The sequence below is a fragment of the Citrus clementina genome, unplaced genomic scaffold (assembly GCF_000493195.1).
Source record: "Citrus clementina cultivar Clemenules unplaced genomic scaffold, Citrus_clementina_v1.0 scaffold_8, whole genome shotgun sequence".
Lineage (NCBI taxonomy): Eukaryota > Viridiplantae > Streptophyta > Magnoliopsida > Sapindales > Rutaceae > Citrus > Citrus x clementina.
The window spans coordinates 23,229,383-23,300,326 of record NW_006262022.1 but is presented as its reverse complement, the minus strand read 5'-3'; the positions used below and the strand labels follow the sequence as shown (position 1 = coordinate 23,300,326).

The 70,944-nt window shown below is 34.8% G+C and overlaps 8 protein-coding genes, 1 non-coding gene and 1 pseudogene across 12 annotated transcripts in view; 6 read left to right on the top strand and 4 right to left on the bottom strand.

Moving 5' to 3' along the window:
• Positions 1-1,434, bottom strand: part of LOC18034692 — a 1,674-nt gene extending 240 nt beyond the window's left edge. Inside the window, exon 1 of the mRNA XM_006424739.2 lies at positions 1-1,434. This exon is cut by the window's left edge and continues 240 nt beyond it. Coding sequence (XP_006424802.1) covers positions 1-804 — 804 coding nt within the window. The 5' untranslated portion in view covers positions 805-1,434.
• Positions 1,435-3,758: 2,324 nt separating this feature from the next.
• Positions 3,759-3,849, top strand: TRNAY-GUA. Its single transcript is given in 2 exon segments — positions 3,759-3,795; positions 3,814-3,849. It is a non-coding gene; the product is annotated as a tRNA-Tyr (tRNA).
• A 1,548-nt stretch (positions 3,850-5,397) lies between these two features.
• Positions 5,398-6,577, top strand: LOC18034685 (WUSCHEL-related homeobox 2). The gene is made up of 2 exons (XM_006424738.2): positions 5,398-5,722; positions 6,186-6,577. The coding sequence occupies exons 1-2, from the start codon at positions 5,398-5,400 to the stop codon at positions 6,575-6,577; spliced, it is 717 nt and encodes a 238-aa protein (XP_006424801.2).
• A 6,478-nt stretch (positions 6,578-13,055) lies between these two features.
• Positions 13,056-15,719, top strand: LOC18035564. 2 transcript variants are annotated; one of them, XM_024179539.1, is made up of 2 exons: positions 13,056-15,050; positions 15,443-15,719. In XM_024179539.1, the coding sequence occupies exons 1-2, from the start codon at positions 13,596-13,598 to the stop codon at positions 15,470-15,472; spliced, it is 1,485 nt and encodes a 494-aa protein (XP_024035307.1). In that variant the 5' UTR covers positions 13,056-13,595; the 3' UTR covers positions 15,473-15,719. The 2 variants fall into 2 exon arrangements, with proteins under 2 accessions (XP_024035307.1, XP_006424800.1); XM_006424737.2 differs by lacking the exon at positions 15,443-15,719 and having other exon boundaries at positions 13,057-15,404.
• An 89-nt stretch (positions 15,720-15,808) lies between these two features.
• Positions 15,809-18,739, bottom strand: LOC18033661 (heat shock cognate 70 kDa protein 2). The gene is made up of 2 exons (XM_006424736.2): positions 18,276-18,739; positions 15,809-17,699 (listed from the first exon to the last, which is right to left on the bottom strand). Exons 1-2 carry the CDS (start codon positions 18,487-18,489, stop codon positions 15,964-15,966), a joined length of 1,950 nt encoding a protein of 649 aa, XP_006424799.1. The 5' UTR covers positions 18,490-18,739; the 3' UTR covers positions 15,809-15,963.
• A 5,323-nt stretch (positions 18,740-24,062) lies between these two features.
• On the bottom strand, positions 24,063-28,814 carry LOC18035376 (annotated as a pseudogene).
• A 10,382-nt stretch (positions 28,815-39,196) lies between these two features.
• On the top strand, positions 39,197-44,257 carry LOC18035394 (inner membrane protein PPF-1, chloroplastic). Its single transcript, XM_006424734.2, has 11 exons — positions 39,197-39,775; positions 40,194-40,304; positions 40,611-40,685; positions 40,795-40,855; positions 41,298-41,371; positions 41,476-41,580; positions 42,196-42,303; positions 42,395-42,498; positions 42,902-43,051; positions 43,132-43,249; positions 43,887-44,257. The coding sequence occupies exons 1-11, from the start codon at positions 39,428-39,430 to the stop codon at positions 43,992-43,994; spliced, it is 1,362 nt and encodes a 453-aa protein (XP_006424797.1). The 5' UTR covers positions 39,197-39,427; the 3' UTR covers positions 43,995-44,257.
• Positions 44,258-45,468: 1,211 nt separating this feature from the next.
• Positions 45,469-50,001, top strand: LOC18035591 (probable serine/threonine-protein kinase PBL18). Of its 3 annotated transcripts, none has more exons than XR_002904274.1 (7): positions 45,469-45,668; positions 46,072-46,400; positions 46,508-46,643; positions 47,434-47,570; positions 47,669-47,792; positions 48,566-49,320; positions 49,928-50,001. XR_002904274.1 is itself a non-coding variant. In XM_006424733.2 (6 exons), the coding sequence occupies exons 1-6, from the start codon at positions 45,533-45,535 to the stop codon at positions 48,994-48,996; spliced, it is 1,293 nt and encodes a 430-aa protein (XP_006424796.1). In that variant the 5' UTR covers positions 45,469-45,532; the 3' UTR covers positions 48,997-49,454. The 3 variants fall into 3 exon arrangements, 1 of the variants encoding a protein (XP_006424796.1); XR_002904273.1 differs by lacking the exon at positions 49,928-50,001 and adding an exon at positions 49,547-49,632; XM_006424733.2 differs by lacking the exon at positions 49,928-50,001 and having other exon boundaries at positions 48,566-49,454.
• LOC112096164 (CLAVATA3/ESR (CLE)-related protein 46) lies at positions 49,568-50,404 on the bottom strand. Its single transcript, XM_024179125.1, has 3 exons — positions 49,916-50,404; positions 49,775-49,836; positions 49,568-49,647 (listed from the first exon to the last, which is right to left on the bottom strand). Exons 1-3 carry the CDS (start codon positions 50,085-50,087, stop codon positions 49,570-49,572), a joined length of 312 nt encoding a protein of 103 aa, XP_024034893.1. The 5' UTR covers positions 50,088-50,404; the 3' UTR covers positions 49,568-49,569.
• A 9,575-nt stretch (positions 50,405-59,979) lies between these two features.
• On the top strand, positions 59,980-61,086 carry LOC18035225 (osmotin-like protein). The gene has a single exon (XM_006424732.2). It carries the CDS (start codon positions 60,052-60,054, stop codon positions 60,796-60,798), a length of 747 nt encoding a protein of 248 aa, XP_006424795.1. The 5' UTR covers positions 59,980-60,051; the 3' UTR covers positions 60,799-61,086.
• Positions 61,087-70,944: the final 9,858 nt, after the last annotated feature.

Below are 70,944 nucleotides of genomic sequence, written 5' to 3'. Positions count from 1 at the left end.
ACCTTCTAGCACTTCAGTGGCCAGATTTGATGATGTGTTAAGAGTTTTAACACCTGAATCTAGAGCGGAACCCTCTGTTTTAGTTACCCTTTGCTCAGCTTCTTCAATCAATAATCTCTTAAACAACTTCTCCTCAGCATCTCTCAAGAACTTGAGCTTTGGAGGAGGTGAAGATCTCAACCAATTCAAGTCAGCGTCTGACGATGATTCGAAGAGAGGATTGAATCCGAGGTGGTGATATGAATCCAAAGCATTCAAAGTCGTTGACTTTACTCTTGGAGAAGCCAAAGGGGTTAAAAAAGGCGAGTCGATAGCTACCATAAGGTCGCTTAAACTTCTGGTTCTTGACCTTCTTCCACTTCTATCACCTCCTCTAGATTTGCCATCATCAGACTCCAAATCTTCCTTTGTTTCCTCTTTGATTGTGAAGAGGAATCTTGGTGGGCCCGCTAGATTGTGCAGTCTCATGAGCTCTGACACCTCGCTTTCATCTCCAAAAGCTTTAAGCAGCAAATCTTTGCTTGTGCCCAACTCTGGGTCTGCTAGTTCGTGGCCGCCATTGGCATTAATTTGGCCTCTCTCACAATCTTGAGTGTGGTCGCTATGCAAAGATGAGGGCTTTTTCCAACAGAAGAGTTGAATGAAGTACTCCTTTGCATAGTTGCCGTACTCATCTTCAATTTCTTGTCTGTGATTGATTCTCTTTTTCCACCATAACACATAGTACAATTCTGCAACAAGAGCTAAGAACAGGCAACCAAATACTAGACTCAGACCAATACCCAATCCACTGAATGACGCCATCTTTTGTCTTAAAAATTCACATCAAAACAACACATACTAACTCTTGGGTTAAAACCTTCAATATATGAAATCCAAGTACCGAATTCAAAAAATTACCAAACTTCTCTCTCTATAAGGGAAAACGATAGAACACAAAAAACAAGATCAAATGAACTTTGCTGCTTTTTTTTTTTTTTTGGGGAGCAAATTCACATTCTAAGATTCCTCAAGTTAAAGGAAAAGCACCATAAATATAAATATTGCCTAAAACACACGCTCAAAGGGAATCCGACCGCTCGTGGAAACTTCGATACAATATAACAACTTACCTTACAAGTACAAAAAAGAAAAAAATAACAGCAACCCAGAACCACATATTGTACAGCTCATTAAAAGATAAAGCCTTTGATAGAAAAAAGATTTTCAAAAAAGGCAGAAATAAATTTTCAAATTTGGGCATAAAAAGTAAAAACCAAAGAGAGCTGAAAGAGAGACGCTTATATGATTGGGGATATGGGCAAAATATTGGAGTGGTGTGTGTGTGTGTGTGTTATGGTTGGAAGCAGAGCAAGCTCACATGGGCTTTGTTTGTTAGGGCGTGTGTGTCATTTAATCATAAGATATATTCATAACTTAATTTGCCACAAATTAAAAAACAAAAAAAGAAAAATTAAAGACTGGCATGATAAAATTAAAATAGTGGCAGGTCATTGCATCATCCAAGCGGTGCTGCCACGTCATCTGATTGGGTTAGAGTACCCTGCCAAAAAATACGCCCGTCGCCCATAAAGATCTAGCTGGGGGTATTTTTTTTTTTTTCATTTGCTCGGTGGAATGCGACGACTACCTGGAGTGGCGAAGCTTTTGTAAAGCTTGCAAGTGCTTTTAATGTTGATGCTCAGCCAAACAAGCTACAAAAACAAATGCTTGCGAATGAGAATGTATGTTGAGAACTTGAGATTTAAAGTATTTTTCAATTAAAGTACCCAAACGTATATCAAATGACTATATTAATATAAATAAATTTATTAAAAAGTGCCACTCAATTAGAAGGGTTGTATTTTTTTAAAAAAAAAATTAAATTGACATAATTTCTTTTAAAGTTTAAATGGATTTGAATATAAATATCTTAACAGCATACTTATTTTTCTTTTTCTTTTTTAATATCATAATATAAGTGACATATTATTTCTTTGTTATAATAACAAATAAATAAATTTCTTTAAAAAAGTCTAAAATTAATAGTATTTCACACTTAAACATTTAATAAACAACTTTTAATCTTACTTACGTACATTTTTGAGTTATACTCAATTTATTCTAAACTATGCTTTTAATTTTATAGATTGTTTTTAATATCCTTAAATTATGTTATAATTGTATAGATTTAGGTATTTCAAATTTGAGTAGACTGTTATTTTTAATATAATATAGTTTAAAATTATATTTGGAAGGAAAAAAAAATTATCGTAAGTCACTTGCTCTCATTACTAAAAAGACTGCCAAGTACCAAACAAGTCTCGTGATAAATATAAATATGAGGTATTAGATATTGTGAAAATCGCCAAGCACATGTGTGTTTGCTAGGGTCCAAGGTTGACGGTGGACTTAGCATTTGCAGAGGTGTTTAGATGCTTTTACTCATATTCGTTCTTCTTTTATTAAGTCAGTGCTTGTACTTTTCTTACAAGAATAAAGTTCTACTTGTAAGATGCATTGTTCTTTGTTTCTTAAAAGGATCATGATGCATATGGGATCTCTACTTTCCATAAACATAAAAACGAATAACCTTTTATATTTATTATATTTATATTAATTATAATTAATGTAAAAGCTCAACCTAATATACAAGATTTAAGAAAGTCATTCTTTATTAATGGAGTTAAGCCTTAACTTCTGCATTAATAATAATATTAAAGAAAAAATAGGATTATAAAAAGACTAATTACTAATATGATTATGAAAAATTATATACATCTCACTAATCAATCTCATTAGAACAATTTTTTTTTAATAACTTTATCGTTAATTTAAAATTTTAAAGGTGTTTACCAAAATATTTTAACATTTCTTGACGCTGATGTGAAACTGGAAACTCAGAATTGGCTCTCAATAGTTACTTTTTTACAAAACTAACTTTCATTTTCTAATAAGAAAATACAAATATATTTTCATTAATCGGGCTTAGAGAGCCATATTTCTTCTTAAGTAAAATAATAAATATGAATCTTATGGCTCATACGTAACATCTAGTGGGCCCATAAAAGTGATGAATCAACGATTACTGAAATATTTAATCATGACTCTTCATGACTCAGAACTGATCATTGGCTGGCGTTAGATTGGATTTGGAACGCCAGTCCAACCCATTAATCTAATTTTTCAAAAGATCCATCCCGCGTCAAGTCTTTGTACAAGCTTTCGTTCCATTAAAATAAAAAAGAAGGTAATTTTGAATGGTCATAATTCATAATTTCATATCATAACTTTTTTCAATGATTCTGACTCTCTCTCTTTCTCATTCTTTTTAATATTGCATTAAATTTACTTATAGTTGGAACATACATTTATCGGAACTTACCTTAATCTATAGAGTTAAAATTCAAAGCCAAGCACATGATATGACGAGTAAGTATCTATCATTGGGCTAATTAGTGGTTGGCTTGAATGATGTTCTCTACCATTTGAGAAAGACAATCTAATTTATTGAAAGTAATTTGAATAAGCTTGTTATTCATAATTGTTGCACAAATTTTATATTTTGCATATTTGCTCCCAACGTCTCTTAAAATTACTAGCAACGGGCGCTGGATTTTCCTGATAGCAGTAACAACTAACAAAGATATCAAAGGGTACACTTGTAAACTTACATTCTGGAGGCTTAATGCTCGGATAATTATCGATTGGAAGTGCCTTCGAATTGCACATTCTTGGGAGTTGTGACAAAATATATTTCTGGGTTTCCAATAGCCAAACCGACCTTAGCTCAGTTGGCAGAGCGGAGGACTGTAGTGGGTGATCCTGATGGCTATCCTTAGGTCGCTGGTTCGAATCCGGCAGGTCGGAGGTTCTATTTTTTATCCATACTTCTGCAGAAAGTTAGAAACAATCAGAAGCAGCATGCGAAGAGCTAAAAATGTCTTTTTCCTCAAAGCATAAAAGACAAAATGCAAAGCCATACTCCTACCTTTGTCTATTTACTTTTTGCAACAAAATATAACTCAATTTGTTCAGGTGCTTCCCGTACCATGTCTCCATAATTCTAGAGGCTACACGCACATTCTTGACATAAACAATGGCATATGAAGCTAACATGAGAAATTCAAAAGGAAATTTCACGCCAATTGGTTTCAATATTATTTTATTATATTATTTTGGTAATTACCTTCCTTGACCGGTAACAAGCAAGAAGCTTCAGATACCCACCAATATAATAGTATGCATAAAAACTCCTTTAAAATTGCCCGAATTTCATATCTTAATGTTGGTCCAAAATTTCCCAAACGGAAGCGGCCAAATGCATTAGGTTAGAGGCATTGTCGTATTGCGACTAAAAAGATAAGATGATAGAAAAAAGAGAAGCCTACGAGCTATAGAGGGAGAGAGCGAGATACACCAGCTAGCTAGCAATCTCTATCGAATTTGATGCCAAGTGAAAGCAGAGAATAGGCCGGGGGTGGTGGCGGTGGTGGTGTTGTGCTTCACGAGGCGTCGCTTTAAGGTGGCGGCAGTACTTCCCTCATAATTAATATAGTTCCTCAAATAATAACCTATAATTAATGGAAAGCATAACATATGCACAAGAGTCAGCATTTAAGTTGCATGCACAATGATCTCATCGGCTAACCTGCTCCCTATTTGATTAACCGTGTGACTGCGGCCTTTAATAGCTCGTTGACATATACCTTCATATATTTTAAAAAGGGAATAATTAAGGGTTTTAATTAATTAATTAATTAATTAAGCTTGATTACACAGTAACCTAAGTTACAATGGACTGTAAACGATTCAACTTCAACGTACACATACACATCCATTTTTCTTCTGCAACAATCTGAAATCACTTCAATTCCCAAAGCCTAGCTCTTACCTACACCTTACAAACCCAACCGGCTGTCTTTTTCCCTAAGCAAATGACATTTATACCCTTCTTTCCTTCTATGGCGTATCCTACGTATTTTGCCAGTCAGTTTCTGTCATTCCCGAGACATACGAAAAACAAAATTAAAGCCAAAAATGAGAAAAGAAACACGCGGACGCGGGCACTTTGGTCTTTGCATGGTCTCTTCGTTTTTGAACCAAAAGGCCTCTCACTCTTTCTCTCCCTTAGCCGCTACCCTCCGTGTTTTCAGAGATGCTCAGCACCAAAAACAATACGCATGTCAATACACACAAACACACACACTTTCACTCTCTTTCTTCCTTTTGTTTGACTCTTAATCCTTTTGCCTATAAAAAAAAAAGAAAAAGTACAAAGCCAAAGCCCATGCAAAATGAAAACAAAACTCACAAGCTAACATTTTTAAAAATCAGTCTCGTTTTTAATTTCTCTCTGAAGTCCCTATTTCAGTAACCCTAATATATATGGAGGGTGATGGTGATAATAATAATAACATGGACATGGTTAGTGGTGGTGGTGGTGGTGGTGGAACGACTCTGTCGAGTAGTTCACGATGGAACCCGACAAAAGAGCAAATAAACATGCTGGAATCCTTGTATGCGCAAGGCATTAGGACACCAAGCGCTGAACAGATACAGCAAATAACAACTAGGCTTAGGGCTTATGGTCACATTGAAGGAAAGAATGTGTTCTACTGGTTTCAAAATCACAAGGCTAGGCAAAGACAGAAGCAGAAGCAAGAGAGAACCGCTTTTATCAATCGTTACCTTCACAAGTCCGCTCATCAGCCTGCTCCTCTGTTTCCTCCTTCCACAAACGGTTAGTTATATATACATATACAAACACACACACACACATTGAATTTGGGTCACGGAATTTATGAATATGCTTTTATTTTTTTAAGCTTTTTGTTTCTCAATTCCTCCTGGGTTTCGTAGTTCGTATCTTTCTTTTAATTAATAATTATTTTAGTCAGGTTATAATTTTTGTTCCAAGCTGTCTTCTTTACATGCAAATGGGCTCGATTCTTGCGTTGAAGACTGAACGTAAAGTGGCTCTTATCTAGTGGTCGTTTTCTAGTAACGTGTTTAAGATATTGTTTTAGCCGTTTGATTGCGTGAAGCATTTTGTTTTTGCTTTTCTCACTGCCAGGCCTCGTCTCCATCCAACTGATTTGCTTCCTAATTCTTTCAATCTCCTTCTCTTTGCCCTTCAACATTTTATTTGAACACTTCGAGAAATTAAAGAGTCTAACGTGGGATTTTTCCTTTTTCATGTTCAGTAGTTTGTGGGCCATATTACTTACCAAGGAATGATTTAGGGTTCTATCCACAATGCACCAAGGTGTTAATCCCTGGTGGGTCAAAGATGAGAGCAAAAACTGATCAGGAAATGGACAAGACAACCAGTTATGTGGGTGCAGGCTATGATCCTGAGCAACCGGAGTGCAATGTTATGATGCACACCAGTAACATCAACAACTCTGACATCAGTAATCAAGAAACTTTGCCTCTCTTTCCTCTGCACCCAACTGGAATTTTACAAGCAAAAACTAATGCAATGCTGCCTTCAAATTCTCTTGAGAATTCAATAACTCCTTGCATTGAAAAAGATCCTGCTGATCAACCCTTCTTTGATTTTTTCTCTGGCCAAGGATGTGAGAGAACTGACTGAAATCAAAATCATAAGTGATATTAAAACTGTACTAACATGGATCTTCGAATGCTCTTAATGGTGGTTTCATTTTTCTTTTCTTTTTTACCCTTTTTTCTTTTAATTAAGCAATTGCAATGTAGAGATATGGATGGCTCTGGAATTAAGACGAATCTGTTTGTTTCTACTTTCTCTATTTGGATTTAGCAATAAATAAATTATATCAATTTTAGAAAAAGCACAACTCAAGGAGCTCAATGTATACATATTTTAGTGTTTTTTTATATTTTAATTTTATTAATCAAAGGTCCTATGTATAATTAGTAACCTTCATGTCGTTATTTATGCACCAATAACTTTGTTGAAATGAGTTTTTAACTGCCCCACCGAGTAATTGCATGGGGAATGTATACGTTGAATCTGGAAAGTAAAAGAGAATTCGCATCCTTTGCAAGGGCGCCACCTATCTAATTTTGATGGGAGACCAAATCTCATTGTTAATTTATTGGAGAATTCTATAATGCCGTAATAAAGATTACGACATTAATATCATAATAATATAAATATTATAAATTATATATAAAATTAATAAATATAAAATAAAATCAGTAAATTAATATAAAATTATTAATTATTTAAAAAATTAACATTTTTTCTACATAATTTTAGTGAAAAATATTTTATTTATTTACAAATTTTTTTAATTAAACAAAAAAATTACTCATTAATTAAATAAAAAATTATACTGAAAAAAGTAGAATAAGTGTTATTTAATTGGTTTAACCATAAATTCTAAATTTATTCTAGGACATTTTTATATCTTTTATTTTTTATAATAATATTTATTTATTACACAAGTTAATTAAGCACAATTATTTATCTTGATATGGATCAAGCAAAAAAATAATAATAAAAAAATCTTATATTACTAGACACATATGATATATCAATAAAATTATATCTAATTTTGAGTCTTATGTATACTTCATGTAGTTTCAAACTTTTTACTTATACTTAGAGACCATTTACAGTTGTTATTGAGAAAATGCAAAAAGATGCAAAATAATCTCATCTTACAACAATCATGAAAGACATTAAAATAATATTTTTTTAAAAATATGATTATGGGAATAAATTTCATTCTTAACAAAACATCACACTTATTACATAAATACAAAACTAGCATTCTTCAATTTAAATAAAAAAATATAAGGTAATAAACATTAGAATGAGTTTTTGTTTTACAATTATGAACTTTATTTTATTTTTGGTAGTAACTCTTATATTAATTTACTTATTTTACCTTTTATTCATAAGTTTTAGGCATAATCTACAAAATTTATGTTTTATCTTGTATTTAATGTTGATTTACTTATTTTATGTTATATTTGTAAGTTTTCATTTTAGTTACTAGTAATACATCAATTTACCAGTTTTATAGTAATTTACTTGTTTTATCTTCCTTTTACAAGTCTTATGTTCTATTTCTGAAATTTATGTTTTATTTTACAGTTGGTGTTGATTTCTAGTTTTATATTATATTTACAAATTTTTGTTTTGTTTACTATAAAAATATTAATTTACTTATTTTACTTTCCATTTACAAGTCTTATGTTCCATTCCCAAAATTTATGTTTATTTTACACTTAATGTTGATTTGCTAGTTTTATATTATATTTGTAAATTTTTGTTTTATTTATCAATAATACATCAATTTATCAATTTTAAAGTGATTTACTTGTTTTACCTTTTCTTTATAGTCTTTTGTTTCATTTTCAAAATTTATGTTTTATTTTACAGTTAATGTTCATTTATTAGTTTTAAGTTATATTTGTAATTTTTTGTTTCGTTCACTAATAGGACATCAATTTACTAGTTTTCTATTAATTTATTTGTTTCATCTTCAATTTACGAATCTTATATTTAATTTTTAAATTCATATTTTATTTTGCACTTAATGTTAATTTACGAGTTTTATGTTATATTTGTAAGTTTTTATTTTATTTACTAATAATACATCAATTTACCAGTTTTATATTAATTCACTCGTTTTACTTTCCACTTACAAGTCTTATGTTTAATTTATAAAATTTATGTTTTATTTTGTAATTGATGTTGATTTACAAGTTTTATTTTTTATTTATACAATTTATGTTTAATTACGGTATTGATGCTGTAATTGCAATCATGGCATCATAGAATGACCCTTATTTATTGATCTGAAAAGAAAATCAATAACAAACTAAACACGCTTTATATTTATTTATGGGTTTCCTCTCATTATAGATCGAACTTACACTAAGCTACTATTATCAACTTCAAAATATTTGTAGTCTCTCAAAGTTTGGCAGCGTGTTTTTTTTTTTTAAGTAGTTTCATTTAATGAATTTATACTTTACTAATTTTTTAGAAAAAATAAATAAAATAAAAAACTTTAAATATATATCTGAAATAAAATTTTAATTGTTTTCTAATACAACACGAGACTTGAATCTCTATTCATGTAAACAATAATTTATTAGTTCGCTATTAAATGATTTTAAACCGTCTAAAATTTTAAGATATATAATATAAAGTCTATACCTTTATAATTCATGTTTCAGTAGTAAAATGTTGTTAAACTCGCATAAAAACAAAACTAGTTCAAAAACCAGAATAGAACAAGAGTCGAGCTAAATATAAGATCACCTTTTCTGTTAATTCTACTAAATACATTTATTTACTGAACTGTGACTTCATGGAATGGTAGACAAAAAAGAACAATGAAAATCTCGTTAATATATTAATTCATGCGTGCTACTAATTGGGTGACAAATTCGGATGAACATTAAAGCAGCTTCGATTGATGAACAAAATAAGTTAAATAACTTTTGTTTGGTGTGTGAAGATACGACCGGCCAATCTCGTAAATTGTCATCTTCCCATTGAATGTTTGCCAATCTTCCCCCAAAATTTAAAGTCATGTTTAAAGTTCGAAATTCATTAAATAATCAATCTAATTAGATTTTAAAACCCTTTTGTTCATGCATGATATCATGGCATAGAATAAATATAAACATTTCCTCTTCTCGCCAGGCCATTGTTTATTCTATTATCGGTTTTCAGCAGTGTCAGTTTCCATTTTATTTATCTTGGGTGCCCAGTTTATATAGGGCGTCTTAAGATTACCTATTTTGATGCTATGATTCAAAAGGTTAGAGATATGGGATTTTGGATTAGACTAATCGGTTGCTTTCTTTCAGTGAGAAGTTGGTGCTTCTTCAGCATGAGTTGTCCTATATTCCTTACACTTATTTCATGTTCTTTGGCCACCTGTAACTGTTATTCAGCATCTAGAGAGGCTTTTCACTCATTTCATATGGGTTGATACTGATATTAGGAGGAGGATTCATTGGTGTAGATGGCCTTTGGTTCGTTTTCCAGTTGAGGAGGGTGGTTTAGGTGTTTGGTCATTTACTGATTTGGCTGAGGATCTTGAGTTAGCTAAAGCTTTGGTGTCATTTTCGGGATCAACGTTCTTTGTGGGCTTCATTTATGAATGTTAAATATTATAGAGCAGAGCATCATTCATGGTTCAATTTTGACTCTTCTTCTCCTTTTCTGAGACGCCTTTTTTTTATTAGTTATGCAATTGAGCCCTATAAACGTTGGATGATTAATTGTGTGGCTTGTACTTTTGTATGATTGCTAGTTGGATTCTTGCCCCTTATTCTTGTATAATTTTGGTGCAGCATCACCGGTGTCGGTTTCCTTTTATTGGAGGGTACTGTCTAGGATAAGGAAAAGCTTTACGATATTTTACCCTCCTCAGTTGTTGACCAGATATGTTGTTTCCTATCTTTAGAGTGGGTCCGGACCTAATTTGGTGGGATTTGGCTCGTGATGGCAATTTTCAATTGCAAAGTACATGGGAGCCTGGGGACGTAGTTTTCCTGCTTATCTTGTAGCGACGTACTCCTTTTTGGGTTTCCTTTTTCTTTTAGCAGCTGTCACGTTATTTTTTGGCAACTGATGATGCTTTATGCTTAAGGGATTTTTACATAATTTCTCAATATTTTTGTGCTTAGGCCACTAAAACTTCTAGGGATCAGTTTCTCAATTGTCCATAGGTTAGATTCATTTGGCTTCATTTTCATTATATATGGTTCGAGGTTAGTTTCTTTTCTACCTTATGCCTTACTTGTTCATTGGCGACGATGTGCCCTTACTCAAAGATATATTTGGGTTCTTCTTCCATACTTCATTTTGTGGCATGATTGATCATTTTGTGGCATGATTGAACGGGTTGTAATTCTTTCAGTTTTGATTCGATGCCATTTTTTGTAGATATTAGTAGTCTCAGGTTGGTTTCTGACTTTACGCTTGCTAGTTCTACCTCTGATTTTAAACATTTCTGGTTGCGAGGGGTATTGGGCTCTCAATTTGCGGAGGGATTGAGAGTTAATGGCATCGATTCAGAGGCCTTTTAGGTTGGTCTCCTGGTTGCGATCACCATCTGGGTAGTGGATGGATGCACTCGAGGCAATCTTGGGCTGTCTACAGTTGGTGCTGTTTTGTGTGATTATCGAGGTGTCATTTTAGCAGCTTCAGACTATTTTCTTGGGTAGCAACCGATCCTTTATATTGAGTTGATGGCTGTTTACGATGGTTTGGGACTTGCTACTTAGCTTACTAATATGTTATTGAGGAGCCTAATTCGGCAACTATGGTTTCTTGTATTACTTCTCATGGATGTGTGTAGTGGGACTATGTTTATCTTCTTGGTCGAGTCTGACCTATGTCTACTTCTCCCTCTATAGCAGGCACGTTTTTGGCGAGGCTACTTAATTTTGCTGCTAATTTCATGGCTAATTGGGCTCGCACTCATTGGGTGGGTCGGCATTTCATGGATACTCAGGGTTTGCCGATTGGTTTGTCTGGCATCATTCATCTAGATGCGCAGAATGTCCTTCATGTTATGAGATAGTTTTTCTTTTCTTTTATTTTTTTCTAGTGTGATGTTGATTCTTGTTCTTTGGTGTATTGTTATGTCTTTGTTATTTCTCTTAGACTTAGATGTTTTGGTTTATGTCTCTTTCTATATTTCTTTGCTATCTGATCATCTATATTATAGTTAGACATCTTGCCTAAACCCCCACCATCATGGTTGTTTTTACTGGGGGAAGAAAAATTAATATAACCATGTGAATCAATCAAATTGGTAATCTCCAACTTCTCCTGGAGCCATTGGTTACAGATCATACAGTTATACTTATATTAATATCACTTTGATCATTTATTGTATGCATTTAAGTAATTTAACTTATTAATTATTGTAGCAATCGGTTTTAAAGGTCTCATTAACCATTATTTGTTATGATCATTTACGAATGTTTTCATTTTCAAAGTTAATTTCCAGCTAATTTCTAAAAGGTATAATTTGGGATGCATGAAAATAACATTGTTTAATAATTGACAAAACGACGTTAAAGAATGTTTGGGTGTTTTCACGTGAAGTGTTTTATTTATTTAATATACTTCTATTGTACATCTAATAGTGCTTTACGTAGATCAAGTCCCAAATTTTGAAATGTAAATTGATGTTGCGTGAAATTAGTGAATATATAAAACAAAAAATGAATTTAATTTAATTTTTCTTTTATTGAGTGGTACAATGATGACTCGTCAATAACCTTAAAAATCACTTAATTTTTTGCTTTATTTTAAATAGTTTCATATATTTTAGCTCTCAGTGTTACAAAATAAACTTTAGAAAGCATCTTCAAGAAGGCTGAAATTTGGACCTTAATAAAGCAAATTTCATTATGAATCTTCAATAACAATAGAAAACTAAAAAAAAAATTATTATTAAGATATGCTTTTTTCTCTTAATATTACAATATAAATGTACTAATACTTATGATAGAAATCAAATTCTCTATAAACAATATTTTGGTCTATGATGCCTCCTTACCTCATCATCGATTTGATCAAGGGGTTCAAGACTTCAAGTCTCTCCTTGTGGTTGTGGCCATGTGACTACATGAGCAAATTTCTCTTAATTTAGCATTTAGGAATAGATGTCTTCATTTTTTCTCTTAGTATGAATTAAGATTTAATATTATATAAGTTATGTTTAACTTTTCATAATCCTATATCATTTGTGTATTTATAGTAATTTTAATTAATATTTAATTGACTTTCTATTCTTATTCAATAATTACTTATCGTATCTTTTTAAAAGATCAGCACAAAGTTCATTTGAGCACTGAATTCAGATCCAAATAACATACCTTGGAAATAAAGAAAGTAATAACACACCTAGAGGTAACATATTGAAATTTTTTTGGAACAAGACGATATAGGAAGCATGAAAATGCCATCGACTTTCCCACTTTCTTTTGGGGAAAATCTTCATTTCCCAAATCCAAACAAACAGGTTGGGCCCAAAACCATTCAGCCTTTCTTGATATCTGGGTGGTAAGGCTCACCACATTGAAACAAAATCTGGCTATACCCAAAAATTGTTACCGTCACCAAACGTCTGGTTCCGCCGTCCAAGTTAGACCATCTCTTTAACAGAAACCGTTACCTTCCCTTTCATCGTCAATCAAATCTCTCTCTAGCTCTGCGTATTGGAGGGATGAGGATTTGCCAAGAGAAAAAAAATAGAAATCTCAGTTTTTGTGGATTCTAAGCCAAATCCATAAAAAGGTAATCTCTCAGATCCTTCTTGTTTTTGTCAAACTCTAATTTGTAATTAGACTTTTTTTCTTTCCTTCCTTTTTCTATGGTGTAGGGTAACGTTTTTTATTATTTATATCACTATTAGACATAGGAAAAAGAAAGAAAGATTTATATTTTATCACTGTATTAATCAATAGAGTGCATGATTTATCAATTGTGAAGTTAAAGATTTAAACTTGTGTTGTTTGAGGAATTTGGTCTTTGGTGATTGTAGCAAGGTTGAGTTATCTGAGTGTTTTGGTTGACTTTGGAGGGATTGGATATTTGATTTTTACACCCAAATACAAATACCCAATTTGTGTATAAGGTTTAAATGGGTGAAGATTTGCTTACAAGTTTGTCTATGGAGAATCACCACCCATCTACGCTTTTATCCATGGATTCAAGCGGGGTATCAAATGAGGAACTAGACCGGGAGATGAATCGATCGATGATTCTCTCTAGACCGCCTGATATTAACCTTCCTTTATCTGCGGAGCGTAGTCCTCCACCACCATCATGGAGTACAGACCCGTTTGATATTCTAGATGTTAGCCTTGGACCCCAAGTTAATGAGTCCGATAATTTGCTCAATGCATCTAAATCCGGACGAAAATGCGCAAAGAGATTAGATAGTGTATGGGGTGCTTGGTTTTTCTTTACTTATTATTTTAAGCCTGTGTTGAACGAGAAATCCAAGTGCAAGGTGATTAGGGACAGTAATGGGTTTTTAGAGTTTGATAAGACAGATCTTGAGCTTGAGGTGTTCTTGGTTCAGCATGATATGGAGAATATGTACATGTGGGTCTTTAAGGAAAGGCCTGAGAATGCTCTAGGTAAGATGCAGCTCAGGAGCTACATGAATGGGCACTCACGCCAGGGAGAGCGTCCATTTCCATTTAGTGTTGAGAAGGGATTTGTTCGGTCTCACAGAATGCAGCGGAAACATTATAGAGGTCTTTCAAATCCACAGTGTGTGCATGGGATTGAGGTTGTTTCATCTCCAAATCTCAAGGGTATTGATGAGGAAGAGCAAAAAAGGTGGATGGAACTCACAGGTAGGGATCTAAATTTCTCAGTCCCACCTGAGGCAAGTGAATTTTCTTCATGGAGAAACCTCCCCAACACTGAGTTCGAGCTTGATAGACCTCTTCCTCCACTAAAGACTCACTCAAATTCTCATCCAAAAAAATTGCTTAATGGGTCTGCTTTGAATTTGTCAACACGTCCTGTGAGCCATTCAAATGGTGATGGATTAGATCTTTCACATGTTTGCAACAAGAGAAAGAAGGATTTGTTTCTACATGGGAATGATGAAGAGTGTTGTTTACTCAACAATCAGCATAATGATAGAATTCAGGATACAGAAATGCACCCCATAGAACCTCCCTGGCTGCACGAGTTTACTGGGGTAATGAGGAATGTTTACGGGCCGGTTACAGCTGCAAAAACCATCTATGAGGATGAACAAGGATACCTAATAATTATCAGTTTGCCTTTTGCTGATCTTAAAAGGGTGAAAGTTACTTGGTGGAATAATCTCACCCATGGTGTTGTAAAGATATCATCTGTGAGCACAGCATGTATGCCGTATATCCAGAGAAATGATAGAACATTCAAGCTGACAGATCCATCTCCAGAGCACTGTCCTCCTGGAGAGTTCATAAGAGAAATCCCACTACCAACTCGGATTCCAGATGATGCCAAGCTAGAAGCATATGGCGATGAAACAGGAACTGGTCTAGAAATCATGGTACCTAAGCATCGTGTGGGTCCAGAAGAGCACGAGGTACGTGTTTGCCTTCGCCCGCACCTCAGTGCAAATGAGCTGCTCTTATCTTGACACGGTATTGAGAAATGTAAGAGCAGATGTTGCCATCAACTTGCCATTATTCTGTATCAAAGGAAGGAAAATTTTAAGATTATGCTATGAAAGTTGCTTCTTTTTTCCCCTACAATTTTGTTTTCTATTTCAAGTTCCAACTTTTGATTTTAATCGGTAATTTGATGCCCCGATGTCATGCATTTGAAAAGTTTTTGGTTTGCTTCTAAGCTTTCTTGGTGTAAAGTTCATGGCTAAGTAGCGTTCAGGACAATGGCCACCTCATTACTGATATAGTCAATTTATTATAGAACTTAGAATTAATTTGGTAAAGAATATATGTTTTCTTGTTCTTTCAGGTTTTCAAGTTTCTGACTTCGGAGACATAGTTTATTGCAGTCTTCGCAGATCCTATGAGGAGAGACATGAGCTGCATTGATGCAATTTTTTATGAAGCGGTACCATGCAATTACATTGAATATTTCTTGAATCTATATCACTGTATCGTACGACCTTCAGACCCACCTCAAACTTGGATCCAAAAAATCAGTGATCGAAACGTCACTTCCCCGACCATGTGCGTTCCTCAAAATAATATCAACAGATTAAACACAACTTGTTATTATGAACAGCTAGCTGTATGGTTTTTGCATTCTCTTTTTTAAGCTCATCGCATTTTCTAGCAATGCAGAAGCAGAAGTATCACAAAATCGATAGAACTGATGGAAGGAAAAATAAGACATTGCTTAAAAACATAATATCTTTATGCATACACCAGGAAACAGTATTTACATGTAACAGAAGCAGGAAAAGGAAGAAAAGATCACACTCCCAACTCAACCCCTAATCATTAAACAACATTAAGCATAAATCCTCAAATTTAATCCACCTCCTCAATCTTGGGGCCAGCACCGCTACCAGCACCAGCAGAAGGACCATCCTCATCCATACTTGCACCAGCATCAGCTCCACCTCCTTGGTACATCTTGGCAATAATTGGGTTGCAGATGCCCTCCAGCTCTTTCATCTTATCTTCAAACTCATCTGCCTCTGCGAGCTGGTTCCCGTCAAGCCATTGGATGGCCTCCTCAATGGCATCTTCAATTTTCTTCTTGTCAGCAGTGGGAAGCTTTGCGCTGATCTTTTCATCCTTGATTGTGTTTCTCATGTTGTAAGCATAATTCTCAAGAGCATTCTTGGCCTCCACCTTTTTCTTGTGCTCGTCATCCTCGGCCTTGTATTTTTCTGCCTCTTGTACCATCTTCTCTATCTCCTCCTTAGAGAGTCTGCCCTTGTCATTTGTGATGGTAATCTTATTCTTCTGTCCGGTGGTTTTGTCCTCAGCAGAAACGTTCAAGATACCATTAGCATCAATGTCAAAGCACACATTGATTTGTGGAACCCCTCTTGGAGCAGGAGGAATGCCAGAGAGCTCAAACTTTCCAAGCAAGTTGTTGTCACGGGTTCTTGTGCGCTCACCCTCGTAGACCTGGATCAACACCCCGGGCTGGTTGTCAGAGTATGTGGAGAACACCTGCTCCTTCTTGGTTGGAATAGTGGTGTTCCTTGGAATCAACACAGTCATGACTCCACCAGCAGTCTCCAAACCCAGCGATAGAGGGGTGACGTCAAGCAATAAGAGGTCCTGAACCTTCTCATTACCCTCACCACTCAAGATTGCAGCCTGCACAGCAGCACCGTAGGCAACCGCTTCATCAGGGTTGATGCTCTTGCATAGCTCTTTTCCATTGAAGAAGTCCTGCAACAGTTGCTGGACTTTTGGGATCCTAGTAGACCCACCAACAAGAACCACATCATGGACACTGCTCTTGTCCATCTTAGCATCTCTCAGGCATTTCTCCACTGGCTCCATACACTTCCTGAACAAATCCATGTTCAACTCTTCGAATCTAGCCCTTGTAATGGTTGTGTAGAAATCAATACCCTCATATAAAGAATCAATCTCAATTGTAGTCTGTGCAGTTGATGACAGGGTCCTCTTAGCCCTTTCACAGGCAGTTCTCAACCTCCTCAACGCTCTGGGGTTTCCACTAATATCCTTCTTGTTTTTCCTCTTGAACTCTTGAACAAAGTGGTTCACCATTCTGTTGTCAAAATCTTCACCTCCCAAGTGGGTATCACCAGCAGTAGCCTTCACTTCGAAAATACCCTCCTCAATGGTCAAAAGCGAGACATCAAAAGTACCACCACCAAGATCAAAAATGAGCACATTCTTTTCACCAGTACTACCTGCCTTCTTATCCAGCCCATAAGCAATAGCAGCAGCTGTCGGCTCGTTAATAATACGCATCACATTAAGGCCAGAAATAACACCAGCATCCTTCGTGGCCTGACGCTGTGAGTCATTAAAGTAAGCAGGTACTGTGACAACAGCATTCTTAATAGTAGTGCCCAGATAAGCCTCAGCAATCTCCTTCATCTTATTTAGAACCATTGAGGAGATTTCTTCTGCAGAAAATTGCTTCTCTTCGCCTTTGTAATTGACAACGATCATAGGCTTGTCACCTGCTCCAGCAATGACCTTGAACGGCCATAGTTTCATGTCACTCTGTACTGAAGGATCACTGAATCGCCTCCCAATCAAACGCTTAGCATCTGCATATCACCATACAAACAAAACACGAGTCAGCATACAATTCTAAAACCACTAACTTTCTTTCAGCGTCACAAACTAAGAATGCTCTGCTATGTTCATCACATGTCGTAAACAGAATCAATTAAGAACCATTAAATCAAGTAAATTATGCATATTTGAAAACCAAAAATAAATAAATAAATAAAATCGGGATGCAATTCAGAGTTCACAGATTTTTTCCCCCCAAAATTCTCCTTTTAGTAGAACAGAGTATAACTCCTAGAACCTCACATTATTTTCTCGCCGGCTAAAGAAAGCAGTTTCAACAAGAACGGTTAAAGAACTAAAACAGAAACAATGATACCTTAAGTGCATGGATATAAAATACACATAAAATTGAATACAAACTCAATAGACTGCGGAGTAACTTTCTTTTTATTTTCTCCTATTTTATCTACATTATTCTTTTCTCATGAATTTTCGGTTGAATTCTATTTTCTCCCCCGCCAAATAGATCAGTTTGAAAAAGAATGATCAAAGAACTAATCGCAAACAGAATCAGTGGTATCAGGTTCAACGGGAGTTAAGGAACATACCAAAAACAGTGTTGGTGGGGTTCATGGCGACCTGGTTCTTGGCAGCATCACCGATCAAACGCTCCGTATCAGTAAACGCCACATAAGACGGCGTCGTTCGGTTACCTTGATCATTAGCGATGATCTCAACTCGATCATGTTGCCAGACACCGACACAAGAGTAAGTCGTGCCCAAGTCAATTCCAATAGCAGGACCTTCGCCTTTTCCAGCCATCGATTAACAAAATCAAGAATCTATCAACAATAAAAAAAAAAAGAAAAAAAGCACGGATGATTTGCGAGCTTTAGTGTTTACTTATTGATTGTTAGTTCGTTTCCGTGGGGGAGAATGAAGGGAATTGGTGTGGCTATAAATATAGAGTTTGATTTCTGGAAAGTTCTGATTGTGGAGTGTGAGCCGTTGGATGAAGGTGTCTCTCCCGCTTCCCTTTTGGTTTCTAGCGGGTTCCAGAGCTTTCTAACGTGTCTTGTTAAAAGATCTTAGCCGTAGGCTTTCTTTTGAATCTTTGCGGTGATTGGTTTGTTAGTCGTTTACTATTTGTTAATGCTGGCTCTGGGTCGTTGCCTGATTGGATGATTCTAGTTTCTTTTAAAAAATACGGAATGCGTGGTCTGTGCGTTCCTTCGTCAAGTCGTTTCCATACTTTCTTTTCAATTTTCACTGTAATTAAACTAATCTTATTTTCTTTGAGCAGCGGCTTATGAAAAATACAATTTTCTTTATTAATTGTTGTGGCATAAATGTTTTAATCAAATAGAATATGTATGCCGACACAGTTCGTAAATTATTGTCATGCATTAATTTTTACAGGAAAATTGAATTATTCTTTTTTTTTTGTAAATATAAATTCGAATTATTAATAAGAATATTAATTATTAAATCGTGTTCCATATTAATTTTTAAAAGAGAATTACTTTAGTTTATAAGTAGGGTAGGTCTCTCCATTTAATAAATTAACTTTTTAAGTTTGGAATCTAAAAATTCTAAATTCAATCTCCCAACAAGTAGTATTAGAGTTAAAATCCTGGTAACTGAAATATGATAATCGAATAACTCAAGCGTATCAAATGGAAGGACTGATCGTTGGTGGTAGTTTCATCCAAAATATGTTTTTAATTATATACCACATTAATTGATGGAAAAAAAAATTACTTAAATTTATAAATGATAAGCTCCATCTAACATACTAAGCTTTTGTATTACACACCTAAAAATTCACCTTTGGGTCAATCGCTCCATCTAACATACAAGAGAGAATCGATTTTATCAATCGTTACCTTCACAAGTCCACTCATCAGCCTGCTCCTCTTGTTTCCTTCTTCCACAAACGGTGCAAATGGGTTCGATTCTTGTGTTGAAGACTAAACATAAAGTGGCTCTTATCTAGTGGTCGTTTTCTAGTAACGTATTTAAGATATTGTTTTAGCCGTTTGATTGCGTGAAGCATTTTGTTTTTGCATTTTTCACTGCTAGGCCTCGTCTCCATCCAATTGATTTGCTGCCTAATTCTTTCAATCTCCTTCTCTTTGCCCTTCAACATTTTATTTGATCACTTCGTAAAACTAAAGAGTCCAACGTACGTGGGATTTGTCCTTTTTCATTTTCAGTAGTATGTGGGCCATATTACTTACCAAGGAATGATTTAGGGTTCTATCCATAATGCACCAAGGTGTCAATCCCGGATCCCTGGTGGGCCAAAGAGGAGAGCAAAAACTGATCAGGAAATGGACAACACAACTAGTTATGTGGGTGCAGGTTATGATCCTGAGCAACCGCAGTGCAATGTTTTGATGCAAACTAGTAACATCAACAACTCGGACATCAGTAATCAAGAAACTTTGCCTCTCTTTCCTTTGCTGCCTTCAAATTCTCTTGAGAATTCAGTAACTCCTCGCATTGAAAAGGGTTCTGCTCATCAACCCTTCTTTGATTTTTTTCTCTGGCCGAGGATGTGAGAGAACTGACTGAAAATCTAAATCAAAAGTGATGTTAAAATTGTAATAACATGGATATTCGAATTCTCTTAATTAGTGGTTTCATTTTTCTTTTCTTTTTTGACCTTTTCTCTTTCTAATTAAGCAATCGCAATGTAGAGATATGGATGGCTCTGGAATTAAGAAGACTGTTCCTACTTTCTCTATTAGGATTTAGCAATAAATAAATTATATCAATTTTAACTAAAGCACAACTCAAGGAGCTCAATTCATACATATTTCAGTGTTATTTTATTTATTTGTTTTTTGTTTATCTGAAAAGAAAATCAATAACAAATTAAACACGCTTTGTATTTATTTCAGGGTTTTCTTTCGTAACAGATCGATCTTACGGCAAGCTACTATTATCAACTTTTAAATATTTGAAATAGTCTCTAAAAGTTTGACAGGTTGTTTTTTTTTCAAGAAGTTTCATTTGAAGAATTTATATTTTACTAATTTTTAGAAAAAATAAATAAAATAAAAAATTTTGAATATACATCTAAAATAAAAGTTTAATTCTTTTCTAATATAACATGAGACTTGAATCTCTATTCATGCAAACAATAATTTACCAGTTCGCTATTAAATGATTTAAAACCGTCTAAAATTGTAAGATATATAATACAAAGTCTAAACCATTATAATTGATGTTTTAGTAGTAAAATGTCGTTAAACTCGCATAAAAACAAAACTAGTTCAAAAGCCAGAATAAAACAAGAGTCGAGCTAAATATAAGATCTCATTTTCTGTTGATTCTGCTAAATACATTTCTTTATTGAACTGTGACTTCATGGAATAGTAGACAAAAAAAAAAAAAAATCTCATTAATATATTAATTCATGCGTGCTACTAATTAGATGACAAGCTCGGATGAACATTGAAGCAACTTCTATTGACGAACAAAATAAGTTACATAACTTTTGTTTGGTGCGGGTGGATATGACCTGCCAATCCCTTAAATTGTCTTCTTCCCATTGAGTGTTTGCCAATCCTCCCCTAAAATTTAAAATCATGTTTAAAGTTGGTAATTCATTAAATAATCAATCTAATTAGATTTTAAATCATGCATGATACTATGGCATGAAATTGATATAAACCTTTCTTCTTCTTGCCACGCCATTGTTCATTTAATTACCAGTTTTCAACAGCGTCAGTTTTCATTTATTTATCTTGCATGCTCAGTTTATATGGGACATCTTAAGATTTCCTATTTGATGATATGATTCGAAAGGTTAGGAATATAGGATTTTGGGTTGGAATAATCGGCTGCTTTCCCTTGGTGGGAATCTAGTGCTTCTTCAACATATGTTATCCTATATCCTTTGCACTTATTTCATGTTCTTCGGCCACCTGTGACTATTATTCAGCATCTAGGAAGGCTTTTCACTCGTTTTTCTATGAGTTGATACTGATATTTGAAGGAAGATTCATTGGTGTAGATGGCCTTGGTTCGTTGTCTAGTTAAAGAAGGTGATCTAGGTTTTTGATTGTTTGCTGATTTGGCTGAGGCTTTTTAGCTAAAGCTTTTGTGGCGCTTTTGGGATCAATGTTCTTTATAGGCTTCATTTATGAACGCTAAATATAATAGAGCAGAACATCTGGGTATGGTTTAATTTCATTACTTTTCTTTTCCTTTTCTGAGACGTCCTTCACTCTATTCGTTGTGCAACTAAGCCCCCATGCGTGTTGGATGATTAATTGGGCGGCCTATAGTTTTTTTGTATGATTGCTAATTGCATTCTTACCCCTTGTTTTTGTATAATTCTAGTGCAACATCCCCGATGACGATTTCCTTTATTGGAGGGGTACTGTCTAGGATAGGGGAAAGCTTTAGAATATTTTGCCTTCTTGGTTGTTGAACAGATTATATTGGTTCTTATCTTTAGAGTGGGTTCAGATCTGATTTGGTAGGATTTGGCTCGTGATGGTGATTTCTAGTTGCAAATTGCTTGGGAGCTTGTGCGTGGCTCTAGGCCTAGGATGTGGTTTTTCCCCTTATCTTGCAGTCGCATATTCCTTTTCGGTTTTTCTTTTTTCTTTAGCAGCTATCATATTATTTTTTGGCAACTAATGACGCTTTATGCTCGAAGGGTTTTTATATGATTTCTCGGTATTTTTGTGCTCAGGCTATTGAGACTTCTAGGGATCTGCTTCTTAATTGCCCACGACTTAGATATGTTTGGCTCTATTTTCATTATATATGGTTTAAGGTCAGTTTTTTTCTGACTCCTTATGCCTTACTTGTTCATTGGCGACGGTGTACCCCAACTCGAAGATATATTTGAGTTCTTTTTCCATACTTCATTTTGTGGCATGTTTGGAAGGGTAATAATTCTTTCTTTCAGGTTCGATTCTATGTCATTTTCTTTAGATGTTGTTGTTCCTAGGGCGATTTCTAACTTTAGGCTTGCTAGTTCTGCCTTAGGTTTTAAACCTTCCTAGTTGCAAGGGGTATTAGGCTCTCAGTTTCTGGAAGAATTGAAAGTTATTGCACTGATTCTAAGGTTGTTTAGGTTGGATCCTGGTTGCAGCCGTCATTTGGGGTGGCAACGCTTTTGGTGGATGGACGCACTCGAGGCAATCCTCGGCTGTCTGTAGTTCATGGTGTTTTGTGTGACTATCAGGGTCTTGTTTTAGTAGCTTTAATCTCTTTTCTTGGGCACTAACCTGTATTTTATACTAAGTTGATGGTTGTTTGCGAGGGTTCATGGCTTGTTACTTAGCTTACTAATCTGCTATTTAGATATCTGATTCGGCAACTATGGTTTCCTGTATTTCTTCTCACGGCTCTGTGCAGTGGGAATATATTTATCTTCTTAGTCGAGTCTGGCTTATGTCTACTTCTCCCTCTATGTTTGTCAGGCATGTTTTTGGCGAGGCTCCCTTTACAGCTAATTTCATGGCTAATTAGGCTTGTACTTAATGGGTGCGTCAACATTTTATGAATATTCAGGTATCATTCATTCATCTATTGGTTTGTCTGGTACATTTATCTAGATGTATAGGAGGCCCCTCGTGTCAGCAGATAATTTTTTTTCTTTTATTTTTTGCTAGTTTGACGTTAATTCTCATTCTTTGGTGCATTGTTATGACTTTGTTATTTCTCTTGAATTTAGACGTTTTTGGTTTATGTACCCTTCTATATTTATTTACTATTTGATGGTCTATTACAATTAAAGGTCTCATCTATTCCCCTGCCACGCCATCATCGTTGTCTTTGCTGGGGAAAAAAATTGATATAACCCCGTAAATCAATCAAATTGGTCATCTCCAACTTCTCCTAGAACCACTAGTTACAGATGATTCAGTTATATTAATATCGCTTTGATCATTTATTGTATGCATTTAAGTAATTTACCTTATTAAATTATTGTAGCAATCGGTTGTAAAGTTCTCATTAATCATTATTTATTGCAATCATTTACGAATGTTGTCACAATTTCTAAAAGGTATACTTTTAGGGATGCATGAAAATAACCCCGTCTAATTCAATGACAAGTTTCTGACTTCCAAGGCATAGTTTATTGCAGCCTTCGCATATCCTCTTGAGGAGAAACGTGAGCTACGTAGATGCAAATTTTTTAGGAAGCGGTACCATGCGGTTACCGTATAGGTAGTTACCGTACTCTTGAATGTCAATTACATTAAATATTTCTTGCATGTATATCACTATATCATACGACCTTAGGACCCTCGTTAAACTTGGATCCAGAAAAACCAATGATTGAAATGGTCATCACTTCCCCGACCAATTTGCGTTCATCAAAATAATATCAACAAATTAGAACAGCTTGTTATGAACAGCTAGCTTTATAGTTTGGGCATTCCTTTTTTTTTTTAATCCAGTTCATCGCATTCTATACTTTTCTAGCGATGCACAAGCAGAAAGATCACAAAACTAGATAAAACTGATCGAAGGAAAAACAGGACATTACTTAAAAGCATAACAATATCTTATGCTAACACAACCGAACAATATCACATGTAATAGAAGCAAGAAAAGGAAAAAATGATCAGATCATCAATCTTAGGGGCAACACCGCTACCAGCACCAGCAGAAAGACATTCCTCATCCACGGATGCACTAGCATCACCTCCACCGCCTCAAACTTTGGGCCATACCATTACCAGCACCAGCAGAAGGACCATCCTCATCCATAGATCAACTCCCTGGTACATATTGGCATTATAGATGCCCTCAAGCTCTTTCATCTTATCTTCAAACTCATCTGCCTCTGCGAGCGGGTTCCCATCAAGCCATTGGATGGCCTGCTCAATAGCATCTTCAATTTTCTGCTTGGCAGCAGCAGGAAGCTTTGCACTGATCTTCTCATCCTCAATTGTGTTTCTCATGTTGTAAGCATAATTCTCAAGAGCATTCTTCGCCTCCACCTTTTTCTTGTGTTCCTCATCCTCAGCCTTGTATTTTTTCGCCTCCTGTACCATCTTCTCTCTCTCCTCCTTAGAGAGTCTGCCCTTGTCATTTCTCATGTTTATCTTATTCTTCTGTCCGGTGGTTTCGTCCTCAGCAGAAATTTTCAAGATACCATTAGCATCAATGTCAAAGCGCACATTGATTTGTGGAACCCCTCTTGGAGCAGGAGGAATGCCAGAGAGCTCAAACTTTCCAAGCAAGTTGTTGTCACGGGTTCTTGTGCGCTCACCCTCGTAGACCTGGATCGACATCCTGGGCTGGTTCTCAGAGTATGTGGAGAACACCTGTTCCTTCTTGGTTGGAATAGTGGTGTTCCTTGGAATCAACACAGTCATGACTCCACCAGCAGTCTCCAAACCCAGTGACAGAGGGGTGACATCAAGCAATAAGAGGTCCTGAACCTTCTCATTACCCTCCCCACTCAAGATTGCAGCATGCACAGCAGCACCGCAGGCAACCGCTTCATCAGGGTTGATGCTCTTGCATAGCTCCTTTCCATTGAAGAAGCCCTGCAACAATTGCTGGACTTTTGGGATCCTAGTAGACCCACCAACAAGAACCACATCATGGACACTGCTCTTGTCCATCTTAGCATCTCTCAGGCATTTCTCCACTGGCTCCATACACTTCCTGAACAAATCCATGTTCAACTCCTCGAATCTAGCCCTTGCAATGGTTGTGTAGAAATTAATACCCTCGTATAAAGAATCAATCTCAATTGTAGTCCGTGCAGTTGATGACAGGGTCCTCTTAGCCCTTTCACAGGCAGTTCTCAACCTCCTCAACGCTCCGGGGTTTCCACTAATATCCTTCTTGTTTTTCCTCTTGAACTCTTGAACAAAGTGGTTCACCATTCTGTTGTCAAAATCTTCACCTCCCAAGTGGGTATCACCAGCAGTAGCCTTTACTTCGAAAATACCCTGATGAATGGCCAAAAGCGAGACATCGAAAGTACCACCACCAAGATCAAAAATAAGCACATTCTTTTCACCAGTACTACCTGCCTTCTTATCTAGCCCATAAGCAATAGCAGCAGCTGTCGGCTCATTAATAATACGCATTACTTTAAGGCCAGAAATAACACCAGCGTCCTTTGTGGCTTGACGCTGTGAGTCATTAAAGTAAGCAGGTACTGTGACAACAGCATTCTTAATAGTAGTGCCCAGATAAGCCTCAGCAATCTCCTTCATCTTTGTTAGAACCATTGAGGTGATTTCCTCTGCAGAAAATTGCTTCTCTTCGCATTTGTAATTAACAACAATCATAGGCTTGTCACCTGCCCCAGCAATGACCTGGAACGGCCATAGTTTCATGTCTTTTTGTACTAAAGGATCACTGAATCGCCTCCCAATCAAACGCTTAGCATCTGCATATCACCATACAAACAAAACACACAATCAACATACAATTCTAAAATCACAGTAACTTTCTTTTATCGTCGCAAACTAAGAATGCTCTGTTTTGTTCATTAAATGAAGTAGGGGTAATTTTCATGGACCTCCCCTGAGGTTTGAGGTATTAACGCTTAGATAGAATATATTAATGTAATTATAAATACTTCCCCTGTCATTTGTATAAAAATACATATAACGTTAATTTGAAAGGATAAACGTGTAAAACCATATTTAAATTTTTAAATAATTCAAAGTGAAGCTCAGAAGTTATAACTGCTACACCTTATTAATCAGAGCTTTGATAATAATTAGTGGACAAAAGAAAACTAAAGTTTCCACTAAATAAAACATGCACTTACCTTTCTCTCTCAGACAAGCAAAAACCTAACACCATTTTCATCTTTTTTGTCTAAAGTTGTGAAGAAATCAAGATTACAAAAGATTTTATCTTTAGATTTTGGTGTTGGCTCCAATCTTCCATGAAGACGCAGCGGAGAAAAAGCCGAAACTAGGAGGAAACTTTGAAAGGAAGCCACCTCTAGCGACAAGAAGAAGAAGTGCGCGAAGAAGAGCATCAAGACGTACAAGATCTACATCTTCAAAATCCTGAAGCAAGTCCATCTCAATACTGGAACTCGAGCAAAGCCATGGGAATTATTAACAGTTTCATCAACGATATTTCCGAGAAGCTTGCTTAGGAAGCTTAAGGCTGACGAGGTACAAGAAAAAACCGATGATTTCATCTCGGGAAATTCAAAACTTTGTGAGATTTGTGCTTCCTATTGAGATAGCTAAGCACACTATTTGTGAGGGTACCAAGGTTGTCACTAAGTCTACTTCTCGAATGAGGTTTGTTGCATTAGTCAGTGGATTTGCGTGTTATGCGATTTGTTTAGTAATTAGTTTAGGCTTTTAAGTTTACTAGATGAAGATGTTTTTATTTTTATTTTTACTTTTTTCGTTTTGGATGAGTTTTTAAGGTTTGTTTAGATGTACTTGAAATTAGGATATGATCTAGTTTATGTGCATGTTCATTATATTAGAAAATGAAAATGAAATATGATTTCAAAATTGCCTTGTTGGTTTTTTACTAAATTGTGATTGATTATTGTGAAATTCTCTTACGTGAAATAAATGTGTTTTAGGGATTTTTTTTTTATAATATGCAATGTCAATTACTTTACATGGAGGAGTATTTTGGTCTTTTAATGGTGTGTTTATTAATTGACAGTGGGAATGAATAATGGATGAAATAGAAATTAAAGTGATGGATCCCACCTGAAATTGAGAATGATTACTAAATTTTTTATTCCCATGGAGAAAGAAGGGAATGGAAATCTATTTATAAGATTAACTATTTTATCCTCTCAAAATTTAAAATATCCATATTGTCCTTATTTATAATTAATTAATTAACTCATATATTATTATAATTAATTAATATATTAATATCTTATTAACAAAATTATTAATAATTATGGTTTTTGAATAAATAATCACAATAATTAATATATTATTATTATAATTAATTAATTAATATACTGATATAATAATCATTCATATAATTATTATTAATAATTCATATGTTATTATTAGTTAAACAACAACAACACTCACATTATTTTCTCACTGGTCAAACAAAACAGTTTCAAATAAATAATTTATTTTAATCTCCATTCTCCATTCCTCATTTTCATTTCAATTCATTCACATTCCAGCTCATTTCAATTTCAGTCAATTTCGACTGAGCATAAATGTTTTGTGATGTTGCCCATTGGTTCTCAAAGCTTTCTTTAATAATTTATTATTTTGGCAGGAGTGGTATTTTAGTAATTTAAACAGCCCACTAAAGATCAACTAAACTAGTAACTAACCGTAGGGAATGTATTTATAGTTACATTAATACATTCTATCCAAATATTAATACTACCCGATGTGGTAAATGAAATCAATTAAAAACCATTAAATCAAGTAAATTATTCATATTTGAAAACAAACAAAAAAATCTGAAATCGGGATGCAATTCTGAGTTCACAGTTTTTTTTTTTTTTTTCAAAATTCTCCAACAGAGTATAACTCCTAGAACCTCCCATTATTTTCTCCACGGCCAAACAAAGCAGTTTCAACAAGAACGGTTAAAGAACTAAAACAGAAACAATGATTCCTTAAATGCATGGATATAAAATACACATAAAATTGAATACAAATTCAATAGACTGCGGAGTAACTTTCCTTTTCCTTTCTCCCATTTTATCTACATTATTCTTTTCTCATGAATTTTCGCTTGAATTCTATTTCCTTCCCCCCCAAACAGATCAGTTTAAACAATAATGATCAAAGAACTAATCGCAAACAGAATCAGTAGTATCAGGTTCAACGGAGTTAAGGAACATACCAAAAACAGTGTTGGTGGGGTTCATGGCGACCTGGTTCTTGGCAGCATCACCGATCAAACGCTCCGTATTCGTAAACGCCACATAAGATGGCGTCGTTCGGTTACCTTGATCATTGGCGATGATCTCAACTCGATCATGTTGCCACACACCGACACAAGAGTAAGTCGTGCCCAAGTCAATTCCAATAGCAGGACCTTCGCCTTTTCCAGCCATCGATTAACAAAATCAAGAATCTATCAACAATAAAAAAAGAAAAAAGCATAGATGATTTGCGAGCTTTAGGGTTCACCGATTGATTTTTAGTTTGCTTCCGTAAGGAGAATGAAGGGAATTGGCGTGGCTATAAATATAGAGTTTGATTTCTGAAAAGTTCTGAGTGTAAAGTGTGAGCCGTTGGACGAAGGAGTCTCTCCCGCTTACTTTTTGGTTTACTTTAACTTTTTGATTTTCTTTTAACTTTAAGAATTAACTTTTTTGATTTTCTTCAACGCTAAGAATCAGAATGTATTAATATTAATATATTTATTTTATTTTATAATCAGAATAAATTATATTAAATTATAAAATATCCTTAATTTATTATAAACATTTTTTATTTTTTATTTTTTATTACTTGATTATTATTATTACTACTAAGAAAATTATTGTTAATAATAGTAATACTTTTAATAATAACAAATTTTTCTTCTTTTAGTTTTTATTATTATTTTATCTCTTCCTTTTTCCCCCTCTTCTTTTCTTCTTCTTTCTTTTTTCTCTCTCTTCTGCAGTTTCCTCGTTACTCATCCATCGTCAATTTCATCTTCTTCATCAACATCATCATCGTCACAAATATCTTCTTCTTCCTCCTGTCAATTTCATTTCTTCTTCTTCATCGTCAACATTAAAATTCAGTTTCATCTTCATCTGTTAAGAATAAACGTAGCTCAGTATGTAAGCTAGAATAGTTAGTTAACTAACTCTGCTGATGTGGCAGCAGAGTAAGCAAGGTTGTTACAAATTGTTTTCAGGCTGTTAATTAGTTGCGTTTTAGCTCATGCATCTAGCGTGTGTACAGAAAGTTTTGGACATTAGTATAAATACAGATTGTATATTCAGATTCAATATGGATTGAATAAAAATCTAGCATTCATCAACTTTCTCTTCAAGTTGCAAACAGAATAAGAAATACAAAATAAACTCTGATTTGGTATCAGAGCCAACTGATCACAACTCTTATGGCTTCCTTAAGCTTGAATACTAATGTTTCATCCTCGATCTCAACATTTACATTCATAACACCAATCAAACTTGGCAAATCCAACTATACAATTTGGAAATCATAAGTTTTCTCTTCAGTCAAAGTTAATGAGCTTGAAAGCCTTCTTGATGGATCGCGAGCTTGTCCAGATCAATTTCTCACTGGTGATTCTTCATATGCTGATGATATTGTACAATAAAATCCAGCATATGCTATCTGGAAGAAACATGATCAAATGTTGCTGAGCTGGCTTCTATCCTCCATTAATGTCGAGATACTCAGTATTGTGGTAATATCTAAAATTTCTCAAGAACTTTGGACTAGTTTAGAACAGCAATTTGGATTTGAAACTGCTGCTAAAAAGGTTCATCTTAAAATGATGTTGAATAATCTTAAGAAAGGATCCATAATTGTTACATATTACTTCAGCAAACTAAGATCTATAACTGATGAATTTGCTATTGCTGGTAGTCCAGTTAGTTCTTTAAATTTTATTACTGACTTAATCTCAGGTTTAGGTGAGTCTTATTATCCTGTTGTGGTGTATATTGAGGCAAACATTCTTAAGATGAGCATCAATGAAGCTTATTCTATGTTGTTAGCTCATGAAGCTAGACTAGAAAATACTCAATCTGCATCGTCATCACAATTACATCATCTTCATGATCGTCATCACAATTGCATCATTTTCATCGTAATCACCACAGTTGCATCATCAATAATCATCATCATCAATCATCATTATTATTGTCATAAAAGGAAGTGAATTTTTGGAAACGCTTATTGAGCTTTTGTTTCTGCATCTTCATGGTTAATCACTGCAATCGACGACGACTTTGACCGGTGAGTAACGCGAGAAAAGCCAAGTGGTCGGAGGTGGTGGCTGGTCGGTGACGAGTGGCTTAGCCAGCGAGTGATGCGAGAGAAGAAGAGAAGAGAGAGAAACCAACCGCTGAAGTCGGGTACTGGCCGATCGGTGACAAGAGACTGCAATCAGCGATCAACCGGCCGTTGACTGATGCCCATGACTATGATTGCCGATCGTTTCTACGTGAAGGAGATGAGATGGGTCGGCTGCTTGCTTAAGGATTTCGGTCTTGTCTCCTTTTTCAATTTATATTTTTAAATGGGAAGAGGAGTATTGTCGGAATATTAAAAAATAATGGAGATATTTTCATCACGAGGGGAAAGAGAAATTTACAGTAATAACTAAAAAATTTTTGCTTTTTTTCATCTTAACCCCCCAAAAATATTTCTATCAACATTAGCCATAAAACAACATTTGAGACCAAAATACCCCTCCCTCATCTTTTCCCCAACACTTCCTTTTTCACTCATCTCTCCCAAACCGATCCAACTCCCATCATCGGCGGCGACATCAACCCTCGTCGGCGGCGGCTCCATCTCTCACCGGCATCCGATCTACGATCTAAAACCTTCAACAAAACCTAGGTTAGTCATTTTTCTTATTTTCATTAATTTAAAATGAGATTTTAGAATAATAATAGTTATAGCTTGAGATTAATAGCGATGGTGATGATGTTTGTGGTGGTTGGTGGTGTTTGGGAGTATTGTTTTCGATTTTGGAGTGATTACGCTTAATTTTGGGGTGGGGAGGGAGGGGGGCAGGGCACGCGCCGGCGCCCATTGCTGGGCAGCAGCGCGCACCCATGCGCGGCCCGCTGTCGTACCAAAAAATTAGAGTTTTTTTTTTAACGAGTGAATTTTTTATTTCTGTAAATGTAATGTAATAATTTTATAAATATTACAGATACATGGCGAAATCAGAATCACCGGATATTGAAGTAGGCAAGATGTATTTTCGTTATGCTGATCACTTTCCTGGTCGAATTTCGAGCATGTGTATGTTATCTCGGTCGTAAAAGCCATCGAGGAAAAATTAACAAAGCGGCAGTTGAGTATGTTCAAAAAGGATATATTTGGGCATTTCTTGGAGTGTCGAAGTTTTCCATTTAGTGGGGTAATTTTGCACAATCTTTTACTGCGGTAAGTGGTCCATGAAGAGATAACCGTGAGGATCAGTTATGGTTTCAAATTGGTAAGCATTTGATTCGCTTGTCAATTGTCGAATGATGCTTGGTTACTGGACTTTCATTTGGTGTTGATACCAATGAAAAAAATGATGAAATGGAGCAGAGGCTACGGAATACGTATTTTGGTGGTGTGCATCATAAGATTAATGTGAAGCAATTTGATGCAGTATTTAAGGAGTTGAATTTCAAGGAAATGGATGATATGGACACATTAAAGATTGCACTGTTTTATTTTGCAGACAGAGTACTAAATGCAAGAAAAAATCACTGTCAAATTAATTTCGATTGGCTTGACCAAGTTGATGATATACAGTACTTCTGAAAGCGTCCATGGGGTCTATTGTCGTGGGAAATGATTTACGAGAGTCTTGACAATGTACTGTTCGAGAAAGACGAGAAATTTAAGAAGACTCGGTTGAAAAATCCAGATCATAATATTGAAAAATACAATCTTTACGGCTTTACGTCTGGGGTGCAGGTGCTTTTTTTTGTTTATTAATAAGTTTTATAGTATTAAATATTTGATAGTATTAAATATTTGATAGTTGTTTTATTTGATTTTTCACTTTGGTTGTTGTAGGCTTGGATTTACGAAGCAATCGGAGGGTTGCCATCAACATGGGTCGTCAAAACGAAGAGTAAGATTCCCTGCATTCTGCAATGGAAGCCCATGGCGTCTTCGAGAATCAACTTTGCGGAGGTTTATTCGTTCTTCAACGACGAATCTCGTCTTGTAAGTAATATGTATTACTTATTTTTTTAACTTTACTAAATTTAAGTTGGGTATACTTAAATTTTTCAATTGAATTTATGGCAGACGGACGTTTTACAAACTCTTGAGCCAAATTCAAAGGAGAGTAGCAGAAAATATTGGCTCTCTGCGAAGGATTACTTGCCAAGCATTCCAGACTGGGTTCATAAGGTCGGTATACTGTAAGTACTAAAAAAATTTTTATCGAAATTTTTGACTTTTCATTTAATAATTTTAAATGATACTTTATACAGCACCAACACTCAATCAACGCGATGCCGTCGGTTACAAGACAATCGGACGAGCATGACGATCATGACGACATACCAAACCCAATACCAGAGCAGCGTCATGACACTTTTGAGCAGTGTCATGACACTTTTGAGCAGCGTCATGACACTTTTGAGCAGCGTCATGACACTTTTGAGGATGAGGTGGGTCATGACACTTTTGAGGATGAGGTGGCTGTTGATGACCACCAGCAGCAAACAGACAACTCTGATGACGCATGAGATTCTGAGATTATAAATAATATACGATATTTTTCCTTTATAAATTATTTTTTTTATTGTTATTCTAAAGTTTTATTTTTTTCTTTTGTAATAGTCGAGGACAAAGCAGTTTAATGATTACGTACGACGACGACTGGATAAGATTGATCGTAACGTGTATGAAATAAAGTCAGAATTAAAAGATTTTAAAGAAACCGTTGTTGGCTTCATCGACACATTTTCTAAACGTTCAAATAAGGATTCTCCCACTGAATGCTCGTATGCGGTAAGCTAATTTAAATTAAATAATTATGTTCGTTTAACTTTTAATTTGATAATTATTTAATATGTTCTTTTTGGCGAATGTACAGGCCCCGGATGACTATGGAGTGTATACTGACGTGGGCAATGAAAATTTGTCTACGCCCACGTCATTGTATAGTTTCTACGGGGATGTTAGTGGGGAGAGCGTGCAGGTGTTCACAGAGGTGCCTCCGGGCGTTAGTAAGTTCGGCCGCGCGTACATACCGTCGTATGTTTATAACAGTCCTTACATGATTCCTCCGATCAGGCGAGGACAGAACGTCCGAAGGTTACCTCGACCCCAAATCATGGAGCATGCGATTGACATGAGTACGAGTGTGGATGTAAATCCACTGAGAGGATTGAAGGACTCTAGTTTGTTTGCTGAGTTTGATCGATGGTTCACTAGTGATAGCAGAGTCCGCCGGAGAGTCCAGCACTCGCGGTCATTCTTTCAAATAATTTTGGGGACAACTTCGATGGGATGGCTAGGCGATGAGGTATTTATATTTTCCTCGTGATGTATACTGTTGTGGATTTGTGTATAAATTTTTTTTAAATCGTAATATTTCTGTTTCTCTACAGCATATTTACGAGTATCTCCGCTTGATTAGCGAGAAACAACGACAGTATCCAAATGCCTTACTCCAACGTGTCACACATACTGACACATTTTTTTGGGTAATGTGCCGACAAAACTTATAAATATTATTTAATTTGTTTAATTATTGCCTTTAAGTTTTATTAATTTATGCATTTCTTGGTTATCTATGTACTAGGTGTTCTTGAATCAGTTATGGAATAACGGGAATTGTGCAGTCGATTCAATGGTATTCGACGACCGCTTGAATAGTTATCTTTGTGGGCGACAGCACACAATATCAAAATCAATGACGGATGTCGATATGGTATGTATTTCATTACATTTCACATGCTCTATAATGAAAATATTTGAGTTGTTGCTTTTTCTTTGTTGTATTTCAATTTCATATATAACGAACATGTTTTTTAATTTTTATATGCAGTTACTCATCCCTGTTAACTTGGACGGCGCGCATTGGGTACTAGCACGAGTTGACTTTCGGAAAAATAAAGTCTGGATTTATGACTCATTACTCACATTTCGCGACGACAAAAGGTACAAGTTGAAATTCAAGCCACTTGAAGTTATATTCCCTCGATGGTTGGAATATGTTGGCTTCTACAATATCCGACCTGAGTTGCGGAGTGAAGACCTGTGGAAAGTTATCGCAGTTAAGAGCGCGCCACAACAAGAGCCCGGAACTGGCGATTGCGGTGTTTTTGTATTGATGGTTACGATGTATTTAATGTTCGGGCTTAGATTAGAGTTTAACGCTAGTTATGTTGAGTACTTTAGAAAGAAGATTGCGGTTGATATATTTAATGACGATATTATATTGTAGACCTATGTAGTAATTTCAATGTTGAAATTTGCATTTTTTTTATTTCCGCACTTAAGTTTATATAATTTTAATGCCTCACATTTTGAACTTTAAAATAAAATAAAGTTTTATGAATACAAGTGTACAATACACAAAAAACAATAACAGTTTTAACTAACGAAATACAAAAAACAATAACAGTTTTAACCAACGTAACACAAAAATAATAATAGTTTTAACCAACGAATAACACACAAAATACAACTAACTTCGAGTCAACGCAATAAGATTCTTACATCGCTTACGATTATGGCCTAGTTCATGACACCGGCCACATCTTACAGTCTGCCGGTCAACGTCCTCGCCAGCCGAGGGTATTCTAAGCTCTTTACGACGGCCAGGTGGTGGTGCCTCAACTGGTGGGTATACCTGCATCTCCTGAATTTCATCTGGAACTTCTCAATTAGCCACATCACCAACTGGCTCCACTGGTTGTGCATAAGCCATCGCCAACGATTCTGTAGTGTAAAAGTCCGAGCAAAGGTTAATAAAATCCACCCGGTGTGTTAGACTCGCCGCAATTGCATGAGCACACACAAGCTGATCAAGCTGAAACACTCTGCAGGAGCAAGTTCTCTTTTGCAAGTCAACCAACCCTTCCTTAAGCCCACCGCCTATAACTTGAAAGAGATACGGAGACACCGGCCGAACTATCATTCTTTCAGCTATAGTTCTGCTCTCAGTGACTATTTCATCCGCTCATGTTGTTAGCCGAGTAGTCATTGGTTCAGCCACAATTTTTCTATCATAAAACCATTGCTGCAATGTTTTCCTGAAGTGATCAACAAGATGAGTAACAGGAAATTTTCGAGATTCCCTCATGAAAGCATTAACACTCTCCGTGATGTTGGTGGTAAGAATGCTGTACCTCATACCTTGAAACTGAGACCTTGCCCAATTACACGTACCGACATTATTTTCTAGGTAATCAGCCGCACCCGAGTGGATCATCCACAACCCTTCAAGTTGTCTCTTAAATTCCTCGTGGCCATATGTTTTTGCTGCATTAATAAAGGCAGGCTCAAATTCATCCCAAAGAGCTTTGGACATTCTAAATTGTGACTTAATGTTACCTTTGACGTGGTAAAAACAAACGCCATGAGTTGCATTGTGAAATACTTTAAGAACGGCTCTCCTTATGGCAGTGCATCGATCAGAGATAATTACCAACTCAGGTCTATCACCAATCACTCCGTGTAACTTCATCATAAACCATTCCCAAGCATCATTATTTTCTGAATCCATGATCCCAATGGCTAACGGATACAATTAATTATTACCATCAAGACATGTTGCCACGAACATGCTTCCACGATATAATCCCTTCAGATGAGTACCATCTACAGTAATGACCGGCCGAATGTACTGCATAAACCCCTTGATGGAAGATCGGAGTGCTACAAAATAGTACAAGAAATTACCATCTCCATCCTGCTCGAGGTGAGTGATTGTACCCTCATTCGCTGTAGTTAGTACGTGAGAGTATTTAGGGAGCAAGTTGTATGACCCTGCAGGGTTGCCGCGAACTATTTCAAGACCAACTTCTCTCGCCCTATATGCCTGTTGGTATGTTAACTGAACACCGTATTCCTGTTGCATATCTGCTCTTATGTCATTGGGAGTATAAATCCTCTTATCTTGAATATATTTTTCTGCGATAATATGACCGACAACCCGGCTCCTTACTTGATGACGTCCATCAACCAATACCTCATTATGACAAGTGTGTACATTATCAATTCTCTTCACTACCCAAGGAACATTTTGCTCGTTCGAACTTCTAGTTGCTCGAATACGCCATTTACATGATTCTGAACAACAGTGAGCCTCGAACCGTGTCGTAGTAGACCGTGCAATCTTGAAATCAAACTTATCTTTAAAGGCCACCTTGCGTAGTTGTAATATAAGCTCATTCTTCTCAGCAAATAGCTTACCCACGCTGATATCATCTGAATCACAACTGCTAACAAAGCTTGGAGCAACCATGTTCGAAGGTAAAGTTGGAGCAAGACTTGTAAGGGGGTCAATTCTCCTTCTCGATCGAACCATAGAAGGAATAGGTATATTGCCTCTGTTATTCACAGGAGTATTGTCTTCACACTCATCCTCATGTTGAAACGAGTGCCCCGCCTCGTATTATTAGAAGGTTCTGCACAAACATTATCCCCCTCTGTCTCATTATGAAAATCATCATTGTCCCGAAAATCATTGTTGTGATACAGAGAATATCGTTGCTCCAACGACGTTGTTATTGGAAATACCGTTGCTCCAACATCCTGTAACGTAACGCCATTATCATCAATGTTGTCATAATTGTTGTGGATTGGAGAGTAATATTGCTGCAGCGATATTGTCCTTTGCAACACCTCTTCATCATTATCGGGGCCAGACATATTTGCTCTAAAGGAAGTTTTTGTATCGACATGTGGCTCAATACCTTCGCTCGGAACTTGAGGTGATGTGGTCACGAATATACGAATGCATCCAAAATTAGCTACGTCAGATGCCATATGCAACACAACCCTCACCATTTCATCATCACATATATCCATGGGCATTGCACATATATGATATAATGTGTTACTAGACCTCAAAGTTGTCTTCATTGTGATACTATAGTCATTAGGGATTATTTTTAACACCTCGTATATTCTTGCTAATAACTTATCAAACATGTAATTTTTTCCAACAAAAAAAGCTCGATTTTTACCATTCACGTACTCCATACAGCCATTCTCTAATGTCTCCCACCAACCATCGTAACACAATTCAAGTACAACTGAATCCATTAAGCCTGAAATTATAAAAAAAAAATTATTTGAGTTCTATTAAAATAATACAGTTTTAATAAATCTCCAAGGTGCCTGTCGCACCAAGTTTTGCTGCGACAGCCAGCCTGTCGCCAGATTCAGATTCATCAACTGAGTTCAGTAAGTTCAGAAAATAATTCATACCACTGAGTGATGTCGATTTGTGTTGGATCCGGATAGATTATGATCGGATATCACTTTTACCGTTGTCTTTTGCGGTCGTCGTTGGCTGATGATTCAAGAATGAAAAGCTGCTTTTGGTTTGGCGATATGGGAGAAACAATGTTGGTTTTGTTCTGTAAAGAAGGGTAATTTGGGAAGAAAGGCTTGTATTTGGCTAATGTTGATAGAAAAAAGTTGAGACGGTTAATTGTGAAAATAATAAAATATTAATGGTTATTTTCGTAAATTTCCCGAGGGGAAATGGGGATCTGATTCCCAACTCCCCCATCGGAATTAGAATTTCCATAATCACTTCTTATTTTGTGTGGGTCCCATGTATATTGTTTCTATTCTTAATTTTAATTTAACGAGTAAACAAATTTTTTATTCCAATTCCTCTATTTTCATTTTGATTCCGGAAATATAAACACACTATCAGTCCTAACCCAACCCTTAACCCTTAAATTTGAGTTAAAACCCAAAAATTTCAAGTTGGATCATTCAAGTCAAAAGTCGAGTTGGGTGGTTTACCCATCTTTATGAATCATTAAGATAACTATCAAAATAAAAATAGACATTTAGTAAAACTTTTTTTTGGTTCAATTATGTCCTGATAATTATACCAAGAGATAAGCATGTAGGTTATAAATATTACAAAATATCAACACTAAACTATTTACAAGATCGTAAGATATAATATTGGTATTATAATTTTTATGTACATACATTTTCTATATAAATTGTTGTGGCATAGAATATTAGAATTATTAATCAAATAGAATATGTATACTAACGCAATTCATAAATTACTATCACACATTAATTTATATATGAAAATTGAATTATTCTTTTTTTCTAAATACAAATTTGAATCATTAATAAGAATATTAATTATTGAAGTCTGTTTCATATTAGTTTTTTAAAAAGAATTATTTTAGTTTATAAGTAGGATACGTCTCTCAATCTAACAAACTAATCTTTTAAATTAGAAATCTAAAAATTCTAGACTCAATCTCCCAATAAGTGATATTAGAGTCAAAACCCTAATTATTGAAATATAACGATGGAATAACTAATATCTAACAAAATGACTGAGATTCGGTGGTAATTGACTAATTTCATCCAAAATGATCGTTGAGTTATATACCATATTAATTAATGGAAAAAAGTACTTAAGTTTATAAATTATAAGCTCCAACAATCGTACTAATATTTTGCATTACAGACCTAAAAGTTCACCTACTCATACCCATCGATTTGCAAAATGAATCTAACATCTTATCAAAAGAGAAACGACCCGTTGTCGAATTAAATACGCACCAATGAGTAGTGACCAATTAATGTAAGCCACGTCGGCCTGGAGTTGAAATTGTTCTATGCCCAGCCGACTGACGAGGAGCATTTAAATAATTACAATGTCCGTAGGACCAAAACTGCCACAAAGCCTAATTTTCGTGGCGTTCAACTATTGGCTCAAATGAGGATGTAACAGAGAAGCGCGCCCGGAGATCCTGACAGGCTGACACTCCACTCGCGCAAAATTAAAATTACGGATAATTCAAAAAATCTTTTCTTGCATCCTCCCCTACCAGTGCTTCCTCATCTCCACCATTCATGAGAAGCTGAGCTCAATTCTCATAAAAAAAAAAAAAAAAGAAAAGAAAAATTCACCCTCCATGACGAAAACTCTGATTTCATCTCCACCGTTCGTCGGCACACCACTCCCTTCACCATTATCGTCACTCTCTCGCCACGGGCTCCACCCGCTTCCTAACCGTAGACTCGCCTCCACCAGAGTTAGACTCAGCTTCCAAGAAATTCCTCCAATTCTCTCCCTCGACTCTTCTATCGATCTCAACTCAGTTTTTAGTCGAACTGAGAGCTTGCTTTACACGCTGGCAGACGCTGCCGTTTCACTTGATTCTGCTTCTGGCGGAGCTGCCTCCACGTCAGCTGATGGGGCTACGCAGAAAAACGGCGGCTGGTTCGGTTTTATCTCTGAAGCTATGGAATTCGTTCTCAAGGTAATTTTTGTTCCTTTTTTGTTATTATTACTATTATTATTTAAGTTTATATTTTTAGTTGATAATTATTATGAATTTTGTGAAGAAGTTAGTTATTTGATAATAGTTAGAAAGGAGAATCTGTCCCGCCAAAAAAAAAAAAAAGTTCGAAAGGAGGAAAAAAAGGAAATGCATTTGAAATTTTTTAAAAAAATATTATGAAAGGAATGGAGCAAAACTGTAGAAACTCCTGTTGTGGCCGAAATGCAACTATAATATGCTTATCAAGTGTTCCAAGGGCTTTTCTAATCCCCGAAAGTGCTTTCACGAAAAACTCTTGTCAATTTTTATAACAGTTTAAGTTGCTAACTAGTTGAGCAAAGATTGCATGTATGTTGATAATTGATTATATTTTTGTTACATTTGGATTCTGTTCCAGATATTGAAGGATGGGATTGATGCTGTTCATGTGCCGTATTCATATGGCTTTGCAATAATTTTGTTGACAGTTATTGTTAAAGTTGCCACATTTCCTTTAACAAAGAAACAGGTGAGTGTTTTTGCTTCCACTTCTTCGAGGAAAATGATATGGGTAATTAGGCTGTTTCTTTTATTACAAGTCATACAGTGTTTTAATTTAAGAAAATTCAACTATGCTACTTGATGAAAATAAGGTTTTGCCATGGAAGTGACGTTTTGCAAATATTTGCCACCAATTGTCATTTTTTTTTTTTGGTCTAAGTTGAAATTGATTGATGTATTGTATTTGTGGATTATAACGCCAATGTGAATGTAATATAATTGGCTTCCTTGGTAGTGTTGGTGTTGTTAGGTGATGACTTTGATTAATATGTAGGTGGAATCAACATTAGCAATGCAAAACCTTCAACCTAAGATCAAAGCTATTCAACAAAGATATGCTGGCAATCAGGTGAGGAAGAGAGTTGATTAGATTCTGAGATTGAAAGCAAACGTCTTCTTCTTCCTTTTTTTTTTTTTTAAATGTTAATATGGTTCTTTTTCTTCTAACCTCTTTCCAGGAAAGAATTCAGCTTGAGACATCACGTTTATACCGGCAGGCTGGGGTTAATCCATTAGCAGGTTCTCTTTCAGAGGATCATTTGCCATTGCATTTGTTTTGCTTCCTCCCCCATAAGTTGGAAATTACATTTTTACCTTATGGGGTTATTTTCTTTTTCTTTCTTTGCTTCTTTATTAATGGCGATAGAGGTTTGGCAGTTGTGAGTTGACTATTGAGAAATATCTAGAGTGAAAATTTGCAAATCAATATCAACTTTTTCCGGGATGAGAAAGTTCACATGCCAATCATGTTTCATAGACTAAATTGCAATCATCATATGTCATGGCAGTATGTACTTTAGTTGATGTTGATTTATAGTTTGTTTTTTGTTCATCTTCATTTCTCTTGAGGTCTTACAGTTGCTGTCTTTCTACTCCCTTTTTAAAACTTATTATGGCGCTATTAAATTGCACATCTCCTTCAGTTTCTGATGTGCGTTATCATCTCCCTATCGGTCTGTAGGTTGTTTGCCAACATTGGCTACTATACCAGTCTGGATAGGTCTCTATCAAGCTCTTTCAAATGTGGCAAATGAGGTAATTAAGAGGGTTTAGATACTAATAACTTTTACTGATGGATATACACTCCTAATTGCTAAGTAATGTCAGTATGCTGACAATTGCAAACTTTTCATTTTAAGGGTCTGTTAACAGAAGGTTTCTTTTGGATACCCTCATTGTCTGGGCCAACTACGATTGCTGCTCGACAAAGTGGATCTGGCATTTCCTGGCTCTTACCGTTTGTGGTAATATTTTTTATGTTCTCCAAATGCATGAAGCAATTGTTTCTTTCACATGTTTCTTCATTCTCTACAATTTAGTCTCTTGCTTTCCAAGCCTTTAAGAAGCTACTAATTTAAACATGTAACTGTGCGTTTGAACAATTAGCACCTACATTCAACTTTTGTGACCCATACGAGTTTTTCAAAATCAATTTTTTGTGGATTGAAAATCAGTTTCTTTGAATCTTTTGCATGGTCTGATACATGATGTTTACAAGCATTTTGCTATAAATTAATATAAGAAACCATTAACCAAGACATAATCCTTGGTAAATTTAAGGAAAGAAAGGTGAGTTATAAAACCTCGCAAGCTAGGCATTAGCGCTAAGTTTCATGTATCAGCTTATAATGTTTGTTTTTCAGTGTCCTTTAATATGGTTTCTGTGTATGGAAAAAAGATATCATAGTTCATAAGCATGTATAGAAATATGTAGGCTGAATTTTCCTTAAAAAAATTGAGGATATGTCTACCTCCTTCAACTTTGATTTTTTGTTTCCTTTTCTTAGTTGATGAGGCACTGATCAGTCGTTATTCTTTTCAATTAAACATAAATTATCTAACTTATAATCATCATGCAGGATGGCCATCCGCCATTGGGCTGGCATGACACTGCTGCATACCTTGTTTTACCTGTCCTTCTTGTCGTTTCACAGTATGCTTCAATGGAGCTCATGAAACCTCCCCAGGCAAGAAAATGAACTCTCTTTACTTTCCATTTTCTTTTGGTTTGTTTCTTGTCTAAACAAGTTGAAGTCCTGAATTGGTTTGCTTCGACAGACAGATGATCCAGCTCAAAAGAACACACTTCTTGTTTTCAAGTTTCTTCCACTCATGATTGGCTACTTTTCCTTGTCGGTCCCATCGGGATTATCAATTTACTGGTTGGTTTCTCATATCAATTTTACTAAAAGCAGTTAACTGAATTCATGTGATTTATGTGTGTGATTCTGCCCATAGCTTGCATTCTTTTGATATGTACAATGCTTCAGGAAGCAACTACATTTTTTATATTAACAACATATTCTGCCTTCGGTTATGTTCCTTCTCATTATGCTGTTGATGAAGGATATTTATCTGTGGTAAGAGGTGGTCAATACTATGTTGCAGTGGTCAGTAGTACGCATACTTTATTTAGACATACATGCTCCCCTCACCCCCCATTAGAGTGCATTGCAAGAAACATTCTTCTTTGGCTTTGTATTAGTACAATCATTAATTTGTTCATTTAAGGAGCCTTTTCTTTTTCTGTAAATTAGTTTGTTAAATGCACTATGCAATTTGTAGGTTCACAAATAATGTTCTCAGCACAGCACAACAAGTGTGGTTACGAAAACTTGGTGGTGCAAAGCCTGTTGTTACTGAGAATGCGAGTGAAATCATCACTGCAGGACGTGCAAAGCGATCAGTCTCTCAGCCATCCCGGGCTGGTGATAGGTCAGTTTTCTGATTCTCGACACTTGTACTTCTTCCAGCTACTTCAATAGTGTCCTGCTGATAAAAATGGCAATTAACAGATTTAGACAATTAAAAGAAGAAGAGAAGGGGAAGAAGTTGAACAAGGCATTGCCAGCAGAAGACGTTCAAACCATGAATTCTGCATCAGATTCTGAAGGGGAATCTGATGGAGAGAAGGTAAAGTTCTCAGTTTAAGCATTTAAGGACTGTTAGACTAACATAAGATAGCTCTTCTGAATCGTATGTTCTGGAATTTACAATTTCTTGGACATTTTGTTTCTCTGTCATTGAGAGTTGTACGTTTTCATCATTATAGTGTACCCACAAGCATGACAGAGGAACCCACTAAGCCAATGGCATAAATGGTACCATATGACTTATGAGTACAAGTTAGTTAAATGCACTTGGTTTTTTAATAATGCAGACACCAATCTAAGTTCAACACTCTTAATGGTGGCTCAACAGTAGTTCTTGTGGGACCACGTTGGAAGCATTGAACTTTCCTTGCATGTTAAAGTTTCCCTGTGCCTGAAAGGACCATTGTAATGCCTTTTATCTCCACATTCATGCTTCCTTGTATTTCAGTGAAGTAGGAACATCAAAAGAAAAATTAGTGAATAATCAAGCCTAAGATAAAAGCCAGTCATCTTAGACAGATTTGAAATGTATTACCCCACAGCATTTTAAATGGCTACAAAGTCATAATCTTGCTGTGTTCTTGTGGCAGTGGTAGAGGGTTTATGCTGTCCAACACTGATACTGTTTTGTGGTTTAAATTCTAAAGTTTTGAACTAGTCTTAATGTTTTCTACCAGGGCCAGGGGGTTCTAGAAGAGGCTTATGCCTCCAACAGGAGCAAACAGGTTCCTGATCCTTCACGGCCGAGGAAAAGCAAGCGTTCAAAGCGGAAGCGTGCTGTATAACAAAAACGAAAGAATATACGTTGCTGATTTGTTTGTTGTCTAATATGAGTCCAGCTGTATCTCTCAACCAAATTAATTTTGATCAATATGTAGCAAGCCATTTTTTGTCGGCTTATTTTTATTAGAATATGGAGAAAATTAAAAGTATCGTATCACACAGACGTTACACGTGGTGTCGGTACATTCTGAAATCGAGCAACAATGTAGCAAGTCTATCAGTGCCCTAGGGCGTTATGCTAAGCCAGGAAGTTGTTCGTGCATCATCTCAATTTTCATCCGTTGGAAATCTCATGTGTGGATGTTTCTAGTTATAAATCTATTTCCAGCCACCTAGTCCTATATATCAATTTTGTGATGTGGCAACGTGGACATGTCAGTCGGTCTAGAATGGGTCGAAGAAACTAGAGTGGGCAGAAGAAACCCCTCGGGGTGTGTGCATGTGTTTATATATAGGAAGCTCCTATGTTACAATTAATGTAACATACACACTCAACAACAACCACACAAATAATGGGCTCACACAATTTATGTGGTTGTTGTTGAGTGTGTATGTTACATTAATTGTAACATAGCATTTGCCTTATATATATATATATATATATATATATAATTTAATGTTGACATATTTTTAAACCGTGCGATTTAAGGTAGTTAAAATTTTTTTTAAACTCTATGATTTAAAAATATATTTTAATAAAAAAATAAGAACGTCCACATTAAAGAACTACACACACTCTCAACAAACATACAAGACTATTTGTGGAAAAATTTCTTCTATTAAGAGAAGAAAAGTGTTAAAAAGTGATTTGTTATTATCTACTAATATAAAGGTTTAAAATTTTTTTGATGGCAATGATTATATATTTATTTTGATCTATATAAAATTTACTTTCTTGTAAAATATCATTAATATTGTATATTGTCTGTGGATTGTTTATAGCAACTAGCAAGCGAGTTCTTGATATATTTTCAATTTAAATAGGTTTATTTGATGTTCTACTATACATGAGGGAGCTATTAGAAAATACCCTTGAAATTTCACATTTATCATCCAACCCACCGTACTGGGCAGCCTGCTTTAAGCGCGCGAAAGGCGAAAAACAAAGTGCAGTGCCGTGAGTGTGAACTGACTGAGAATCAAATGATTAAAACTGACGACTTTTGCCTCCGCACGTACTTTTTTTCTCGCCTTTATGAATTGATCACAATTCGAAACTGTTATCTCTTATGAGGTTTTAAAGAGATAATAATTTCGGGTATTAAATTTTTTTTTTCACCCGAAATTGGTATTAAAATTTTTATACATGAAAATTTGGCTAGTAATATATGAAGTTTGGTGGTAAGATATTTTAAATTCTTTGAATTTTGAATGCGTCAAATTTGGTAGGAAATAGTAACGCAATGAAGCAGGAGGATAAGGTTTGAATGAAAAGTCAAATTTTTATTAATAATAAGAATGAATGAGTAGGGACCATAAGGCTTGCGTTGAATTTGAAATTTTCATTCAAAGGAAAGGAGGTTTCCGCCATTGACCGTCGATGATATCGACTTGGACTTCAATAAGATGTTCCAGAGGATTCATTGCTCCCCAATATCATCATCATCTTCGTGGAATGGGGAATTGCTGCGGAAGATCTGCTAAGTGTGCTCATGCTTCTTCGTCTAATTTTTCCGGTTCGTTTTTTATTTTATTTTATGTATTTATTTATTCAACCTCAGTCTGAACTAGCTAGTGGCTTCTTGTGCTATTAATCTAGTTTTAATTAAATTTGCTTTGAACAATGAGTTAGATTGTGTTGTAATTGATTATCTTCACATGGTAAAATCACACTTACTTAGCTCTGAGGTTTTCCTCTTGCGTTTTGCGTTATCTCTGTATGTTTAATTCCATGCATGTTCATAGGAGAAACAACTTTGTACAAGGTTGATTGGGATGAATGAATATATACTTCGCTACATGTTCTCACTTTTTGAACATAATTCTTTTCTTTTTCTCTACTTTCGGCTGTGACACGAATTTCTGTGTCGACTGTCTAAGTATTAAATATGAGTTTTCTTCTGTTATTGCCTCTCGCAGGAAATGCAAAACCCCGAGATAAGGGAAAGCAGGAGGATTCTACACATTCCGGCCAGCAAACGTCTTTGGAAAGTTTGAACAAATCTCTAATAGCATCTAAAGCTAATGCATCTGCTAATAGCAATGTCAGATCCTTCAGCTTCAATGATCTCAAAATTGCCACCAAGAACTTTTGCTCGGATTATCTTCTCGGAGAGGGAGGATTTGGGTGTGTATTCAAAGGGTGGATTGATCAAAACACTTTTGCTCCCACTAAACCTGGAAGCGGAATTGTGGTAGCCATCAAGAGACTTAAAGCTGAAAGTTTTCAAGGTCACAAGGAATGGCTTGTATGTGCCATGGGATCCCTATAAGTTGATTTCTTGTTAGTGTGGCCTTTCTACTTCTAGTGAATATTCAAACTTAATCGTCTTTCAATATTCTGTTAATGTGGCAGACTGAAGTAATCTATTTAGGCCAGCTTCGCCATGAAAATCTGGTGAAACTCATTGGATACTGTTCGGAATCAGATAACAGACTTTTAGTATATGAGTTTATGCCAAAAGGAAGCCTGGAGAATCATTTATTTCGAAGTAAGAATTTCTTTTTATGTGGACTTACATTTTTTTTTTTTTTAATTTTCATACTGATATAGTTAAAAGTTATTTCCCATGTCCTTGCACCAAAAATAGAGTACAGCCAATTTTATACAGTATGTCAATTGGCATAGATACGTTCTTGCTAAGCACTGAATAATCTGCTAAAGTGAGTGGGAAAAAAACTGTACATCAGTGAGATTATTGTTATAGAATATTTTAATTTTGCGTGAGGATATTGTGCTAAGTTAGAAACTCCCATGCTCAGAAATTAAGAATTTTGTTCTTTATTTTTATTTTTATTTTACTTTGCAGTGTTACTAAACAATGACTGAGGGTCTGAGGCTGCTATTATCTCAGGTCATAAACACAAACAATTTGGATTTATGGTACATTTGTTCTTTTATAAGCTAAGGAGAAACTAGCATTTGTTTGCTAACTATGCATTGTTGGTCAATTTTTCATGAGGGCTGAATTATTTTGCTTAATGGAATAGTAGAACTTAAGGATTCTTGGAGCCATTTCTGAAAACTTTCCAAAAGATGATTTTTTAGCAAAGAACTGTTTATGAAGTATACTACCAGGCATGTCTATTTGGCTATAGGTTGGCTATAGGCTTGTTGCTTTATTGTGTATACTTTTTATTCTCCTTATTGCTCTCAATATCTTTGTTTCTCGTTTTAATAGTGTGCCTTCAAGGAATGTCCATGAGGTTGTGTATATCCATTCATAATTTTGGCTCATCTGCATATATTGATACTTGAGCCATTGTATTGCCTATCTGCAGAAGGTGTTCAACCAATTAGTTGGCCTACACGGGTGAAAATTGCAATTGATGTTGCTCGGGGATTGTCTTTCTTACATGGTTTAGATGCCAATGTCATCTACCGTGATTTAAAGGCTTCAAACGTTCTACTTGATTCGGTATGCTGAACCATTGGAAGTTCTTGCGGATTTTTATTTATCAACTAACATAACTGTATAAAATAATATTATTGCCTGATGGGTGAAACCTTTTTCAGAACTTCAATGCAAAGCTTTCAGACTTTGGGTTAGCAAGGGATGGTCCTACTGGAGATAACACTCATGTTTCAACTAGAATCGTGGGAACACGAGGTTATGCTGCACCAGAATATGTAGCAACAGGCAAGCACTGCATATCTCTCCAATGCTGGACTGTTTTCTTTTAACAAGTTTTATCCAGAGAAAGGGAGAGATTGTAACAATCAATTCCTTTCTTCAAACATTGGTCATTACGTAGTGTTTGCCTCCCAGAATAGGATCTTGGGAGCCATTCTAAACAAGTGCACAGTCAGGCTTAAGAAGAGGGGTTAACACATCCTGTGGTGTTGATAGTGTTGGTAGCAAAATTACTTAATGGAACAGAGCATGGGTTGCTTAATTTAGTTTTCTCAAAAATTTAAGATGAATTAATGTGTTGTTGTAACAATCAATTCCTTTCTTCAAAAATCGGTCATTACTCAGTATTGTGCCTCCCAAAATAGGATCTTGGGAGCCATTCTAAACTAGTGCTTACACAGGTTCTTGAAGTCGGGCTAACTGATCCTGTGAGGTTGATACTGTCAGTAACAAAATTACTAAACTTAATAGAATATGGGCTTCTTTGATTTAATTTTCTCAAAATTAAGATGAATTTATGTGTCGTTGTAACAATTGATTCCTTTCTTCAAAATTGGTCGTTATCTAGTATTGTGCCTTCCAAAAATGGGATTTTGGGAGCCATTCTAAACAAGAGCATACACAAGCTTAGGAAGACGGGTTAACTGATCCAGGTTGATTTTAGTCCCAAAATTAGTTTATGTAAGAGAGCATGGGTTTCTTTAATTTAGTTTTCTCAAAATTTCCTTTGACTTGATGTGTTATTGTTTCCTCCTGATGAATTGGTTGAAATGATGCAGGTCACTTGACACCGAAGAGTGATGTATACAGCTTCGGTGTTGTCTTGTTAGAGCTGCTATCAGGGAGACGGGCACTGGACGAAGACAGAGGTGGGCTTGCTGAACAAACCCTTGTGGAATGGGCAGACCCATTCTTGAGAGACAGCAGGCGTGTATTGAGAATCATGGACACAAGGTTGGGTGGTCAGTACTCCAAGAAAGAAGCCCAAGCCGTTGCTGCTGTTGTGTTGCAGTGCCTACACATGGATCCAAAGAATAGGCCATCAATGGTTGATGTTCTAACCTCATTGGAGCAACTCCACACCCCACAGGACATGCCAAGAACACCCCCACCAGCTAAGCTACATCATCACCACCATCATCACCATCATCATCAAGGGATCAAACACACTAATCCCCCTCGCAAGACATCAGTCACAAATTCAAAGTGAACTGTACATTTTCTTCCTCATGTGAAATAAACATTGCAGATGCAGTTAATATTACATAGTTCCTACTTTAGAGAATGAAACGGTCCTCGAAATGACAGTTAGCGAATTTTGTGAAAATATAATGTTTTATCTTAAACTTTTGTTCAGATCAAAAGGTGTTTACATAATCTCAGTGCCCTTTCTCAGCTCAACTTCGCATCTGAAGAGAGCATCTGGTTTATCTTGTCATTTTTCTCCCGCTAGGTCCTCAGCATTTAAGAGATAAGGAGAAAAAAAAATGCTCAAGTTGTTTGTTGAAGCTGCTCATGAACCAACCCATCTCAGGTACCCTCTATGAGGATGAATTTTGTTTTACAGAACATTGTTTTGAAGTACCCCAATCTAGTTGTTTTATTTGGCAACCGATTTCAGACAAATGAATCTTAAAAGTAAAATCCATTTTTGTACAACCACAATAAACTAAGGATCTGGGCTTTTCCAATCTGCATGAATACATCTAACCTTTCAACTACTACAAAAGAAGTAATATCATCGAATGTCTGCTGCTCAGCTGAAGAGATTTCGTCCAATCCTTCAATGCCTCGATGGCGGGTGCTGATTCCCCACGGGGTTCGGCCCGGACGGACTTCTACGAATTTTCTTCCTCTCAACCTGCATTGTTTTCATCGCATGGCAAAGAGTTTAAGGTCAAAGACTCAAAGCCATTAGCATCAAGTAACATAAATAAGGACTTGAGATTTGAATGTAAATAACTGTGCTCCATGTAGTTAAGTCTTACCCAAGTGGGCAATACTTTTCTTGTTTGTGACCTCGAGCCAACTTGTCCAGGTTGAAATTCAACTGTTTGACATCAATAGAAAATGAAAATCGCATTAGAATTTTAGTTTTATGCATTGACCACAGGCTTATAAAATTTTACCTGATTCAACAGCCTGAACCGCGACTTTGTTGGAGTAATGCTGTTGATAAGCTGAAAGCAGAAGCCATGCTAAGAGAATAGTGACTAGAGAGTGACCTCTCATCTTGGTCTTAAAGTGGTGCATGCTAGTGCTAGAAGTGCTTTGGGTATTGTTGAGTGCTTTCGGAGCCATGAAGCAGCATTATATGTGGTTACATTTATATTGTAATCATAACCAAACTTGGAAAAAAAAAAAAAAAAGCGGGAATGTTTGTTAAAAGTGCTTTTGAGAATCCTATGCCGTTAAATCCGAATTGACGAGAAGATCAATCAAGAATCTGGGGTTTCTTTCTCCTCATTGTGGCTGTTGACTTCTTCACTGTTATCATTAACTCTGCAATCATTGCCTCCATGATAAAATTATAAGTAGCTGATATTGCTTTCTCTTTTGAGTGCTTGATCCTTGCTGTCGGCACCGGTGTGGGGACCCGCCCGTGCATATTGAATATCTCAATTGCTTAGTTGACAAAATTGCTGTGTTGTACTTATTTATAAGTAAATTTTGTCCCATTCGGGCCACCAAAATCTTTGCAAAGAGGTCTTGGTAGTAATTGGTGAAACATCGTTTCGTTTTAGCTTTAACTGATAAGGGACCGGTCTTTTGCATCTTACCCCATTTAACTCATTGTTTGAAAAATTTAGAGTTTTTTTGACATCCATTTGGATTTGATATATTATTATTGCAAACACAAATTTTGAGTAATGATTTACTAAGTGGCATTGCTTATGTTATGGAGACAACACTACGCGATACCTCTGTTAAATTAATCAGTATCTTTAACATCATTCATGAAATTTACTTTAAGGTGTTGTTATTTAATTAATCCACAATTTTAACATTATTTCATTCTCTAGTATCCAATAACATATATATGGGTCTGTAATTATATTTCATTTGATGTAATTTTTGGCTTTTTGTTTTGGTTAAGTTTAATCTTATAACTCTTAGAAGACTTTTCATAAAAAAAGAAATTATGAATGAAAGTTGTGTAGATGGAGATTTGTTTTTCCTTTTCCAGGATTCTTAGAATTTTAATACCATTGATTACAAGGTCACTGCGTTCGCTTTGACAGAGTGTCAGAGTCCATGAGAGTCGCATGCAAAGCCTCCACTTACATTACATTTTTAATCTGAGCTTTTGTTTCAGCAAAATACAAGTTGGGTTCCATTGCTTGAATAAAAAGTTCAAAAAACAAAGCCGAGGTTCATGAACGACTAATTAATGATTTCAAAACGTGAACTGTTGAAGCTTTTGTAGTTAAAATAAAAAAAGGGGTTTACTCTCATTTTTGGCGCTTTTGGATTATCATTGCATGAAAATCTCAGTGAAGTTAAAAGGTCAAATCATGCATGATGGGGAGTTGATTTGGTTTCAATAAAGTGTTTTTAATGGCATTAGACTGATCGCCGAACCATGACCAACGAATTCTGTCAACTTGGTTGCAACTTTTTAGCCCAGATGTCGGCTTTTGATTACGAGACAAGAAGAATGTGGCCCAGATGGATTAGATCAAGTTCACGATTCATGCCCGTGGAGAACGTACCTTATTATTCCACAACACAACACAATCTTGCGATAATTGATTTCTTGTGATGTAGATAGATCATTTACACAAGTCTACGAGTAGGGGTAGGCATGTTTACCCAAGCCACCGAACAAAGTTCAGTTCAATTAATTTGTGAATCAGTTCTCACTCTGATTGGATTTCTTATTCAAGTCTTCAAAAAATAAACCATAATTAAAAAAATTACAAAGAAAATCTGCCGAGTCTAACAGGTCCAGATGTGACTAGCTTTGCAACTTGGGCTCCATTGCCTGGCCCCAAATCTATGTTGGATTCAAACAGCCTAATTTCTCCTGGATGAGCCCAACTTGAATAGATCAGTGCCGCCGTCTGAACACGCTATAGTTTTGTAATTTATTTGAATTTTGTTTTGTTCTTATGTAATATTGGGTTTACCATTTCCTTATACATGCCATTTTTATACAAAATACTGTACCATTGCAGAATGAATAACGTTAAATATCTCAATATTTTGACTCCATATCCAATGTTTCACTCATTTATTAGATGGTGAATTTCATAATTCATTAAGTTTTTATTTTATCATCTAACATATTAATATGATATCAATTGAGACTTAAATGTTGGGATCTATATCATTACTCTTACAGAATTACATCGTGGTTTATAGTATTTAGTCTCATTAACTATAATAATGTTTGTGTTTCTATTTTATTTTTATGAGGAATTCAAAAATGCATGAAAGATAAAGAATCATTATACTAGAGTGAACATTGTCCATCGACGTAAGCAAAAACCGATTTTTATGTTCTATACAAAAATATACTCAATTACCTATGGCCCCTTTACAAGACCAGATTAGTTTTCCTATCTCAGCAACCCCTCTCAATTGAGATTAATTGAAAAAAAAAATGATGAACTTTAAAATTCCTTAAAAGTTGAAGCCCAAAGAGAAACAAGCAGATGAACTCATATCCCATTAATTATTCACATGTTTCTAAAAATCTTTGTGTTTCTATGTAACAAAAAATATTGATTTCTGGGCCCGTGCATGCAAATATTACTGGGCTGAAATTTATTTTGGTGTATTTCAATTTGTATTTAGAGAGCACAACATTATCTATACAGCAAAGCCTATAAGGGTCTGTGGGTCAGTACGGCACAACCTACTACATGAATGAGCCATACTACGCTGTATTCAATTTTATTAGGTTGGGCACGCCGCACAGCACGATGCCCGCATGCCGTGCAGGGCTGTACCCAAAAAACACTAAGGCGACCTTTTTAAAAAAAGAGTGTGTTTGGCGGGTTTTTTTAAGCCCACACATCTAGTAAGTTTTTTTCAAGCCCACATGCTCTAGTGTTCTTTTTCAAACGCACGTGACTTTTTTCAAGCCCATTAGCCCATGCATTTATAACAATAACAATAATAATAACAATAATTATTATTATTATAACATTTAATTTATTATTATTATTATTATTATTATTATCATTTAATTTGTTAAATTGGACTTACATAGAGTTATAAATCATAAACTATAATAACATTAATGCTTACAAATTTTAAATTAAAATATAATAGTTAACATTTCATTAACACAATTACACAACTATATTATCTAATTTTCACAATAACCGATTATAGTACAACAATGCATAAATCTAATTCCACAGACCGTGGTAATGATCAATAAAAATAAAAATTACAAGCACATAATAACAATTACAAGAAGTTACAACTACGAGATGTCTATTGTAACAATACAAAATACTGATTACGATAAATCAAAACAACGAAAATATGAAATATCGATTATTCATCACAAAATAAGGTTTACTAATCACAACCACGGATAAGGTAAATGAATAAGGTTAATTATGTCTTGATGGTGAGTTAAACAATTTGACATGTACTGACATAAACTCACTATGCCAAGGATATTTGGTATAATTTTATTTAATAAAACCATGGGAGGTTGAGACTATTTGAACCTACTAAAATACTCACTAAACCTATTTTCTAAATAAATCCATTAATATAATTTAAATTTTTTAAATTTTATTTTATAAACCTACCTATATACCCAAAATAGCCTAAAATAAATTATTACTGCATCAGCATGCTTACTAAGTAAACATGTTAAACTCATGTATGTACCCATTTAGGCGTTTGATTTATCAATATAAATATTGAGGTACTTTTCAGTTATCTTTTACTGAAAAAATAAAATAAGCAAGGTTATAGCTATTGAACAAAATTAAAATGTTCAAATTTAACTAACCAAATACGTATTTGGACTGAAAAAACAGAGAAAGAATTAAGATGTTTTTCCTTAACAAAGACGAAGAGGATGACTGGATTAGAATTAAACTCTGACTTACCAAACATTTTAGAATTAATCATTTCAGTCCAAATACGTATTTGGTTAGAATTAAATATAAAATTAAAATTTATTTATTTATATTTTGAGTTTGTTATTTGTTATGTACGTAGTAGAAAGAAGATTGAATATAGTTGAGTGGTGCGGCCCTAAAATTCAAGAACAAAGAAAATGAAGGCAAATAGCAGATCAGTTAACTATAGCAAAAATATCTCAATATTACTTGAAGAGGGAAATAGTATTAAACTGGGAAAAAAAAAATCTCTTTTGAAACAATAGAAATGGGTTTAAAGACTGTGCAAAGAGTAAAACTCTTATTTTACTATCGTTACTTTTACACACACACACAAGGTTTTCTAGTAATAAAAAATATTTTAAAATTTGGGTTTAATGAGTATTTTAGTGGATTTTATAAATAATAAAATTCTCCATAATTTTGAAGTCTCACGAAATCCTACTCCAAATGAGGTACATTTTGAATAATTTTTGGGGAATGAGAAAAAACAATCCTTAAATACTTAATGGACTGGCGATTGATTTTGTACTCTCCACCCCACCCTCACCTATCTTCATTATATATACATATATTTTTTTAATTTTTATTTAATGATTTTATTTTATTAATTACAATGTTGGTTAATAATTTTTTTAAAATTTTTACCTAATATAAATAGAATATAACTAAAAAAACACTACATTATAATTCTTATTCAACCTTAAAACATAATTATATTTTCTTTAATATCTCAATGTGCTACTCTCTTCAGACATTTTTTAGTTTTAATAACATTTTAAGATATTGTTTCAATCTTTTGAAATTTTTTTAAATAATTTAAATATTTTTATAATATGATAATGATTTTATTTAAATCTCTAATTTATAACTTACTAAAATAATTTATTCATACTTATTATAAAATAAGTAAATGTATAATGGGGTGGGGATGAAAAAATCATCCATACATAGAGATTCTCCATTTCCACTCCATTAAGGTAGTGTTTACTTGCTGGAGTGGGAGTGAGGAGTCTGGATTCATCCCACTCCAGTGTTTACTTACTAATTTTAAGGAGGGAGTGGGAATCCCACTCCGTGGGACCCATTTTTTTTTTTGAGTGGGGAGTGGGAATCCACTCCCCCCTCTTCCATTTTTATCTTTATATTTAATCAAATAAAATAAATAATATTTAATCAAATAAAATAATATCATATTTATTTAAATAATATTATTATATTATTTTATAAATTATACTTATTAAAAACAATAATTTATATTGATTCTAAGTTAAAATTACTTAAAAATAATATTATTATACTCATAGAGAATTAATAATATTACTATATACTCTTTTTATTTGAAAATATAATATTATTATATTTATTTAAAAATAATAGTATTATATTTATTTAATATTAGTAATTAATAATAATAAATATTTTATTCTAAGAAAATATTAATTTTGTATTATATTATTAATAATAATGTTTCATTTGTGTTGCTCTTAATAATAATTTTTTTTACATAATTAAAATTAAAATTAATAAAAAAATTATTTACATAATTAAGAATATTAATAATAATTATTAATTTACAAATATAATAAAATAAATATTTTATTTTTCAAATCTATTTTTTTATTAATTTTGTAATTAAAAACTATAATTCTTTAAATAAGGATAAAATTGTAATTTAAAATAATTTATTCTCAATTCTATGCTCTCATTCCAGTATAAGTAAACAACTTACTACCACGCCCACTCCACACTCCTAATCCCAAGATTCTCACTCCTCAGTATTTCCACTCCAATCCAAAATGTAAACGCAGTATAAATTTATTTGGGGAGAGGATGGGAAATGGAGGCGATGGGGAATGAAGGCGAAATTTTTAATGAAGTGGGGAATGTGATAGACCTTCTCACCTCCACCCCACCCTATTGTCATCCCTAAACTGAGTTTAAATACGTAACCCCACCCATCATGATATCATTTATTCATTTAATTAATTATAAATATAAAACAATTAGATTTTTTTTTGGAATTAGAACTTAAATTAATTTTTTAAAACTTACATTAATAAAATATATTAAAAGATTCAATTTCAAGTTATTTGTAAAAATCATAACATTTTATATTTATTTTTTATTAAAAAATTTATTTTAATATATTTTGACCGCTTGCCAACCTACTAATAAAATGTACTTATTACGAGAATTTTTTATGTGTTGTGCTATAATTCATTTATAATTATGCGTTACTTTTAAAGCTCTCATACTTAAAAGTTAAAAATTTCAGCGTAACTTGTGTGCTTGTTGTGCCATGCCTGCTTGTCCTACGAAAATGTGCATGTGCCCGTGCTGTGCGGATGTCGTGCCTCGGGCCATCAAACCGCATGGTCATCTCTAGGTGGAATTGAGTAGCAAACCATGAGAAATAAAGTGTCCAAACTAAGCCAACAAAGTGTTGGCTCCACTGACAATGAAGTTCCTTTAAGTGGATCGACTGGATTTATTCTCTAGTTTGAGTCTCAGGGAAGTCACCTTTTTTGAGAGAATTTGTGCTTTTCGGTTTGAGCGGGGACTTCTAATCTAAGTTATAGTACGAACTTAAATGTACTTTTCACAATTAAAGTCCTCTCTAAAATATCTCGTGGTTGAGACAAAAAAAAAAAAAAAATGTCCACACCGACAAAAATCAAAATACGTTCCCGTTTCCCGTTTCCCGTTTGGTCTTCGCTCTTAATTTAGAATTAGATGTAGAAACCGACAAGGACCTCGTACGCGGTGCGGCTTCCTTTCTTTACACAATTCTTATCCATCGTGTTTCTCGTGGCCGCCCACCACCACCTCGAACTTCACACAAACGTCGCCGTTTCGATGATTACAACTTCACGCATGACAGAAACCCTACCAAGGCAAACCCCTATTGGCCAAGTTCTAATGACCTAGAGACGAGAGAGCCTGTGTCACACACACACACACATATGGTCCCCATGGAAATTCAACTTGTAATATTTACTACAATGTTTACATTTAACTGGGAAAGCATTATTAGATTCTGTGGAGTGAACCATGTTGTTTATGAACCAATTCCGACACTTAACATTAAGCTACTTTTTTTTTTTTGGCTAAAATTCAATAAATAATGAATAATAATTCTAATTCTTTTCATTAACAATACTACTACCATAAACTAGTAAGGTGATCCTATATAAGGGAGATTATCAATTTTTCTTAATTAAAAAATAATAATAATTATATATATATATTATAAAAAATTTGTTTGAAAAATATATTATTATTATTATTATTATTATTATTATTATTATTAATTTTGTACTCACATTGAAACATATTTTTCTTAGATTTAGTACTTAATTTTTTTAATTTCTATTTATATGATTTATTTAATTATAATAAATATAAATAAAAGTGTTTTAAAAAATAAGGGTAATACTCTAAAATTATGCTTTATGAAAACAATAAAAAAACAAGTGATATATATTGATTTCAGGAGCGGGGAATCTAGCAATCTCCCTTTATATAATTTATGAAATTTTATTTATATGATTTATTTAATTTATAATAATATAAATAAATAAAATTTTTAAATAAAGGTAGTATTATAAAATTACACTTTATAAAAATAATAAGAAAATAAGTGGTATATATTAATTTCAAGAATTTAGCAATCCTCGTATATATAATTTATGAAATTCCCATTTACTAATCCTAATAAATACGAAAGGGTTACTTACTTGGGGTACATAAATTTTCTTTTTCAGCCCACATCAAATCTCAATTGGTGATTTCGTTTTTTCACAAAATGATCCAAAAGGTCTGTACTATATTCTTTTGTCGAGGTTCAACGTTAATATTGTTATCACAGTAAAATAAAATAAAAACTAATATTAAAACTCATAAGTAAAGACTAATGAGTCTTTGGTTCAGTGAAAGAGTTCTTGTATTTATAATACTGGGAGCAAGAGTTCAAATCTCCATAAAAATATTATACGGGTTAGTTTTAGTTCTCTCTCAATTATTAAATAATATAAAAAAATAATAATAATTAACAAGATAGGACATTTTGACTTATTTTAAAAAAATACGAAAGATCAAATCAAAACCTAATTACATAGGACTAAAGAGAAATCTAGCCAGGTTTAACTACTTAAGGACTCAAATCCAGCAACCATCATCCATAGAGAAACTTCTACGGATCGTGCAATAAGAAAGCTCCGTGCATCTTAAGCACAAGTACACAACGAACAAATCGACAACCAATGAGGAGATCGTTGAAATTTTTTATACATTAAAGATTAAGAAGAGCATCTATATATTGTACTTGATCATTATAAAGTAAAATTATAAAATCGGGAGAATTCGATCTACGCAACACGATTAGCTTTTAACTTTTTCCGACCTTAATAAATAATAATGTTCTAAAAAAAAAGCCAACACGATTCTTTAACTTAAACAATTAAGGCACGTAGCTTCTGTTAATCTTCATGCTCGACAAAGCCAACGGATAAGCTTCCTAGTTAATGAATCAAGCGTCTTTAAAACAGTGGTTGATAATTTAATTAATTGAGCTTCAATTCTGCTCCAGCGAAAGACTATAATCTTAGATTAAGGACTTTATAGCCCACGTCTTAAAGTTTTATTTAAAAGGTGCACGTGTCGCTACAGTCTAAAGAATAATTTTGAAATCGCTTTTGCAATATCTTTGCCCTTAGCTGCTGTCTTTTTACCAGTCTAGGCGAGATTGTTGATTCGGCCACATCTGGGGATTCTGCTCCCACATAATTATTACAAGTTACATGTATCCCTAGAAGCAAACTTAAACTTGCCAGATTGCCTCAGCTCTTTTCTTACATTTCCTTGGCACCTTTTTTTTTTTTTTTTTTAAATAAACAATGATAGCCAGTGTCGGGTGAAATTTGAAGCCTTTTTTTTCTTTTTGAGAAAAAAATAGTTAGCCTTATTATTTAAAAAAAATAAAAAAACCTTCCTTTAAAAAAAAAAAAAAAAAAAAAAAAGTCTCTCCGAGCGGACCATTTTTCAAGTTTTTGTTTCTTCTCATTTTTAAGCCGACATCCAACCAGGAAGGATGACGAAATAGGAAAGCTTCATTTGACACAGCAATCTTTGCGTAAATTTTGTATTCATTTGTTTCAAAAGACGTTTCTGACCTCGGAACCCGCAGTAGCTGACTAGCTGGGATTGGGAACTTTGAAAATTCAAATACAAACAAAGCCCCTTTAACTAAGCCAGTTTGCACCTCGGGCTGGCTCTGACACCTGCACCCCTGCAGTTTCCAGTAATATTTCTCTGAATGGTGAGAGAAAAAGATAATGTATAAAATAGCATTCACAAAAACACCAATGGAAAGCTGTAAAATAACATATTTATCCCAATACTTGTGCACTTTATCAAATAAGGATATACTTCATCCATTTATAGAGAAAATTTAAAATACTTCAGATGTATTATAATTAATTGATACATATATGATATGTATAGTTAAATTTAACATAACTATCACTTATATAATGATTTTTTCAAATAAATATATACATGTTAATGTCATTATTTATTTATTATATGATTGACATTGTACCTCAAATGTATTTTAAAAATTCTTCTATTTATATTAAAACAAACCCCTAACCTAACACCTAATAGTCATAGTTAAGTAAAATACCCTCACAAAATTATAGTTATTGTTTTGTGCACGCTTATAATATTGGACAATGACTCAGTACCACAACATAAAATTATTAAAAGATATGTGAAAAAAAAATTAACTCTATATCTAAATTAAATAAAATTATGTTTCGAGTAGCACATGTAGCTTCATAATCGGAGGATGTTTTCAGTGATTGCAAAAGAGATTTGGGACTTATTGGGTGCAAAGGAACAACTTATTTATGTTTATAAAAACAATTAAAAAAAAAAAGAGAGTAAGGGTTCCAACCATTATTGCAGCAAAAAGAAACAGCATTTTTCAAATGTTTAAAAAAAAAAAGGGTGGTAATTGAGTAATTTCAGCCCCTAGAAAATCAAATGCACTGCAGAAAAACGAAAACAACGTACCCATACTTCCTCACTTCCCTATAAGTAGAAGGGAAACGCTACTCCTCTTCTCACAACATCTGTTTTTGTTGTTTTTAGTTTTTCTTAAAACGAAAATGGCCTCAACTTCGCCCATTTTCATTTCAGCAACTATCCTTCTTCTCCTCAGCTCCTACGCCAAAGCAAGCTTCATACTGACCCTAGTCAACAACTGCCCCTTCCCCGTCTGGCCGGCCATCCAGCCCAACGCCGGCCACCCAGTCCTCGAACGTGGCGGCTTCTATCTCCATAGCCTCACCCACCGCTCCTTCCCCGCTCCGGCCCAGCACTGGTCGGGCCGGATCTGGGCCAGAACCGGCTGCACCTACGCCCACGGCAAATTCTCCTGCGTCACGGGCGACTGCGGCCACCGCTTGGAATGCAACGGACTCGGCGGGGCGACTCCAGCCACCCTGGCCCAGTTCAGCCTCCACCACGGCCACAACGACCTCTCCTCCTACGGCGTCTCTCTAGTCGACGGCTTCAACGTCCCCATGACTGTCACCCCGCACGAGGGCAAGGGCGTCTGTCCGGTAGTGGGTTGTCGCGCTGACCTGCTAGCCACGTGTCCTCAGAACCTGCAGGTGAGGTCACCGCCGGGTCACGGCCGCGTGGTGGCATGTAAGAGTGGGTGTGAGGCGTTTGGTACGGACGAGCTGTGTTGTAGGAACCATTACAACAGTCCGCAGACATGCCGGGCTTCGAGCTTTTCGGAGTTCTTCAAGCACGCTTGTCCAGCCACGATGACTTATGCCCATGACAGCCCTTCGCTCATGCATGACTGCTCCTCGCCACGTGAGCTAAAAGTTATTTTCTGTCACTAGAGAAGCATGAGAATAATAATAAGCTGGAGCATCAAGCTTCACAGTGCTTAGGATTGTTGTGTTTGTTTTCGTCAATTAGCAGTATCTTGCTTTTTAATTAATCTCGTAACTAAAAAGAGAAATTAAAAATGATCAATGTGAGCTTGTGTCATGTTGGGTGTCATCAGTCTGTACGTTGTGGTGTGTTTTGTAAGTTCCAATTCAATTTGGAATGGGAATGTAATGAGTTTGATGTGTGGTATATTTTCTGTTTTCATGAAAAAGTAAAATAGAAATTATTTTTCTTCATTATTATTAGTGTGAGTATATTTTAAAACTAGTCTCCATAAATTTATGTATTTAAAGTCCTAGCATGAATTTATGCATCTAAAGTTCTAATAGATTCTAGACTTTATAAGATGGAAATGGAATTTGAAAAAGTGGAGAGGCCAAAAGTCGAATTTTAAATTAACGGGAGCAAACCATTTTCATTTTAGTGGCTTTGAAAAAAAATATGTCAGTATTGGGGCCGAAAACGGAACAGTAATTTGAATGATATTGTAGTGTAATTATTTAAATTTACATCGGTAGGGAAAAGAGAGGGGTGACAGGAGAAATGCCGTGCAAATCTGTAAAGATCAAATAATAATCCAATCTCTCTTTAGCTTGTTTTCTCGAAAAATTCCCCGACCTTTTCTTTTTTTGTTTCATTATTTTGCAGTGCCTTTCACGTGAAAGGTTTGCTTTGTATACAGTACACTTTTTCCGTTTCGGCGCTCTCCTTGGGATTAGAGTACTCTTATGAAAAAAAAAATTATAATTATAAAATATAAATTAATAATATATAATAAATATAAAATTTCAATAATAATTTTGATAAAATTATTAAATATATCATAAAATTTTTATAATATAAATAAAAAATTATATCAACATATTTTTTAAATTAACACAGTTAATATTTACTGAATAATACTCCAAACGCACCCTGACCAAACGCACCATAATTGCTGCTATAGGAAAGCCCCATCTCTCTGTCAATGCATGCGGAAAAGACTTCGAAGTTGGAACAGAGCTGCTGTTTGGCAGCTGAGACATCGAGAGAAAACGTTTGTAATGTTCTGAACTTTCAGTATTTTTATGAAATGAACAATTGTCACCCTATTTATACACATTTCTTAATCAATGCAGTGCATAACTAATCTACAATTAATCTAATTTAACTTCGGCTAATCTTTAATTGAGGGTAGCGAAACGAATAAACAAATTGGATCAAAATTCGATGGATTGAAATTTGATTCGTTTATTAAACGAATATATCATTTAATTTGTACAAGATTAAATGAATTGAATCCAATTTGGATTCGTTTATAATTTGTTTAATCATTTATGTTTAATTAATAAAACATCAATTGAATCTACAAAAAATAATAATTAATAAACAAGAATCAAGCAAAACGGGAAAAAAAGGAAAATAAAAAAATTAACATCATATAAAATACAAACGAATTATAAATGAATAAACAAATTAACGACCTCAAGCCCATATTCAATTTGTTTATTTAACGAATTGAATCAAATTTACTTAACAAAACAATCTTTTCAAATCCAAACTTATTTAATTTGAATCGAATTGAATTAAATAAACAAATATATTAGATATTTTAAGGAGGTGTTAATCATTCATTAGATGAAAATTTTACAATATGTTATATTTTCTCATTTAATAAATGAATCTTACAAGACATGAGATATGAATGTTGTTCATTAGAAGAATACTTATCAGTTTAATTACATCGAAGCACATTTGAAAGAATCAATTGGTGTTACTAAACATAAAATTTTATTTCTTCAAAAGATGCAAGCAAGGGTTTCATTAAAACTGGGAGAGAGTAGAGTTATTAGCATGGCACCCCTTTAAACTAATAGGAGGTTGATCCATTCGGGAGCAATGATAAATTTTAATGTCATAAAAGAGAGATTTTATGGTAAAATGGAAAGTTTATTAATGACGAAATAGAGAGAGGATTTACATTTTACAATTAAAGAACAATGAGTGGTAATTCCAGTCATGTTTTGAGAATTCTAATTAAATATGTGAGAATCATTAATAGTTGCTCCTGAATTTATTGAAAGAGTATCTCGTTCATATGTACAATGAGAAATACAAATAAGGAGTTAGTTGTGAAATTGGGAAAAAAAAAATAGATTTGAAAGAATAATCCTCCAATAAAATTAGTTTTATTGGGTATCAGTTCACTGAGATGGATAATCTCAGGTTGGGCTTTGGGCAAGCCTTATCCCGAGACTTTGACGGAGTAATGGGTCAAATCTGTTATGGGCCAATGGCTCAGTTCTAAACTTCTAATGGAACCTACCTTTGGGCTACTCGTGATTTCTCGATTTAAACATTTAAGTACGTGAAAATTGTAATCGTGAGTGATATTTTCAAAAATATTTTTAAATTCCAAGATGAGCGATTTTTTTTAAAAAAAGTTTCCCCGAGGTTATCAGAAAAAGCTTGCGTGTGTGTGTCAAGTCCAATCAAATTGAAGGTCCTTTGAAAAAAAGTTTCATGAAAGCAGCGTTTACGTTTTGTTTCGTTCTTCATTTTCTGTTAAAAGATCCTTAATCAATCACAATCATTACTCTTCGAATAATTTCTCGATTGATTGTCAGCTGGCTCACATAGGCAATCATGTTATGTATGAACCCTAATTAACACAGGCCCCATGAAGCACCGGTCGGCTAATGCCTTGTATGAGATATCATGAGTGAGGCTAAATTACATTATGCGAAACTTACATTTAATTTACGAGTAGTGCTAGAGAGAGAGAAGCACGAGAGAAATATGAGAGAATTTTGCTCTCTCTTTTTCTACCCACTTACTCTCTCTCTACTTCTTTCTTCATTATTTCTCTCGTCTTTCTTTCATGTTTCTCTATACCAAACATTTTTTTTAATTTATGAGTTGCATCCAATAATTCAAGACATGCATCTAATTAAATAATATTAGAGTTATTATGTGCAGTTCATATGTTAATGAAAGTCACATTATACGTAACTTTGTATTTCTGTTCACCTAAAATTGATGTGAACTGATCTTATCGCCATTTATTGGGGCTGCCTCTACGATAAAACCAGATGTTTGATTTGCCAACAACTTTAAATATTTGAAAATTTTGATGTCACTACTTATGCTATGATACAGCTGATACATGCATGATTTTTGTAAATGGACTGAGATAAATAGTCAGGTTATAAAAAAAAGTCACAGGTGGCATTCATAATGCAAGCTGTGTGCCCATGGCTGGTTCATGATTGATGTAGATGTGAGCTCCTTCAAAGCAAATTGGATTAGAATATTGATTATCATCTGGGAAGAAACGAAAGAAAGTTTACTAGGGAACATTTGTCATTTGCTCAAATAATTTATGCCATTTGTCATTTATCTTTTTGTGACTTTCCTATTTGATGATGTGTGTTTTACCCTTTTTTGTTTTTAATCAAATAACTTACGTCAGGTATGTTAAAAGTGGAGATGTTACAATTTATTTTTTTAATTTAATCTTTTATCAATAAAATTATTATTTCCCACAAAAATAATCAAAACTTATCTTTATAACCATGTTTTGTATTCATTTTAGGTGAAAAGTGGCTGAATTAACTACTCAATGGAGTTTCATAAATCATCCTAACAAATCCATTAACAATGACATGTCAAACTCATTATAATAATGTAGTTGTTGTCCTGTTGATATTTAACTTGACATAACATTGTTCAGCTTAATGTAATTACATTTATTCAAATTAACATGTTTTTTTTTTAATTTTAATAGGGAAGTTATGTCTTTCATTCAAAGGACCAATAATAACCTATAATACAACATCATTAGGGCATAAATATAAGATCACATCAGGTTTAAGTACATTACATAGGATAAAACCTAAGATTCAAGCCTAAATTAAGCGATGCCTAACAACAGAATCTATACAAATATAAACACTATAAAATCTCTAATAACTGAAAGGAGACCGAATGAATTTATACATTAAGTTTTAATGAAGTGCTAAAGGGATTTTAGGGATAGTCTTGGTTTACCCACCTCAGCTACTGCATGTAAAACTCATTTCCAATCAAAAAAGAAAGTGGCATAGTGTTCAATTGTACAACACAATTTTAACAACAAAACACAAATAAACAACAATTTTTTTTTTTAAAAGGCCAAACTGCAAGAAAACGACCACTCATATTAAAGAAAAAGGGGGAAAAAATGGGAAAAGACTTGGGGGAAAGCTCTCTTCCCCCGTCAAAACTATTTTTATACTGCTTTTGCGGCGTGATGTGTGGTTGGCGGAGCGATGGTTCTCAGCGACAGCAGTGATAAGGTGTGGTTGGTTTGCCACTAAGCATATAAATGTTTCCGGTGATATCTGGCGGAGGTCCGATGACAATTAATTTATATTTTTATATTTTTATATTAAATAAATGAATAAATAAGTTTATTTATTTTGTTAAGTTTCTAAATTATTTATTAAATTTAATTAATATATAATTATTTATAATATTAAATTAATAAAATAACAATTATAAATAACAATTATTAATGACATTAAATAAGTTAAAAAAATTGAAGGGTAATTTTGAAAATTTTAGTTTCAACATAAAAGAAATTTAAATTCTACATTATAATAAATATTAAATTTTAATAAAAATTAAATTTCTATATATTTTGTCCAACTAAATAATAAAAATAAAATTTAAATTCATTTTCTCTCCTCCAAACTAAACACTACCTAAAAATATTTGTCTGACAAGCTCAACAAAATAGTTGTTTAATTACTTTCCCTCTTATTTATTTATGAAAAAATATCTACCGTCCACCTATTTTTTACACCTTTTTCAAAAATACACAATTCCTTCATTTTTTGGTTGGAATCAACCTAAAGTTACATTTTTTTTTTTACTTTTCCACTTCTGTTTGGAATCCATTAAGAAAACTAACGGAAACTTAAAAAAATGACCATTTTACCCCCAAAACGAAAATTACAATTTCACCTTAAAAATTACAAAAAATAATTAGATTAAACCTAATTATTTTTCCCATCGGTCAATAAATAAATTAATTCCACAACCATCAAATGCAGGTTTTTTTTTTTAAATATGTCTGTAATTAGAATGCTAAATTATAACAGTAGTATTAAAAATAGCCAATCTCACAAATCATCAATTGAATTTAAGATAAGTATGAAATACAAGTGTGCAACCCAAGAGGGGGGGTGAATTGGAATTTTAAAAATTTATCCTAACAAATCCACACAACAAGCAATCTAATGTCTTAACAATAATTGAAAATAATAAGTTCAATAATAGCGTAATAATTAAAGAGTAAGGAAGAAGAAAAACAAACACACGAATTTCTACGTGGTTCGGCAATCCCCGCCTACGTCCACGCCTCCAAGCGATCCAAGCTCGAGGATTTCACTAACCAAACCTTTCCGAGGCTTCAACCGAATACAATTGACTTCGAGGTGTCAATAAACCTTTACAATGAAGAGATTATCTCCCAATCTCTCCACTCAAGTGTTTCACTCACTCAAATTCTTACAAATGAAATGAAGAAATGAAGATTACAATAAATCTCACTCAATGAGTAGACATACAATGATGAAGAACAATGAATGATTCAATGTTTTGTGTTTGACAAGTTGAAGGCTCAAGATATCACGTGTGCTTTTTGTTCTTGCTTGTTGGAGAGGTTCAAAATGAGTTGGATTTGAGTTCTTATAGCTTGAGCTCGAAAACTAGCCGTTGCTCACATTCTGGGCTAACCGGTTTGCCGTTTAATGGAATCCGGTAAGCCGAATTTATGTTACCGTTAAGGCAAAATTCAAAATTTTGCCTAACCGGCTTGCCGGTTTCAGGAATCCGGTAAGCCGTTTTCGTTCTGGTGTTTTCTGCCTCGAATTCGGCCTGCCGTTTATCAGTATCCGGTAAGCCGCTTGCTACAGTAACTACTACAGTAAAATATTTCCCGAAATTTACAGTTTAACCCCAAAACTTTATAAAACTGTAGTATGGCCCAAAACGTTATAAAAGTTTGCAAATAGGTCCAATTTCAGAATTTTAAATAATACTTTCTCAAACCCACAACTTTCTGAAATTATGACTTCGCCCAAACTTTATGAAATTATAGAATGGCCCAAAAACATTTAAATAATTTCAAATAGGTCCAAATCCGAAATTTAAAATACTATCAAAGATTTTAAAATTACTTTCATTTTAGTCCAAAATGCTTTAATTCCATAACATCATTTTCTTATTATAAAAGCACAATTCATAAATCTTTACTTAATAAATACATGTGGTTTGTTATCATCAAAATCAATATTTATAGCCATATAGGCTAACAATCTCCCCCTTTTTGATGATGACAAAGCACATTAAAAACCTTAATCTTGTTATGAAAAAAGCTCCCCCTTAATCAATGCAGATTAAAAAATAATTTGAAAATAGTTTAACAAAAAAAAACTCCCCATGCATACATGCTCCCCCTAAATACATGCATATTTTCATAACTCATTAAATCATTCTCCCCCTTCATCATCAAAAAAAAAAATAAAAGCTCCCCCTATCAATCATCAAAACAGCAACATAAGCTCATTAGTAAAAACAAAAATATCCATAAGCATAAGAGAATCCATATAATCCATAATAATCACTCAAAAAATAAATCCATAACATCCAACATAAATAGTCATACCAAATCCATATAATCCAAAACAAATACATAAATCAAAACGCATAATAACTATCCATAGAGTCGAAAATAAAAGAACACACAATGCAGTAAATGAAATGTAGGTGTGTCCAAATACAAGCACAAAATACTACTCAGGTGGTGAGGATGGAGGTGATGGAGGTGGAAACGGATATGGAACGCCGAAGTGCTCGAAGAGGAGGCGCTGTCCATGAATGAGCTGCTGCTGCTCCTACTGAAGCTCAGTCTGCCTCACCGAAAGTGTCCGAACCTCATCCATAAGCTGCTGAAGAGTGACATCTCCAGAGGTAGGAGGCTGTGGAGGTGATGAAGCGGATGCAGATGCACTAGGAGCCGAAGCAACTGTAGAAGAAACTCGGCGTCTACGCTGCCCTCGAAATGATAGTGAGAATACTGGAAGCTGATCAGCGGGAATCACGGCATTAAGTGGCCGATCATCACTTGGGGCTAGAAAGGTAAACTTGTTATCGCTGTATTTGACCCAAGTGTCATCCTTCCACTCAAAGCCTAACCCAACAATAACCTCATCCCCAATACCCTTGGATGGCCTACAAGAAGGTTCTAGAATCGGCACTTCAAAGAATTTAAGAATACGAGTAATGAAGTGACCATAAGGAAAAGAGCGGGTAATCAAGGCTGGAATGCTCAACATGGTGCGAACAATGGAATAGCCCAAGTCAACCGGGCGACCTCTAAGAATACAGTCAATCATGGCGACATCCATGTGAGACACCTCATCCAAATGTCCTGATCTAGGAAGTACAATGGACTGGATGATACGAAGCAAAAAACGAGTTTGAAGACAAAGACACTGAGTACGGAAATGAATGGTACAGTCTTCAACAGAAAGATCATTACGCCGACAAATATTACGAACGGCATCAACATGAACATAATCATCAATTTCAGGAGGTTTCCTAAGAGAAAAAATGTCCAAGCCATCATCGGAAGATCCTAGGATGTTGTCCAAGTTCGAATCATCAAATTCAATCAAAACTCCTCCAACTGTGGTGATTACTCGATTCTCTTTCTCCGCGGAACAATCCATGTTCGAGTAAAATACTTTCACCAAGTCGGGATACACATTCTCCTCAATCAACAATGCATCAATCCAACCAACATCTTCCAACAATTGAAATAAAGTTCTATGACTAATCTGGAGAGAATGTAAAACATCCGGTAAAACAAAGAAAGTGTTGAGTACCTCACGAGTCCGAAAGTTTTGTTGAAACCTTTTGATCAAGTGTTGCTTGTTCTGAAAGTGAATGGACTCAAAGGTGGATTGATTTGAGATGACCCTTGCTTCCCGTGGCCGTATGGATGGTTGAACCGGCTCTTTGCCTTTTCTTCGAACCGGCCTAGAGCTTGACATAGTGATTTGGTTGATTTGGAGTTGAAAGAGATGAGGAAAATGATGATGATGAAGATTGAAAGTGATTTGGTGAAACAAATTGGATCAAAAACGGCTTGAGAGTGAGAAATCTAGAGAGAGAAAAATTCGGCTCAAAACCTAGGTTGGAATTGGGATCCAAGGATTTAGATGTTGAAAACGGGTTACAAGAATGGTTTTGTGATCTTAATGAGATGGGGAATGATTTTATTGATTCAATTTGATGAAAAAAAAAAGAAAAGAATGGATTTTAGAGAGAAATCAAGAGAGGAGAAAACGGGTTTTAGAGAGATGGAGAACCGGTTTTCCGAATGCATGAGGAAGAGAATGAATAGTTTAGAAGGGGTCACGAATCCGGCTTGCCGGCTCTTGATAACCGGCTTGCCGGTTAATGGGCAGCAACTTGAAAGCCGAAAACGGCTTGCCGAAAACCCAAATCCGGTAGCCCGGATATGGACCCGAGAGACATGACACAAAAACGGCTTGCCGGTTTTTGAGAACCGGTTTGCCGGATGTTAACCCGAGAGTCATACCGAGAAAACGGCTTGCCGGTTTTTAAGAACCGGTTGGCCGAAAATGAACCCGAGACCAGCAATTGGAAATTCGGCTTGCCGGTTTCCTTAACCGGCTTGCCGGTTTCCTTAACCGGCTGGCCGGTTTCGAGGGATTTCAAACACAATTCGGTTTTCCGGATGTCTTGAACCGGAAATCCGGTTTTGTTCCAGTAAGCATGCATGAGAAATCGGTTTTTCCGGATTTGAAGAACCGGTAGACCGGTTATGAGGCAGAGATGAAGCATAGCAAATCCGGTTTTCCGGATTGAAGATCCGGTTGTCAGGAATGTGTTCCGAGAGAGATCAATGAGAAGAAATGTTTTTCCGGATGAATGGAAAGGGAAAAATTGCTAGCTCTTGTACTTATACTACACACCATTTTATTTCCGGCTTCAAAAATTGATTAATTTTAAATCATTTCGAGATTTAAAACTTTTCAATAAGCCATTTAATGCATGCAACATAAAATCATAAAATCATAACATTACAAGCATATCAAGCCATCTAATTTATGAACCATAAATCCATATGATAACAAGCATATCAAGTCAAGTAGAAAATCATGAATTAAGATTCAACATTCATCATTCCAAGCTCATGCCTTATCTTTATAAAATGCTCTTCACTAAGAGGTTTTGTAAAGACATCCGCAAGTTGATTTTCAGTGGAAACAAATTTAATCACAACATCCCTTTTTTGAACATGATCTCTAAGGAAATGATGTCTAATTTCTATATGCTTAGTTCTAGAATGCTGAATGGGATTCTTGGAAAGATTTATAGCACTAGTATTGTCACATAAGATAGGAATATGATCAAGTATAATGCCATAGTCTCTAAGGGTTTGTTTCATCCATAGAATTTGTGCACAACAACTACCTGCGGCAATATATTCTGCCTCGGTGGTTGAAAGCGCAACCGAGTTTTGTTTCTTACTAAACCAAGAGACAAGAGAATGACCTAAGAAGTGACATGTTCCACTAGTACTTTTTCTATCAACCTTATACCCAGCAAAATCGGCATCCGAATAACAAGTTAAATCAATATGAGTTCCTCTAGGATACCAAAGGCCAAGATTAATAGTGCCAATTAAATATCGAAAAATACGTTTGACAGCAAGCATGTGAGACTCTTTAGGACAAGATTGAAATCTAGCACACAAGCAAACACTAAACATAATATCAGGCCTACTAGCAGTCAAGTAGAGTAAGGATCCGATCATACCTCGATATGTCTTGATGTCAACTTCCTTACCTTTCTCATCTTTGTCCAGCTTGATGGTGGTACTCATAGGAGTGCTTTTTGCCGTTCCATTATCATAGCCAAATCTTTTGAGTAGATCTCTCACGTACTTGGCTTGATTTATGAAGATTCCTTCCTCGTTTTGTTTGATTTGAAGTCCAAGGAAGTACTTCAACTCTCCCATCATACTCATCTCAAAC

Coding starts and splice junctions, on each gene's coding strand:
- LOC18034685 (XM_006424738.2), top strand. CDS start 5,398: ATGGACATGGTTAGTGGTGGTGGTGGTGGTGGTGGAACGACTCTGTCG. Junction 5,723..6,185: donor GTTTCCTCCTTCCACAAACG/GTTAGTTATATA, acceptor TTTCATGTTCAG/TAGTTTGTGGGCCATATTAC.
- LOC18035564 (XM_006424737.2), top strand. CDS start 13,596: ATGGGTGAAGATTTGCTTACAAGTTTGTCTATGGAGAATCACCACCCA.
- LOC18033661 (XM_006424736.2), bottom strand. CDS start 18,489: ATGGCTGGAAAAGGCGAAGGTCCTGCTATTGGAATTGACTTGGGCACG. Junction 17,700..18,275: donor CCCCACCAACACTGTTTTTG/GTATGTTCCTTA, acceptor GGTGATATGCAG/ATGCTAAGCGTTTGATTGGG.
- LOC18035394 (XM_006424734.2), top strand. CDS start 39,428: ATGACGAAAACTCTGATTTCATCTCCACCGTTCGTCGGCACACCACTC. Junction 39,776..40,193: donor CTATGGAATTCGTTCTCAAG/GTAATTTTTGTT, acceptor ATTCTGTTCCAG/ATATTGAAGGATGGGATTGA. Junction 40,856..41,297: donor TGGGGTTAATCCATTAGCAG/GTTCTCTTTCAG, acceptor ATCGGTCTGTAG/GTTGTTTGCCAACATTGGCT.
- LOC18035591 (XM_006424733.2), top strand. CDS start 45,533: ATGATATCGACTTGGACTTCAATAAGATGTTCCAGAGGATTCATTGCT. Junction 45,669..46,071: donor TTCTTCGTCTAATTTTTCCG/GTTCGTTTTTTA, acceptor TGCCTCTCGCAG/GAAATGCAAAACCCCGAGAT. Junction 47,793..48,565: donor ACCAGAATATGTAGCAACAG/GCAAGCACTGCA, acceptor GAAATGATGCAG/GTCACTTGACACCGAAGAGT.
- LOC112096164 (XM_024179125.1), bottom strand. CDS start 50,087: ATGGCTCCGAAAGCACTCAACAATACCCAAAGCACTTCTAGCACTAGC. Junction 49,837..49,915: donor GGTTCAGGCTGTTGAATCAG/GTAAAATTTTAT, acceptor GATGTCAAACAG/TTGAATTTCAACCTGGACAA. Junction 49,648..49,774: donor GAAAAGTATTGCCCACTTGG/GTAAGACTTAAC, acceptor AAAACAATGCAG/GTTGAGAGGAAGAAAATTCG.
- LOC18035225 (XM_006424732.2), top strand. CDS start 60,052: ATGGCCTCAACTTCGCCCATTTTCATTTCAGCAACTATCCTTCTTCTC.